Genomic DNA, 56,995 nt, shown 5'->3' on the forward strand with positions numbered 1-56,995 from the left:
ACCCTAACCCTAACCCTAACCCTAACCCTAACCCTAACCCTAACCCTAACCCTAACCCTAACCCTAACCCTAACCCTAACCCTAACCCTAACCCTAACCCTAACCCTAACCCTAACCCTAACCCTAACCCTAACCCTAACCCTAACCCTAACAGCTTCTTAGTTATTTAGGGCTTCTTAGTTACTTAGGGCTTCTTAGTTATTTAGGGCTTCTTAGTTACTTAGGGCTTCTTAGTTATTTAAGGCTTCTTAGTTACTTAGGGCTTCTTAGTTATTTAGGGCTTCTTAGTTATTTAGGGCTTCTTAGTTACTTAGGGCTTCTTAGTTACTTAGGGCTTCTTAGTTACTTAAGGCTTCTTAGTTATTTAGGGCTTCTTAGTTACTTAGGGCTTCTTAGTTATTTAGGGCTTCTTAGTTATTTAGGGCTTCTTAGTTACTTAGGGCTTCTTAGTTATTTAGGGCTTCTTAGTTATTTAGGGCTTCTTAGTTACTTAGGGCTTCTTAGTTACTTAGGGCTTCTTAGTTACTTAGGGCTTCTTAGTTATTTAAGGCTTCTTAGTTACTTAGGGCTTCTTAGTTATTTAGGGCTTCTTAGTTATTTAGGGCTTCTTAGTTATTTAGGGCTTCTTAGTTACTTAAGGCTTCTTAGTTATTTAGGGCTTCTTAGTTATTTAGGGCTTCTTAGTTATTTAAGGCTTCTTAGTTACTTAGGGCTTCTTAGTTACTTAGGGCTTCTTAGTTATTTAGGGCTTCTTAGTTATTTAGGGCTTCTTAGTTATTTAGGGCTTCTTAGTTACTTAGGGCTTCTTAGTTACTTAAGGCTTTTAAGATTAATTTATATTAAAGTTAAAGTAAAATAGTAGTAAAGTTTATATTTATTTTATTCTTATAATATTATTAGCTATATAGTAATATAAATAATAAAACTATATACTTTAGAAATAAATCTTACTATTAGTAATAAAGGATTTAAAAAACTATACTAACTATTACTTAAAATACTTAAAAACTCTTTTTTTAAATAAAATAAAAAAAAATTTATTTTTACCTTAAATCTTTTATTAACTTTTAATAAATACTACTTTTAAAATTATTTCTTTCTACTAGTTTACTTAATTAAAAATAGCTATATAGTTAGAAGTAGTATATAAAAGGCTATACTTAAGGAGCTATTATATAAGTATACTATTATTTTATTAAATAAGAAAAGAAGTTAAGGAAAGCTATAGTTTAAAAGTTATTTAGGAAGTAGTAGCTTAGAGTATTATTTATTTAGTATACTAGTATAGAATCTAAGTAAACTACTTACTACTTAGATTCTATAAGTAGTATACTTTATATATATAACTAAGATCCTATTAAGGAATAAACTAATTAGGCTTTAGCTTATTATATAGTAAGTTAATTAGAAGTAACTAGTTATTATAAAATAATAAATTATAAAAAACTACTTCTTATTTTTTAAATAACTATACTTAGTAGTTACTAATACTTTATTATACTTTTTTTTCTTAAAGAAAAAATACTAAATTTTTATAAAATATTTTTTATTTTAAAGTATTAAATATTTTATTCTTTTACTTTATAAATATCTTTATCTTAAATATAAGTTATACTCTTTTCTTCTTTTTATAAAGTAGTTAAAAGTTATTAAATCTAAGTAAACCTTTATATAAGAATATAGATAAATAAAAAAGTAAAAAAATCTTATTTAATATATTACTATATACTATATACTTACCCTTAGTTAAGTAAAATAAATAACTTTTTTTAAAAGGTTTCTTAATTATAGTAAAACTTTATAAATTCTTAATCTTTATTTAAGTTTTATATATAGTAGTATAAATTTCTTTTATAAAGATAATATAAGAAAGTCTTACTTAGTAGTAACTAGTATTTAGTTAATATAGCTTTAAACTATCTTTACTTATTACTTAATTAAATACTTAATAACTTTATTCTTACTTTAGTATTTATTATTCTACTTATTTAAATAAAATTTAATTTAACTAGCTTTATTTTATACTTTTTCTTTATTTATTACTTTATTATTATAAAGTAAAAGTAGTCTAGTTTTATTACTTCTATAGTAATATTATTAAATAATAAATAAGAAAGAAAAAAATTAATTATTATAAATATATTTAGTAGAAAGTATATTTTTTAAAGATATAGTAAAAGGATTACTAACTATTTATACTAATAGATATATAAATTTTTAAAAGATTAGGTAATACTAACTTTAATATTTATTAAAAGTTACTATAATATAAACCTTAACTTACTATAATATAAACCTTAACTTACTATAATATAAACCTTAACTTACTATAATATAAACCTTAACTTACTATAATATAAACCTTAACTTACTATAATATAAACCGTAACTTGCTGTAACATGAACCTTAACTTACTGTAACATCAACCTTAACTTACGGCAACATCAACCGCAACTTACTGCAATATTAACCGCAACTTACTGTAACATGAACCTCAACTTGCTGCAACATAAACCTCAACTTGCTGCAACATCAACCGCAACTTGCTGCAACATAAACCTCAACTTGCTGCAACATGAACCTCAACTTGCTGCAACATAAACCTCAACTTGCTGCAACATGAACCTCAACTTGCGGCAACATCAACCGCAACTTGCTGCAACATCAACCGCAACTTGCTGCAACATGAACCTCAACTTGCGGCAACATCAACCGCAACTTGCTGCAACATGAACCTCAACTTGCTGCAACATGAACCTCAACTTGCTGCAACATCAACCGCAACTTGCTGCAACATGAACCTCAACTTGCTGCAACATTAACTGCAACTTGCTGTAACATTAACCGCAACTTGCTGTAATATGAACCTCAACTTGCGGCAACATCAACCGCAACTTGCTGCAACATTAACCGCAACTTGCTGCAACATGAACCTCAACTTGCTGCAACATTAACCGCAACTTACTGCAACATCAACCGCAACTTGCTGCAACATGAACCTCAACTTGCTGCAACATCAACCGCAACTTGCTGCAACATGAACCTCAACTTGCTGCAACATTAACTGCAACTTGCTGTAACATTAACCGCAACTTGCTGTAATATGAACCTCAACTTGCGGCAACATCAACCGCAACTTGCTGCAACATTAACCGCAACTTGCTGCAACATGAACCTCAACTTGCTGCAACATTAACCGCAACTTACTGCAACATCAACCGCAACTTGCTGCAACATGAACCTCAACTTGCTGCAACATCAACCGTGATATATCGTAATGTATAATACAACATACTATAGTACATATTACCAACTATTGTACCACCTATTGTACCTTACTATACTACATATTACAGCTTTATACACCCGTATAAGTTCTACATACAGTATATTATTACTTCTCCTCCAAAATCCTCTTCTGCCTTAACTCCTCTTCTCCCCAACGTAGCCGCAACTCTCCAGAACCGCTTGAAGTTCAGGGCTTTACTTCCAACCCATCTATTGTCAAACATATACAGCTGCATACGGTGAACTCAAGGTGTTTAGGAAACACACCTTTACCGCGATTTATTACAGTGTCTTTCAACAGTGTTGTGCTTGCGTCTTTTACCAGCACGTTTATTATTTTGATACAGTGTATTATCACTTTAAGAGGAATAGAGTAAGCGCATAAACTCTTACTCTACTACTTCTCTTCATTACTACGTACTGGCTTTCAAAGAACAAGAAGAGATCGATATTAGCCTAGTCCCACACTATCCTACTGGGAGGCTTGTCTTCCTTGATCTCCAAATCACCTCCAGCGTCTCTAGAACCTTTTCAATCGTACTGGTTCCAGTCGTGTGCTACGTTGCTGCACTGATCTCCACCGTGACCCTCATCATTGCCGGCGTGATCCTCATCATCGTCAGCGTGATCCTCACCCTCTGGCTTGTCCTTGGCTTCGTCTCCACCATCGTCGGCGTGATCCTCACCCTCTGGCTTGTCCTTGGCTTCGTCTCCACCATCGTCGGCATGATCCTCACCCTCTGGCTTGTCCTTGGCTTCGTCTCCACCATCGTCGGCGTGATCCTCACCCTCTGGCTTGTCCTTGGCTTCGTCTCCACCATCGTCGGCGTGATCCTCACCCTCTGGCTTGTCCTTGGCGTCATCCCGATTCCAGTCATCTCCACCGGAATAGAAAGGAATCCCATCATCATTTGGCTTGTCCTTGGCGTCATCCCGATTCCAGTCATCTCCACCGGAATAGAAAGGAACCCCATCATCATTTGGCTTGTCCTTGGCGTCATCCCGATTCCAGTCATCTCCACCGGAATAGAAAGGAACCCCATCATCATTTGGCTTGTCCTTGGCGTCATCCCGATTCCAGTCATCTCCACCGGAATAGAAATCAATTCCATCACCGTCGACGGGGGAGGCTGTGGAAAATGTGGGGAGAGGTCCGTAGTTGGCATCGGGAAACATCTTTATGGGCTCTTCAGTGGCCTGAGAGCCCGCAGCGAAGGCCTCTATATGCTCGGCGACATTGAACGGGGGGTTGAACTCGCACCAACCTTGAGCCAATTCTGGATCAACGTGCAATTGGATGGCGGATTTTCGGTCTAGGCACCATTTCCAAACCTTGTAGTAGGCGAGCTTGACGTACCGCTTGTCCTTGTCGGTCGCACCAGTGTATTCGGCGAGGACGCTCACAGGATTACCAACGATAACGAGGAGGGAACGCGCGCGTCCAACGGCTAGGAGCATTCGTGTGGTATGCTTGACGAAACCGAGGTCGCCAGCGTTGGTGGTGTCGAATACAATACCTTCCTTCTCGGCGCCCTGCATTTTGTCGACTGTGAAGACTTCGACGTCTCGCAGCTGGACGCTAAGTTTGAACAGCTCCTCCTCGTCAACCTGATTGGCTAAGTGCTCCATGAATCTAGCCAATACGAAGCGGATAGCGGCAACTTGCGCTACATACGGGGTGATGATAGCGACCTGCTTACCAGAAAACCCGCCAGCGATCATCTTGCAGACGGCCCGGAGGGTATAGGGAATGAAGTCCTTGTTGTAGCGAGACTTGGTGGCACCGACGATGTCGTGGCTACCTTTGACGCTGACGAAGATGACGCGATGGCCGGAGGAAATGTTGAACTGCTCCATCGCGATCTCCATGGCGCGAATGTTTTCTTCCCGGTCATCTACCCCGGGGGCCACTTCCATACGGCCACGAGGAAGGATGTGGTTGGTGAGAGCGTTGATGTCGGAATTGAAGCGGTACTGTGTGTGCAGGTAAATAGTGGTACAGCCGCCTAGCATCGCACGATGGAAGAAAGGTAGGTCCTGCTGATCACTGAAGACGTGACGTTCCTCCGAACCACCGGCAGCAGAAGGCTTTGGCTGATGGATATCGCCGAAGAACAGGTGGGGTGTTATGGCCTTGCGCTCGACCATCAGCGGGCCCTCGTTATTATAGGCGTGCGTGTACACGAGAGGAGCGAGCGTGCTTGACTCGCTTGACTTGCCAGCCTCGTCGTGATGAACGGCATACGGCTGCTCGAGCGTATGAGTACGCGGCTGCGAGATTACGTCGGAGGTCATGCCAATGGCTACGGCCAGTTGAGCGAGGTCCCTAATGATCTCGTTGGTGAGAGCAGTCAGTCGGCGCATGTCATCGGCGTCGAATTCTTGGCCTGAAGCATAGAGGTCGAGCTGAAAACGGAAATCGCGGTACTTTTTTGGTTGGGCGATTTCGTGTACCACTAACTCGTTCGTATCGGCATTACGCTCCGGCACTCCGGCGAGGCGCAGAACCCACGCACCCTCCGACAGCATTTCCAACTGAAGTCGCTTGTCGGTGAAAGACGACTTTGTCTCGGACGTCTCAAGAAGGATGCGGAATTGCGAGTCCACTGTCAGTGCGTCAAGGAACGCCATGGTCCGCCTGTCTTCACTGGACTTCTCCTGGTAAGCCGCTGCCTGCTCTTTCAGCTGGTCCTTGGTGAAGTGCTCTTCTTCGATGTATTCAAAGTAGGGCGGCTTCTCGTTCTTTAGCAGGACGTTGCGAGCAGCTTCGGACTCCTTGCGAACAACCGCTGTCTCCGTCTCTTTCATATGGCGTCGGATTACGATAGGGAAACGTGCCTGGATGCCAGCGGCCTTGAGCTCCTTCCGTCGCTCTAGGCAGGCCGTGTAGATCCTGAGCATAGCGTCGTCGAGCTGCTTGTTCAACGGCGACGTGACCCAGAAAGCAGCAAGGCGACCAAGGCCATGGATAACGCCAGTTTGTTGAGCCTCGTAGTGCGCAACAGCCAGAGCCTCGATGATGCGTGTCTTGCCAACGCCACCAGGACCTTGGATGAGCGCTACACCACCGGCAAGGGCGCGAAGCTTCTGCAAAACGTCGGGTTGGAGTGAGCGGTTCAGACGCTCCATGATGCTGTCCTTAGCACCGTTGTCTCCCAAATACGCGAACATGCCGGCGAAGTAGTCCACGATCTTGTCGTCTGGGAAGCGAAGGTAGGAGTTGTGGAGGATTTGAGTGACATCGCTAAAGGCATCGCCGCCTCGGAAGTAATGGTTAAGGGCGTTGATCTGGCGCTTGATTCCCACGGTGGCAGGGTTCAAGCGAGCAAAGACGTAGATGCCGCGAAGCTTACGCAATGCCTCTTCAGCTTCAGGCAAAGTACGATAGTTAAATGCACAGCTGTAGTGAACGCCCTCCTTGAACAGGGGCTGCTCGGCGAAGGATGCACCCAAGCGAGGGCGGTAGAGAAAGCCGCCTATGTAGCTAGCGGGCGTGATGCCTGCGGACGGTTTGATCTCAAATCGCCAGGTGTCCGCTTGCTCCTGGTAGGGACTGAACTGGATGTCCACGAAGGCGCCCTCGCGGTAGCTGGCGCCCTCTGGTACCCTGAGCTCGGCGTAGTATAACCGGTCACCGCCGCCGCGAACCTTCATAATCTTGGTGTCGGTGATCTCGAAACCCTTCTGCTTGGCGGCCTTGCGCAGTTCGTGGACAAGGTTCTGGTAGTGCACGGTGACGTACTGTGTGTTGTTCTGGAATGCCCACTGGGGAGGGACCTTGAATCCTTTCGGCTGCTTGTCGACAGAGATCTCCATGCCAGTCTGAGGGTTGACACGACAGTCCTTCCAGTAGAGCAGAATCGGGTCGTTCTTGTATTGAGCTTGCATCTCTTTGTACACGGTATCCATGCGCTCTTGTGCTGACTCTGTGGCGACCGTGAAGAAGTGCAGCACGGTGCCCTCGCCGCCATTCTCGAGGATATCGCGAGCACGATGGATGACTTCATCGAAGATCCCAAAGTTCTGGTGGGAGAAGAACCCCAATCCGTAGAGGGGGCGGGAGTTCAGAGGTTGTCCGTCAGGTTGTTCGGTTTGGAGGTCGAAGCGGAAGTGTAGGAGCATCCCTAGTTCGCTGAGTGCAAGCTTACTAGCAGCTCGCTTAACATCTTCTTGGGAAACCCTTGAGGTGAAGAACTCATCGGTGATCTTCATGGGAAGTACAGTGCAGTTGACGATGTTGTGGGCTGTCAGGGTAATGGAGGCTGCCCGATGAGCGTGGCCACGGAGGGTGATACTAGCGTCGTCGCTCGGATAGGAAATATCCATCTCTACACTAACGGAGGAGACATAGTGAGGGATCTTCCGAGTGAATAACTTTGTTGTGAAGCTAGGTTTATCCAGTGGTGGGGCCATGGTTTGGGCAGGAGGAAGCTCGTCTTTGCCATCCTTGGAGACGTCCTCCTTGGAGACGTCCTCCTTGGAGGCGTCCTCCTTAGGAGCACGAAACTTGCGGGTTTTGATCGGCTGGGGATAGAAGCAATCCGAGGCAACGTGGCCGAGACGGTTACAGCCGTTGCACCTAGGGCCCTGGTCTGCTGCTGGCTCACTAGGGCATTGCTTGGAGAGGTGCCCGTGACCACCGCAGTTGAAGCACTCGTTCGTGGGACAGTCGCGGTAGACATGGCCAACCTCGCCGCAGTTGGAACACGCTTGCTGTTCGAGCTTCTTGGGGCAATCTTTGGCCCTGTGGCCTGGTTCTTTGCAGGTGAAGCAGGCGTGCTTCTCTCGGTCAGGGGCGTCGGGAAGGCCTCCGAGCTGGACAGAGTCTTTGCCGGGTGCCTCCAAGACAGCAATGCCCTGGTCGTAGACTTCTGTATCATGCGGCGCCGACGTCGGCCGGTCATTGACCATGTAGTGCATGACAGACTGGTCGGCCATGCTGGACGATATGCAAAAACAGAGTTTCAACGGTAGGTGAGACTTTGTTTCTATACGGACAGCACATCGTTAGCAATCGATCAGCGGAACAGGAGGCCACAACAACTTACCGACAAGGGTCAATGGGTAGGTAGAGATATCGACGTTGAGAGTGGTTTGCTTTCAAGAGAAGCAATTCGGGGAAGGTGTCAAGTAGTTGGTGTGGAGGAAAGTGTTATTTGTGCAGGACTAGGTAGCGCGAGCGCGAGAGACGCTAACGCCAAGCAAATTTTGCGTTGCTCACCTTGGGTTGTGCGTGAGGAAGCGAGGAGCAAGATAAAGACACGTGAAAAGAAGGATTGGATGGAGAACGATAGGGACGCGAAGAGGATATGGGGATCACCCGAGTTCTACAAGTTGGTACCAAGAGACAGAAGTGGACAGCCAGTCGACCTTTGGGCAATAGGAAGATAACTATCGGACCGGCCATACAAATAAGCGAGGACATGCCAAGGTGAATGGGAGATCTAGCGAGCGTCAAGGCCACAGCAATGCGCAGCGTGTAGCCGGCTACGTCTTGGCTCTCTCCTTCGCGACTACAGTTAGTCCTACGGCTGGGTGATCCCCATATCTCTTTTCGCTTTCTTTTGTTTGGTTCTATCAACTTCTATGCTCGATTCAGTTCACGATGACGGCCAGAACTGCGTTTGGGTGATCCCCATGTCTCTCCCTACTTTCCCTGCTCCTTGTCTCTCTTCTCCCTCTGCTCGCTTTCTATACACTCGGGTGATCCCCATATCTTTTATCAACTTTCTCTGTTTCGCGCGTACGCAACGTGAGCCCGCGTCAGAGTCTTGTGCGCTGTACCCGCAATGCTCAACAGTGAGCGCTCACGCCAGAACCGGGTGGCTATACTATGCCCTACTCCTGGTCATCGTTCTACTAGGCTCAGTACGGGCGACGAGGCTAAAATTACTGGGAGCTTCCCCTTTCACTTTTCACCGCTCTCCGGCTGTTTCCTCGCGCATGTTGCCACAACACGAACGTTGCGACGCTCGCCGCAACACCACCCACCCACCACGTACCGCAGCATCGTCAACCTGCATACACCTTCTACCACGGGTGACTAGGATGGACGATAACACGCAGTCACCCGCCCATCCACCGGCAGGCGACCCCAGCTCCCTTAGCTACTCGGGGAACCAAACAGAGATCTTCCGCGGCTTCGGCATCGACGACGCCACCAGACAAAAGGAGATAGCCAGGACGATTGACAAGATTCTTGTGGACAACTACCCCGATGCACGCAATCGAGGTGCAGCAAAGCTCAGCGACACTGCCAATGAAGACCTGAACAAGAACCTACACGCCCTGGTCTGGAAGTCCGTACCCGACTTCCGCAACGAACCCAAGGCGTGGAGGACAATGGCGATTAGCAAGTTGATCACACATTCTCTCAATCGCCTGAGGAAGCGTAAAGCGGAAGGCGACCATGCTAAAGCCCCAACCCCCAACCCCTTGACGGCAACCTCTACACTCCAAAAGCGCGAGTTATCGCCAGAATCAACGCACAACTCCAAAGACCACCCACCTAAGCGCTCTCGATCCAGAACCGTTCCTACAGGATTCACGCCTACTCCGAACAACGACAAGCCTGCTAATCCTCCCATGCCAACCGCTTCAAATCTCGACACACAGGTACATATATGCGCCGTAAAGGATGGAGAGATCAGCGAAGTAGTCAGCATGGTCGAATTCAGTGACATATGTTGGGAGGGCATCCCCAACTGGGAAAAACTACGCGACGAAGCTGAGCAATGCTACGAAACTGCGCAAGGCCTAGGACTCGATGGATTCGACTTCAAGGGCCGCTTGTTTATCGCTCCAAGAGCAAATCAGCATATCGGAATTGGAAGCCAAGGTGGATTCAACTTTGCTATGCGAGAAATCCCAGCTGGCACAGCCGTAGTGTTTGTCACGACGGTTAGATTGAACGTAACCGACACGCAAGTTGCCTCCTCCAAAGTCGTCCCGCCAGCAGAGGTGCAAGATGGTCAGCAACAAGATGCCACCCACATGCAAGTTGCCTCCTCCGAGCCCGCCCCGCCAGCAGAGGTGCAAGGTGACCAGCAACAAGATGCCACCCACATGCAAGTTGCCTCCTCCGAGCCCGCCCCGCCAGCAGAGGTGCAAGATGGTCAGCAACAAGATGCCACCCACATGCAAGTTGCCTCCTCCGAGCCCGCCCCGCCAGCAGAGGTGCAAGGTGACCAGCAACAAGATGCCACCCACATGCAAGTTGCCTCCTCCGAGCCCGCCCCGCCAGCAGAGGTGCAAGATGGTCAGCAACAAGATGCCACCCACATGCAAGTTGCCTCCTCCGAGCCCGCCCCGCCAGCAGAGGTGCAAGGTGACCAGCAACAAGATGCCACCCACATGCAAGTTGCCTCCTCCGAGCCCGCCCCGCCAGCAGAGGTGCAAGATGGTCAGCAACAAGATGCCACCCACATGCAAGTTGCCTCCTCCGAGCCCGCCCCGCCAGCAGAGGTGCAAGGTGACCAGCAACAAGATGCCACCCACATGCAAGTTGCCTCCTCCGAAGCCGTCCCACCGGAAAGTAAGGAGCTTACACCCAAGACACTCAAGGAGATACTAGATTTGGCGGCCAACATACATCCATTATCCTGGTCGAGGGAAGAATCCACACCTAGCAACAGCGCACACAAGCAGCATCCTGTAGGTCCGTTCTCGTCATACATGTCCAGGAATAACAGCATCGCCTTCCCCCGCACACTTCAACCCTCGTCGTTCACACCCGTGAATCTGCTACCGCTCGCCAGACCTGCCAAACCACCGTCCAGCGCACCTAAGTCCTTTCTCAAGTTTGTCGAGACCTTCCCTTCTAATAGCTACCACGGTAGCGGACTAGACGACCCAATACATATCAGCGACGATAGTGGTAGCAGCGATTCTAGTGACAGCGAGTCTAGTAACAACATGGACATTCTCGTAGACGATGAAGAGGTGCTAGAAGAATGCATGTTAGACGAAGGCGAACCGGAACAACCCCCATTGAACGAACAAGCTAAGACCCAGGCAAACGCGCATTTCTCGAGCACTATGAAGGTGAAGATGGATGGTATGTCTGCTTTTGCGCACGCGCAAAAGTCGAACATAGACTTGTGGGACTTAGCCGCGCAAACCTTCGGCCTTGCGCTCGACGACCTCAAAGGCGACCAGATCAACCTCGGAACTGGGGTCGGCTTAAACCCAGATTTCCACCCGCTACCCCATCAGTTGGTCGGCGCCAAGGATGGCTTGGATGTCCTCGCCGGCGACCGAGGAGCACTTGTCATCGCCGACGACATGGGCATGGGCAAGACGATCACCGATGTCCTCATATGGTATCTCAATTTTGCTAGATCGTACCAGCGCCTCGGCATCAGCGCGACGCCAGACTTCCCCTACACTGCTCTCAAATCGAACGGAGACGAGATAGAGACGCCGAATCTGTTTGGATGCACCTACTTTGTTGCGAGTGCAGCAGGCCTTGAAACATTGGTACAAGCATGGCGTATGATCATGGGTGGCAGCGCCCACTTGGCTCAAGGATCAGAGTACAAGCCACCGAAGCTGATAGTCTTGCACGGTACGGGCGAAGAGATTGTACAGCGTTATGGCGGTGCGAAGAACAGCATCTACTCTAGCATGACACCAAAAGAGTGGGATGAAGTCAACCGTCGCCCTAACTGGTTGAAATCACGATTGGCCTATGGGGAGTACAACAAGGTGTGGAAGTTGAACAACCCGACTAAGGAATGGGCAAACAGCGTCCCTGAGACATCGGACTTCAGACCTCAAAAGACGAGCGTTAGGTTCTTGATAGTCTCAACTCGCGAGTCTTGGAAGACGAAGATCTTTGGCACGCTTGTCGATACCTCTGCGCCCCCTCAGTACAAGAGGCTAAAACAACAGTTAGAAAAGACCGACAAGAGGCATACTAAGAAGAGGGCGGCGTTGAGAGCACAGCTGAGCCTGTGCGCCAAGACGCATATGGACACTTCACGATTGCCTGCGCTTGATGGTCTCGGCCCTTGGCAGGCTCGTCGCATGCAAATATGGACAGACGACAAAGGTGTGAGGGTCGAGGTGTGGTTGGTCACATTCGTTGGTTGCGCTGCAATAATCATGGTCGACGAGCTGCATACCGCCCCGGGTACAAAAACTCAAACCTACACCCACATCATCGACCCCATTTTGGACTACAGGCCCAATGATCATCGTACTGGTATAGTAGGTCAGACGGGCACAGCTCTCACGAACGGGGTCGACCTGGTGTTAGGATTCGCCGACCACGTGATCCAGCGGTTAGTACAAAAGCAGTCCACCGATCCAGGCGCCAAAGCTTTAGCCAATTTGAAAGGGGTAGATTGTACTGCAGTGTGGAGAAAGCTCCTCAATAGCTACAAGAAGTATCACGACGGGATGCAGCGTTGTAAAACCGAGAAGGAAAAGAACAAAGTACAGTCCGCGCTCGACAAGCAACTCCAGTCCGGCGAGATCAAGGACATGCTGAACAATTTTCGGGACATGGTTCGGTGGTGTTTCATAATGCGCGACACCGACAGTCTGGATCCCTGGCGCAAACCCCTCAACGTTGTCACAGCAAAGCTTACTGTCAACTTCACGTATCTGCAGCACGATGCGTGTTACTTCGCTAACGTGGAACAAGAAGAGTCTCGCGTGCTAGCCGCGGTCAAACAGCATTACGAGAAGGAAGTGGAGGCCTGGGAAGACCAAGGGGGAGAGAGCAGCAAGAAGTCCAAGCCCACCATGCCCCCAGGCGCAGTCGCAGACTCCGAGGCCTACCGCATTGCGCGACATGTCAGCATCTTTCCTAACCTTATGGCCGCAATCAACAATTGGGATGCCGACCAGCTTATCGGAGATCGGATCCTCGACCCTCACCGCAGTCTCAGTAATAACAACGAAAACCTCCGCACAGCTCTTGTGAACAGCGACACAATTCGACACTCATTCATCTGGGACATTGCATTGGAGGCTTGCAAGGGCTCAGCCAAGGTCGCATACATTCACAAGACGTTGGAAGAGCTACGCAACAAGAAGACGACCATTCCCCATCCCCGTCCTCGCGCACACCAAGGAGAAACCCTAGAGTACAGAGCCAAGTACGTCGTACTCGCGAGCTCGACATTGTCACGTGCTCTGATCTACGCTTACATCTGCCAAACGTTTGGAGAGAAACACGTTGTTCATGCCTACAACGCCGTGACACGGGACAAGGAAGTACCCAAGTGGAAGAAGGTCTGGGATGAGGGGGGCGGCAAGGTCGACGATGGCGTCTATATTCTCGTGGGTGCAACGGGCGCGATGTGTCAGTCAATATCGCTTACAGAGGGCAACATCTTGCATGGTCTTGAGCCTCAGAGTAACGCGCATATTGCTGAACAGGCTGCGAAACGCCAACATCGCATTAATACGAGGTTCGCCGAAGTCTTCGTTGAATGGCTGACAACTACTGCCCCTCAAGGATGCCGAGACACCATTGACATGAGGATAGTCAAGAACCTCCAAGCTAAAGGCTATTTTCAGAGCACGATAAAGGCGCAAGACTGAGATACTTTGAAGGAATGACTGCCCGGAAATCGCGGAGACATACTGTAACTTTCTCAAGTAGTCTGTAGTACAAAATCGATCCCATGACTCAATACCGATATAGGCGCACCAGACTAACATAGAGTAACGCTGTACGTATTGCCTACTGCTGCCACTGTAGGAAGCCTAGAAAGTTGCCTCTGTTAGCAATAGCAAGTTACTGCTGTACCTAGGTAACGTTGTGAGTGGAAGCGCTGCTGTCAGCCTGACTTGCGGGCGCGTGGTCTTCCGAGTCAGGCCGAATGCAACCTACCACACTAAATACTACTCCATGCTTCGCAACCGCTTCGCAATGTGCCCTCGCTAGCAACCAACCGTTGCGGCAACTTGCGTCCCAAGCCATATCGCAACCGCTTCGCAACGTGCCCTCGCTAGCAACCAACCGTTGCGGCAACTTGCGTCCCAAGCCATATCGCAACCGCTTCGCAACGTGCCCTCGCTAGCAACCAACCGTTGCGGCAACTTGCGTCCCAAGCCATATCGCAACCGCTTCGCAACGTGCCCTCGCTAGCAACCAACCGTTGCGGCAACTTGCTTCCCAAGCCATATCGTGATCTAATGACATAGTTTTGTACGACGGCTTACGCCGAAAAGTCAGACATGGATGCGATACAGGCTCTAGCTGCAGCCTATAGGGTATATAAGCTCTCGGCGGTACAGCCACCTACTGCACTGAAATACGAGCTAGACCAGGGACAGGACTTCAACAAGAATGCGATTCGGAACACGGTGCTGTGCAACACCAAGGCGTTTGCAGATTCCAATGAAGCGAATCTACCAAAGCGAGAATCGGAGACTGAACAGCAGCATCACGACAGGATTGCACGCCGCATTTCAGGAGAATCAAACTAGGGCGATCGACTCGTTCGTGGAAGATCTGAGGAACCAGTGGCCAAGGCAGAGTCCCAGCGTGCCGTCCAGGACTGAGTATACTGCCTACCTCGACGTTTTCTCTACAGCGACAACCATTAGGAATCAGTTTGTTCATTGGTTCAACAACCGTCTGTTCATGCAGCAGACTTGTCAACAATCAAGCCAGCTTGATCGCTATCAAGCTGGGGCATCAAGCTGGCGTATCAATCAAGCCAAGCTAGAGTAGAGGTATAAATCAATTAAGCCAAGCTACTATAAGCTAGCTTGATTGTTTGGCTTGATTGGCTTGATAGAATTAATACTCTATAAAGAAGGTTAAAGTAAGTAAGTAAGGTCACGTGGTGATAAGATCACGTGGTGATAAGATTATATAAGGATACCCCTACACTATCCCCTTTTAAGCTTCTTGAAAGGGGGATTAATTTTGTTAAGCTAATCAAGCTAAACAAGCCAAGCTTATTAATTTTAACCATCAAGCCAATCAAGCTAAGCTGAGGTAGAGGTACCCACTAATCAAGCTAAGCTGGGGCACCCAGCTTGATTGGCTTGATTGTTGACAACTCTGTCATGCAGTACCTTGGACAGTCCAGAGAGTTGCCCAAAAGGTGTTAGTAGGTGTATGAAGCCATACCGTGGTCTCTGCGTAACTTGCCCTCGCTGGCAACCAACCGTTGCGGCAACTTGCGTCCCAAGCCATATCGCAACCTTGCAGCTGGAACATTCGGACGCTTTAACTACCTTAGGGCTGGCGCTCCAACCTTCTTCACGCTGCACCTCTAAAGGCAAATACTAGTGTTATATTATTTGGAACTGCGCTCTTAGATGTACGAGGCAGAGCGACCCTCCCTATCTAGGACTACCTCTTTGAGATCTTTCGTGTCTTCAACAACTAAACTTTAGTATTCAATATTATATAAGAATAGCACTCTAAAAAGAGAAATAACATGTATTCTACACTCAAGGACGCGACCTCTTCTGGGATTAGGGACCGTACTCTACCTTGTTAGTCGGTGCGACTATATGCCGCACCTTGCCGGCACGCCCTGGCCCCCTGCTTTCCATGCCACGTCTTCTTTTCTCTGCTGTTATTCTTACTACTTTTCTACCCACACACTAATCGCTGGCTTAGAGCGTCAGCCTTGGTTCTAAAATGGATCAGTTACAGCTCGATAGTGACCATTGTCAGGATAAACACAGCGGAAGAGGCTTTCCTGCACAGTGGGACGCTACAGTCGCTAACAACTTAGCATACAGCCCACCTAACCCGTCCTACAGCAGATTTCTTGCGCGTCGTCTCGCAGAACCATGCCGTGTACCAGGCGATGTACGATACGCGGGATGGATCGTTCCAGAAGTAGGCGACGACGAAGCGTGCAAGCCGGTTTTCATAGCCCACTCGACACTAGATGCGATATGGCTGCTGAAAGAGACGCTGGGTGCCAGCACACTTGACGCAGAAAATTGGGGGCGTCTCACAAGCGCTGCTATGGACTTTGCTAGTAGTAAGTCTCTAGAGCCTAGAAACTTAACTACAGCGCGGCTAATGACGCCAACGGAAGGCATCGCGGAGGACCGCATGGCTATAGACTCAGACAAGGACGATAGCATACCGCCATCAGCACAGAGGGCTACAGGCGACCTTGTGCCGTACCGTAAACGTCCAGCCTCCTCATCGCCTATTCGCAGCGAGATCCGTGCCAACAGCTTAAACCGCCTAGCAATACAGGAGGACAGCGCGGACGAATCGACGGCTAGGGCTAGCGAAGTCAACACTATGACAGTACACGCTGGCAAAGACACAGCTAGAGCGGAGGGGGGACACGAGCGCGGAACAAGCGACGAGGACAGCGAAAACCAGAGTGCGACGACGCCTCTATCCGTAAAGAGGTCCGCAACAGTTACAAACAAGAATCGTCTTGCAGAGCTACGGCGTACAAGAAAGCTAGAAAGATCGCGTGTAATAAAGCTCGAGGCGATAGGCTTAAAGGAACCGCCTGAGAAGATGCCTGCGCAGGAACGTATGGCGTACGGCAGCATTGCGCCAGACGATGAGCCGACGATCTCTTGGATCTTCAAGCAAAAAGTCGCGGAAGATGCTGATTTCTATACAGCCTCGCCAACACCCTACTATACTGCCTGCAGCATGCTAGCAAAAGCGCGTGCTTTTGGAAATGCAACCTCGCAGTACAGCGCTGCGCAGTTCCTGCATAATTGGCGGAAACAGGGCACGCCGTTCTTGGTAAAACCAGTAGATCGTTATGTTCTTACCCAGACGCAAATGTCGCAGTCAGTGGATAGTAGCGCAACACTTCATACTGATGCCGACAATGCATTCTGCTTTGCCTGGGACATGTGCACACGGTACGAGACGATGCTTGCAGCTGTAAACATTGGCACTCGCTGGGCTTTCGCTTTGCTAGGGAAGGCGTACGCTCGCAAGGTCGACGAAATCCAGGTCGCTGATCGTCTAGCCAGTAACGACAGAACTCGCAACAGGTACGGGAAGGGCCAGGCACGAACAGAGGCTATCACATATTTGGTCCATCTGGTTTGCCAATCACCATCTAAATCTGACCACGCAGCCTTTCGTTACCGCCTAAAGCGAGCGACACGATGGTTCGACATAGTTCAAGCTCTAGGCTGGGGATCGCTGCTGCTCATACCCCACGAAGAGGTCTCAAACCATTGGCTCGAGCGTGTGCTGCGGAAGAACCAGCGCGATGTTTTTCTTGAGCTAGTGAAGCGCGAACGGCCGGAAATTTGCACGGCAAGCAGGGCCCTCGAAGCCTGGCTAGGGCCGGATGGAATTACTGGTGCGCCGATTGCTGGAAAGGAGAGGCTTAGCATTGAAGCGAATGCGCTAGCTACGGCGGTGGGGTTAACAGAGATTCCAGACAGCGAAGCCGAAGATGACACTGATTCTGACGCATCGGAAAGTATCCCGGCATCGCCGGCGCCATTGCGACAGATGTCGGTACTTGAATTATTCTGTCCTGTAAGCCCTATAGGTTGAACAATAAACCGGGTTACCTGACGACCCTGAACTATGCGCTGCGGAAAAAGAGTGATGGGCTCGAAGAGCACAATGCTGAGCTTCTAGCGACACTCTACGGAAGTAGTGAGGTAGACGAGAGTTGCTAGTCATAGCGGTGCTTATTAGCAGGTGGGGTGTATGCGTCCGTGTTGCGGAAGCTTGCCAATTTAGTGTTAGGCTAGGTCTGTCGTCTAAGTCACCGGCTGTACCGTGGCTCTCGACGATTACAGCCTGCTAGGAAGCTGCTGTCGTATTGCGATACAGATAAGTCAACAACACCGCAGGCTACAAATCTACAAATAACTACAAAGAAGAGCGAAACACATAGCGGCTTCCTCTCTTTTCCTTAAAGGTTGCCGCGCAAGGTGCTATTACCTTTGCCTGCGGAGAATAGTAACAGGATGCCTCTACACTGTGCTACTTCAGCCACTAATGCAATGTAGACTTCGCAGGCTCTATTCTCTAGTGCCTGCGTCTTTTTACTATTACGTTAATTATGTAAATAGTAGAGAAGAGACACAGTTAAGATTAAGAAACGGATTACATGCGACAACGATAGTACGGTTAATATTGGGGTTGGTGTTTTTCTGAATTTACAGTTAATACGAAATATTTTAAAAAATCATAACACTACGTAACGTGTATTAATCTCTTCAAAAGCTGTATAGGATAGAAGATGTATATAGTATATACGTGTTTTATAGGAGAGAAGATGTAAAATTATAGTGGAAGCTATAATAGCTTACTCTACACTGGGGACTCCTGTATAATAGTATGACATCGGTCAACCCATGCATAATCAGAACTACCAAACACGCATTGAATAAAACCTTTAGCATCGCTCCGTAGTCGCATTAACTCTGTACGTCTCTTCTCAAGAACGGAATCATAGTTGATCGCTATGTCGCTGTTCCTTGGGGAGTCTCGACGCCCACTAGTAACCCGAATCCATTGCAGTTGTCGAAGGAAGCGGTTGTTGCAACCTTTGTGCTCTACCCCAGATAGTACTATGTTAGCAATGCTTCTTACTTGGGAAAAGGGCCTCTCTTAGGGAAGTCTTACCAATCTTCTTCGTCATCTCCCGTACCGAAAGCACCCAACCATCGTCTTCCTCCGACGGGAAGTAATCTGGTCGAAGAGACCAGAGCATTCTTGTTACCAAGGCGGCCGCAAACATTTCAGAGTTCTTGGTTGGTCCTTTGGAAAACTCAGTCGCATTCACCGCTACAGTAGGGGTAGCTGAAGAGGATGCAAGGGTTAACACCAACATGAGCATTAGATCGCATTTTGGCTGACCTAAGCACTCGATGAGGCACTGACGTGCTCTGTGGTAGTGTTCACGAACCTTCTGATTCATGCCGGACTTTGAGAACTGGCCGTCCAACTGCTGAAAACCTTTTTCAACTAGCGGCGGGATGGCGTTAAAAGGGATTTGGCAACCAAAGTCGATAGTACTCTTTGTTTGCGAGCGCCGCTTTGCTTGGTGTACTGCCTCAATCGCTGCCCGCTTGAGGCTGCCCGGTCTCGCCGCTATAGCGGATGGGGCCGGAACGTTACCGACTAGCCGCGTCATTCTCCGGTAGCTCAATCGGCCATGGTATGAACCAGGCACACAGTCAATGCGGCACGCCGCTAGAGCTGACATTATGGCGCTGATCCAGTATTCCTCCTTCATCGCCTTGGCCCTGGCGTGTTGCACGGCAGCGCGTAACACAGTGAACCAGCTCGCGTTCTTTGAAAAGAGGTAGCTACTAGATTGGCCATGGCTGTTAACACACTCCCAGTAGAGCTCTTGCGCAAAGTCGCGTCGCGTCTGGCTTCTCAAACCCGAAGTCGCTTCTGGATAAAAGACAGGAAAGATCGACTCGTACTCCCTGTACTGTGTTAGCGGCTGATATTTGAAACGCTAATTGCACGAACCCTGCAGAGAAGGGGTGCTCGCTTTCAGCCCAACGCGTCACCTGCTCTTGCGCCTCCTGTCGTGCCTGCAGTGTTGTTAGGCTTACGCTTTGAGCATTGCCCCGTCCGCCCTTGTTCAGAGCGCGATAGAATTGGTGTGTTACGAAAGCGATTGTCTGCGGCTTCCACATCTCTTCGAGCACCTCTACTAGGAACTCTTCTGCGCCACGAGGCCCTTTACCTGTGAGCCCACCAAGCTCACGGAACCATACCTCGCTGTGACAATAAGCGGCAACCTGGGGCCCATAGTGGTGGCGAATGGAAGCAACGTGCATCATAATAGGTCGTCCATTGTCCATGCGCGGCCAACGCACTAGGTTAGCATGGCCACTGCCTTGCAGATTGAGCATGTTGGGGTCGATAAACGGCCACCCACCCTGCTCAATGCTTTCTATGGTGCAGAGAGGCCCGAGCACTGAGCCCACTAAAGACCGGGGGAACCCAGTAAAGCAGTAGCTGCCAAGGCGATCGAATGCGGCCACACCTTCCGCTAGGGCAAAAGGCAGCCCTTTAGAGCCAGCAGCCTTGAAGCGACGATAAAACTCGTCTGATGCGTGCGCGAACAGACTAGCAAAGGAGGAGAGAACCTTTGGAAAGATGCGTTCTTTGAACGCGAAGAGGACATCAATGTAGGTAGGTTGTTCCAGCGAGAAGTACCGGATTAGCTGGAGGATAGGTTGAAGCACTGTCGCAAAATTCCGTTGACCGTCAGCTAACTGCGACACCTGCACAGACAGAACTTGCTCCATCCTAAACGCGTACAGTTCTTCCTTTATAGCGGCTTTAATCCGCTGTTGCTCGCGAGCGAACGGTTGGGAAGACGTAGGGTTATCAGGAGTCTGTTCGCCTCGCAATTTCCGCAGTAAACGCTGCCGCTTCGCCGCTACCCGAGGGTTTAGGTTGCCATCCTGATCTGGCAGCGTCAGGGCAGCCGTGGCAATGCCCTTGGTAGCAAGTAAGTTGCCGGGGCTATGGCGTATAGTTCGCTTAATGTTGGAGTACGCCTGAAAATAACCACTAGTCAACACGCTCGCACCGTTGTTCTGATAGCTCATGTTGTCCTCCATTACAGCGAGCACGTTGTCGCGTAGGAATGCTGGGGGCTGCGCGGAGGAGAAGTTGCCGTACGATGGATGGAAGGCAAGAGGGTAGAAGGTAAAGTCGCGCGGGTGTTGGTATTGGCGAACAACGTTGTTGCGATTGGCAAGGAGGCAGCGCGCAGGTGCGAGAATGACACCGACGTCATTAGAGGCGTTAGGGAGGTTGGAAGATGCTATTGAGTGGATGTCGACCGCTAGCGCGTAGGAGACCGTCTCAATGCTCTCCAGTCTATACTTGTCCTCTAGTGCGCGTAGAAGATCCTGTGTGTAGTTATCAAACGGCTGTTGATGGTCGTGCGGCGGGGGAATTGGATCGCCTGTTTGTGTACCGCTCTGTGGGGGCGTAGCCCCCTCTGCGCCGCCTTCGGACCTAGCCGCCGCGTCTTCAGAGTTAGATAAATCATTCTGAGAGTTTGGTAAATCATTCCCAGAGTTTGACAAATCATTCCCAGAATCAGACGTCTCGCTATCAGAGTCAGACGTCTCGTCATCAGAGTCAGACGTCTCGTCATCAGAGTCAGACGTCTCGTCATCAGGGCGCAACCGGGTTTCCTTAGGCAGACTATTGAGTTGCTCAGTAGACAACTCAATTGGAAGGTTCTGCCCGTAGTCATACGCATGGAACGCTGGCAGGTTCTCAGTCCAGAACGGATCCTGCGTGTTCTTGCGCACGTACTCTGGCCACCCTTCCATGAACTGCTCCTGGAACGTTTCCCACTTGACGATTGAGATCGATTGCGACTGGGGTCCATCCAATTTCCAAGAAGCCTCAACACCCTCTCCAAGTAATACGCCTGTAAGGAAGACTTTCTTAATGTACGACGTAAGGAACAGGGCATGGGAGGGTTTGAGAGCGCTGTGCTCAGACGCCTTCTCGCGGCGTTTGCGACGTTCGCTGCCTGACAGAAGAGGGTCTACTGTGCTATCGACAGGGTGCATAACAATAAACCAAGATTCGCGCGTTCCACCCTTTGCAAGACGGAAGGTACGATGCTCCATATCAAACGACAGTCCGTGGCTGTGTTTAGCGCTGTATGGAGCTCGCCAGTGTTTAAAGCTGATTGTTACGTGGTCGAAGAACGTAGAGAACTTCACAATGGGTTGGAGCGGCCGGCCGATGATAATGATAAGGTCGAGGTGGAACTCAGGGATAAATTTGTCCTCAGGCTTGGCTGGTCGGGACCCAACGCGCCTCGATCCGTAGTCTATCGTGTATCGCTTCTGCAGCATTCCAATAGCCTTACTGCCGTTAAATTCGGGGCTGTCTATCATCTTGATAAATCCCTTCACTACTACGTAGTTACTATATGCGTACAAGTAGGATGCTCTTAAACTCACCAGGTAGTCGGTGGTCACCTCCGCTGTGGTCAATAGCCCAGGTAAGTTGATTATTCGCTATTGCGTCTTCGTCCCCAAGGCTGCTCTCGTGGTATTCTTCTCCATCATGCTCGTCAGGTTCTCTATCGTGCTCATCAGGTTGCACATCTTGGTACAGGCCGTCCTCCTCTCCAGCACTGCTGTTATCGTAATCGCTATCGTTTTGTTGTGCAAGATCTAAAGACATGATGATAAGAACAGTATTATATAAAATAGTACGTTGGCTAAGGGCTGAGGATCTTGTAGGGTAGATCGATAGATGATGATCGAGAATCACAATATCCAGTGCAGAGGAAAGAGGAGAGGAACAGTGTCTATTGGGTTAGGGCTAGGGTCAGATACGGATTACTTCCTCCAAGCCCCTCGTTGTTTCTGTCGAGTCTTTTCGCTTGGAGAAGCACTGCCCTCTACAGCTACCTGGTCGCCAAGGGTGTGTTTCTTACGGTGTTTCTTTCGGGTCTTTTCGCTTAGAGAAGCACTGCCCTTTACAGCTACCTGGTCGCTAAGGGTGCGTTTCTGACGGTGTTTCTCTCGGGCTGCAGCAAGGTCGCTTAGACTCAAGTCCTCAATCCCCCTGTTTTGAACTTTGGTCTGCTGGGATGCCTTGGGTATGCGCGGCTCAGTTGAGGGGTGAGAAATTAGCTCTGGGGTAAGCTGGTCCGAACTCGACCGTGCTGAAACGCTACGTGCCGCTTCAGAGACTGTCAGATTGAGCTCTCTCTCTCTGCTAGACTCGGCGTTAGAGTGCCTTGCGGGCAGCGGAACCTCTTGACTTGTATTATCAGAGTCTTCTAGAGTGTGTCTAGACATCCATTCAGTGATTGCGACCTGAATTGTCTCTAGCAAGTCGTTTGCTGCCCTAGTAGACTGGAGCGCAGGTTCGTTGACGACTTCAGGGACCTGACAGATAGCATCACACGCGATTTGTGCGATTGTAGGCGTTCGCGCTATGTAGGTATCGCTTTGAATTAGGCACGCCAAGTGCTTGTTGTGCAAGGTTGGCCCTGTGAAACTGGTCACAATTGACAGCAGTTCTCTCCACACCTTATGCTGGAAGCGTGCGCCGTAGTTCTTGATCTCTGCACTTGGGTACTCGTCAATATAGCGGTCTAGTATAGAGCTTGTGAATGCTTCCGCATTTTGCTGTACGTGTTGCAGTACTTCTTGTTGGAGGTCAAGAGATTTTTGATCAGCCTGGCCGGCATGCCTGCTCTGCAGCACGGGCACTAGATACTTCCGCAGTGCGGGTTTGTTGTTGTCGCTGTCAGACACCTTGGCGGATCCGCTGTTTACCCATTGGCTGACGTGGGTCATAATACTCCTCATAAGCTTCCCCTCTTTCTTCGGGGTTTTTAAGAGAGCGAGGATGTTTGTGTACGTGTGTGTGGGCTTTGAAAGTACAGTGGAGTATAGCGCATGGTAGGCCTCATTGCTTAGAGTTGGGAAGAAGCCCTGCCGGCGCGTATGGGAAGGGCCAGGATCCTTGTCTAACTCCTCGCCAGGGTAGAACAGGTCTTGTACGTCATGGGGACTTCGTGCCTGGGGCAGGCTAGCTAGCGTGTTCCAGTCTGCTAAACTGGCGTCAACCCCATACTGCTTTCGAATAGATGTAGAGATGCGAAGTACGTTCTCAAACGCAGCGAACCAATGCTAGACAGTAGATTAGCAAGACAGGTCAGAGTATTTCGGCGGCGGGTTACACATACGTCATCTATCCGACAACTAGCCATCCACTCAAAAGTGGAGAGATTAAACGTTGCCTGCCCAATTGCGGTAGAACACCAACGCGTAAGCAGGGGCTGCCAGTTTTGATTTCTCCACAGGGTAACTAGCCGCCGTATTGGGAACTTGACGCGGCTACTAAGCTGAAGATGCTCTCTCATCTCTTTCTCAACTGACTTGCTTGAGCCTTGAAAGAGATTGGCGTTTGTGCAGAACAGGCTGGTTAACTCGGACCATATCTGGCCATGATTGTCAGGGAGCGTAATATCGGCCCGATTCGCCCGAAGTTTAACACGAGTGTCTGGTGGTAGCGTGTCTAAAAAGGTTAGGGGCTGTTGTTCACAGTACGCGCGTTAAGGGGCACCCGCCTTTATCGTAGATGCGGCACACCCACCACCTCTCCTCTTCTCCTAACTGCCGAAGGCGAAGATACTCTTTGAATGCCTCTACACGATGGTGACCCGTAATAAGTTCCGCTGTCCCTCCAGTCACGCTTTTCCAGCTCTTGAACGACGGCCATTCCAATCCTTCCTTATCCGCAAACGTGGCAGAAGTAACTGTGCTCTGAGCTGGCAATTCCACCTTCAGATGATGAAGCATCTGCTCTACGTGTTCCTTAGAACAGGCAATCTGCAGTTGGTGGCTAGGGTCTCGTCGAAGAATACCAGTTTCGTTAAAGATCTCGCAGAGGCGGCGCTGGTGTGCTGTGTCAATAGACCTATTGACACCAAAACTCCATTCTGCGCTAAGCGCATCGATTGGAAACTTCGCTATAGCGAGTAGGTATGGCGCAGCTTGTTCGTGGATAGGAGTTGTCTCTTCAATCTCTGGATCATTCGTACGCTGCCGTTTGCTGTTTTTGGTTAAAACGTTTGCTAGAGGGCGCTTCATTGCAACGTTGTTAGAAAGAACACAGAAACTAAGGTAAGTGGAAAAGAGATAAGAGAAGGTAAGAAAGCAATAGAGAGGTACTACACAAGGTATAAGTAGGCGAGAAGCCGTCTATTCTTGCATAGGCCGCTGTAAGTCTAGCGGTGAGTGTTAGTCACTCTCGCCCCCAAGGGCAGCACCTTACGGCAATCCGCGGCTACTATCTCGCCCCTGGGGGCAGCACTCTACGCCTACTATCTCGCCCCCGGGGGCAGCACTCTACGGCTACTATCTCGCCCCCGGGGGCAGCACTCTACGGCTACTATCTCGCCCCCGGGGGCAGCACTCTACGGCTACTATCTCGCCCCTGGGGGCAGCACTCTACGGCTACTATCTCGCCCCCGGGGGCAGCACTCTACGGCTACTATCTCGCCCCTGGGGGCAGCACTCTACGGCTACTATCTCGCCCCTAGGGGCAGCACTCCACGGCTACTATCTCGCCCCCAGGGGCAGTAACTTGCAGCAACTTGCAGCAACCCGCGCCTACTATCTCGCCCCTGGGGGCAGCACTCTACGGCTACTATCTCGCCCCCGGGGGCAGCAACTTGTAGTAACTTGCAGCAACCCGCGCCTACTATCTCGCCCCTGGGGGCAGCACTCTACGCCTACTATCTCGCCCCCAGGGGCAGCAACTTACCGCAACCCGCGCCTACTATCTCGCCCCTGGGGGCAGCACTCTACGGCTACTATCTCGCCCCTAGGGGCAGCACTCCACGGCTACTATCTCGCCCCCAGGGGCAGCACTCTACGGCTACTATCTCGCCCCTAGGGGCAGCACTCTACGCCTACTATCTCGCCCCCAGGGGCAGCAACTTGCAGCAACTTGCAGCAACCCGCGCCTACTATCTCGCCCCTAGGGGCAGCACTCTACGCCTACTATCTCGCCCCCAGGGGCAGCAACTTGCCGCAACCCGCGCCTACTATCTCGCCCCTAGGGGCAGCACTCTACAGCTACTATCTCGCCCCTGGGGGCAGCACTCTACGGCTACTATCTCGCCCCTGGGGGCAGCACTCCACGGCTACTATCTCGCCCCTGGGGGCAGCACTCTACGGCTACTATCTCGCCCCCGGGGGTAGCACTCTACGGCTACTATCTCGCCCCCGGGGGCAGCACTCTACGGCTACTATCTCGCCCCCGGGGGCAGCACTCTACGCCTACTATCTCGCCCCTGGGGGCAGCAACTTACAGCACTCTACATCTACTATCTAGATACTACTATACGCACCATCTACGAAGAGTAGACAGGCGGAGGTGCAATTTCACTCATTAGATCTACAGACACAGCATTTCACCAAGCATAACGACAGTAACATTAGCGCTACGTGTACGCCTACTATCTCGCCCCTAGGGGCAGCAACTTACAGCAACTTGCCGCAACCCGCGCCTACTATCTCGCCCCTGGGGGCAGCACTCTACGGCTACTATCTCGCCCCCGGGGGTAGTAACTTACAGCAACTTGCCGCAACCCGCGCCTACTATCTCGCCCCTGGGGGCAGCACTCTACGGCTACTATCTCGCCCCCGGGGGCAGCACTCTACGGCTACTATCTCGCCCCCGGGGGCAGCACTCTACGGCTACTATCTCGCCCCTGGGGGCAGCACTCTACGGCTACTATCTCGCCCCTGGGGGCAGCACTCTACGGCTACTATCTCGCCCCCGGGGGCAGCACTCTACGGCTACTATCTCGCCCCTGGGGGCAGCACTCTACGGCTACTATCTCGCCCCCGGGGGCAGCACTCTACGGCTACTATCTCGCCCCCGGGGGCAGCACTCTACGCCTACTATCTCGCCCCTGGGGGCAGCAACTTACAGCACTCTACATCTACTATCTAGATACTACTATACGCACCATCTACGAAGAGTAGACAGGCGGAGGTGCAATTTCACTCATTAGATCTACAGACACAGCATTTCACCAAGCATAACGACAGTAACATTAGCGCTACGTGTACGCCTACTATCTCGCCCCTAGGGGCAGCAACTTACAGCAACTTGCCGCAACCCGCGCCTACTATCTCGCCCCTGGGGGCAGCACTCTACGGCTACTATCTCGCCCCCGGGGGTAGTAACTTACAGCAACTTGCCGCAACCCGCGCCTACTATCTCGCCCCTGGGGGCAGCACTCTACGGCTACTATCTCGCCCCCGGGGGCAGCACTCTACGGCTACTATCTCGCCCCCGGGGGCAGCACTCTACGGCTACTATCTCGCCCCTGGGGGCAGCACTCTACGGCTACTATCTCGCCCCTGGGGGCAGCACTCTACGGCTACTATCTCGCCCCCGGGGGCAGCACTCTACGGCTACTATCTCGCCCCTGGGGGCAGCACTCTACGGCTACTATCTCGCCCCTGGGGGTAGCACTCTACGGCTACTATCTCGCCCCCGGGGGCAGCACTCTACGGCTACTATCTCGCCCCCGGGGGTAGCACTCTACGGCTACTATCTCGCCCCTGGGGGCAGCACTCTACGGCTACTATCTTGCCCCTGGGGGCAGCACTCTACGCCTACTATCTCGCCCCCGGGGGTAGCAACTTGCAGTAACTTGCAGCAACCCGCGCCTACTATCTCGCCCCTGGGGGCAGCACTCTACGCCTACTATCTCGCCCCTAAGGGTAGTACTCTATAGATACTATCTTACCCCTAGGGGTAGACCTCTATAGCTACTCTCTTACCTCTAACCCTATGCTAGTTATACTGTTTACCTCTATAGTATAGTATATTGTACGCCTCACTAATAGACTTACTATCTAGTATAATCTTATAGAGCTAGCTAGGAGTAATGTAGAGGATTCTAGTAGTAAAGCGGTTAACGTAAAAGACCTAATACGCTAGTTTTTCACCGTTAAGAGTCTAGGTCGCTATGTTAGCTGTAATAACGCGGATATAAACATCCTTAGCCCTATAGTCGTCTACACCCTCTTTAACGCTGATAGGTATAACGCCGTCCTCTATGTCTAAATCCTTAACATTACTATTAAGACCCTCTACGCCTACATTATTATCGTCTTCGTCTTCTAGAGTAGTAGAGCGTCTAATAAAGGGGGTAGTTAGAAAACTTTCTAATAGACCCCCCTATAGTAGTTATGTAGGAGATCTTACTTAGGACGCCTTACGGGCGAGTTGTACTAGTTAGGTAACTTAGTAGGAGTTAGGTTAACACCCTCTATTGCACCTAAGTCCTATATAGTTAGCTTAGTTACAGAGAGTCGTAGTAAGAGCGTTAACAGTATTTTCGCCCTATATAGAGGTGTTAGTACCTACGTCTTCCTACTAGTAAGTAAGTTATCCTAGGCGAGTAGGGAATACCCTTAGGTAGGGGTTTATAGCTAATATAGCGGGTTATAGTATCCTACTATAGGGGTAGATAGGAAACTTAGTAATAGGCGGGGTTACTAGTTTAGTTGTTTTTTAGAGTAGACTCACCTTCTATCGCTTAGATTAGTAGTGCGTCGCTATAAAAGCGCCTATAAGTAATTAATAATTATTTCTAATAGCTTTTATAAGGATTATACGCACTCTTATACGTTATAGCTGCTATTACAGTTGCTGTTTCTTTAGATTTAGCGGTGGATTTAGCGTTGTTAGTTAGTGTTGTAGACTAAGTTCGATAAACGTAGAAAGTAAGAGTTAAGTTAACAGGTCTAAGCGCCTCCCTTCCCTTAGTTTCCTATATACCCTATAGGCGATACCTAGGCTAAAATGATAGTAGTACACTATAATCTCTTAGCGAGCGCATTAGTACTAGCCTTAGTAGGGGTTAACTATCTTATAATCCTAGCGTTAGTTACTCCCTTCCTCTTATATCCCACTCGGTCTCTACTACCCTTTACTAGCCGTACTATCATAACTAACAAACCTCAACGCGACTCCTACCTCGCATCAAAGATAGCTACTAATTAATTCCGACCCCTACCTCACTACACTAATAACGAGGCTACCTATAAGGTCGTTCTATTAACACTGCGTGTACGTATCCCCTACTCCTACAGGGGGTCCCTAGCAAACTTTCCTATAGGCCCCTATTATACTAACATCTTACTAACCTTACACTAAATAGTCCTCTATCTCTCCTATTATTACCGTTAAGCTCTACGCGTATAGTAGTCTTAGTACTATTCTGCTTAGGGTCGCTACTGTTATTAGCCTCGTCCTGCGCGCTAAGTACTAGTATCTAGCCTAGTTTAATTATATTAATAAGGATAAGAATGCCCGTAACAACCGCTTTTAGGTAAACTTCAGTCTTACTACTAACGACTACTACTCTTGTATAAACTTTAGTGCTCCTATCTGTACTAATAGCTAGAACATCGACACTACTTATATAGCGAGTTACTTCGACATCTATACGGAGGTTAACCCCAAGTATAAGCCTTAAGGCAGGGCCTTCCTAAAGCGACTCATTAAGCACGTCTACGAGGCCAAGACTATAGTTATCACTATTAATATAGGCAACACTTTACTCTATAAGCTAGGTATTGTCTATAACTTAGCCCTCTTCATAATAAGTATCACTATAGATAGTGCCGTGTACCTAGGAGAGCATACTATCACTATTATTATTAAGACTATTAACAGCGAGCGCAACTATGTCTAGTATATCCCTACTCTATCTATACCTAATTATATATCCCGTAATAAATATTGCTTAAGCTACTAGAGATACGTTAGACTAGGAATTCTGCGCACCGCGGCTCGCATTAATAGCGACACTAGAAACTCTATAATACCTATTAGAGAGCGCTTTATCTTAAAATCCTACGCCTAATAGTAAGATATACGCACTAGTCCTAATATAGGAGGAAGAACAGTTAGTTCCTTATAACAGGTATTATATACATGTTAAGAGGCATTACACACTTTACAGATAGATAATATAATAACCTATTTATACATATAATCCTTTTATTCTATTGTAACCTACTTAGTATAAACCCTAACTAAATTATTCTGTCTCTTACCTAGACAACTTAGCTTAACAATATAAAGAAGAAGTACTATATATCTAGTAACATGTTACTAGGGTAGGGGTTAGTAAGAAAGTTTCTAGCTAACCCTAAGATAGACGTTCACGGGGGGGTAGAGGCCGCAGATATATAACTATTACAAAAGAGCACTTATTCGCTAGATTATATTAGGGACTAAGCGGAGAGCTAGTAATAAAGGAAACGAGCGTAGAAGACTAGAAGGAATTCGGACGCGACTTAGATATAGGATAGAGGTAGTACTAGTTAAAGGCTCAGTTTAGAATTAGAGTGTTTACGTTGTTTCCGCGAAAACTAGTAAGTAATGCGTATATCGAAACAGGCTTAACTGTAATATAGTTCGCGCAGTAGGTAGAAATAATTATAAAATATAATAACGGTGTGTATGATGCATCCGTCGCAGTAGAGGCACTTTATATAGCGTAGATGTTAGAATAACCACCGCTAGATCCGCTCGTACTAGAGACGTTAGATAAGGACGAAGTAGACAGTTATAATACACAGCTAGCATTTTGTGCCTAAGGTAACAGTAGAATTATAAGGGGGGGTATTATAGAAACTAAAGACCTTAGGGTAGAAACGGAAGAGTTCGTAGGTAGTAAGTTTAGTATCCTAAGCACGTACCCTAATTAAGAGATAGGAGAAGAGCATATATATTTATACCTGTAAGGTAAAGGTAGAGATACCCACCTTACTAGAAGGGGGTGATTTGTTACTATAATAGGGGTGTAGAGAAAACTTAGGAGAGTTTACGGGGAGTAGCATATAAAATATATTTAGTAACTAGCTACTACTAGTGTGCAGCACTATAAATAAACTAGGGGGGTTATATTAAAAGTTTCCTGTATACCTCTATTTACCTACAGTTTAGTGCTAGCTATAGCGCGGGTGTTTAAAGTGTATATGTCCCTTTATGTAAATAAAAGTTAATAGGTTAGCGCTACTTAAACTCCTACTTATCCTAGCCCTCTAAAGGTAAAGGTAGAGGAGTCGTGCCGTATAGGGTGCTAAGTGACTACGTAATATCGTCGCCCTAAGTAGCCTTAAACTAATTTTAGAAGGCGTGATAGGACTTAAGAGGAACTTTAACCTCTACTACGATATTAAGAGTACTATACTTATTTACTAGAAGGATATCCCTTATAAGACTAATTATTACATTTCTAGGTATATAAAGTATATGTAGGAAGATAAGCTTAATGTATAAGTCCTTCTGTGCGGTAAAGCGGGTGGTAGTCTTAAGGAAGAGTCTTTCTATAATTCCTTAATACTCTAGGCCCTAGCGGGGTAGGATACTAAGGCTAATAGAATGAACTACTATTTCGCTCTATAACTACTAGACGAAATTAAGACTAAGGTCTTCTGCTTTAGAAGGAACGCTCTTAGAGACGTAGAGAAACAGTAACTCTAGCGTTATTGCAGCTTCTACAAGAGAGTTAATCTCCGTAAGAAAACTAATAAAGGTTCTAAGCTAAGTGCGCACCTAGTAGAAGAGTCGTCTAACGGGCTTCTTAGGCAGGTTATACGGAAGGCGCGTAAGTGAAGGCGCATTATAGTCTACGTGCACGACGGTTAGCCTAAGCAGAGTATAATCGTAGGCGAAGCTAGTACGTAGGATAAGAGGGCGTTCTTAAAGAGCGTGCTTAAGGCGATTAAGAAAATAGCCTTTCACTTAGCTAGTGACGAGCAACTATAGGAGTTTAACTATTTTAATCGCTAGCTAATTGTGTACGGGCGTAGAAAGATTACTAAGGATAATAAACTCTAAAGAGTCCTAGGGGATAGTAGCGTTAATTATAGTATAGAGTACCTCTAGGGGAATACTATAGGCGAAGTTATTAAGTACCTATACGGCCTACTCTTTGTTCTTGTTAATAGGCATAGTAGTAGTTTGTGTTTAGTAGAGTAGTATAGTTGGTTTAAGGATATAAGGAGAGAGTAGATAGTACGGAGTAGAGAGAAGGAAGGTTAGTTATATTATTAGGGGAACTCTATGTAGATAGACTAGCACTAGCGAGACCCCTATTACGTAAGAGATAAACGCTATATCCTTATAACCTTATTAATAGTATATAAGGAACTCTAACCCTATATCGTTAGTACTATTATATATCTTCGTTCACTTCGAATAGTTTATTTTAATTAGGAGAAGTTTTTAAACCACCCCTTACTACTTACTCCTACAGCACTAGAAGGGACGTATACCTTACTATACTAACGTTATAAAGCGTATAGGCTTTATAAGCTACACTACTTATAAAGGTAGGTAAGATAAGAAGAAAGACTAGGTAAGGGAGAGGGGGGTAAGAGAAGGTTTCTATTAACCCCCTAATCGTTATATTACTTAGGCCTAACCTAACTATACTAGTAGCCTCGCGAAAAGCTTTGCTATAGACATAGGTGTCCACTATAAACTCCCCTCACTTAGTATACTAGTAGCTAACATTTACCTCTTAATAGTCCTATAGAATGTCTTTTAAGCCTACTTAGAAGAGGCGGCCTTACCCTTACGTGTACGCTTATTATAAGACCTGTCCCTAGGTTTAGGTTTAGTCTTAGTCTTAGACTTCTTCGTAGTAAAACCTATAAATCCTTTGTTACCCTAACCCTTACAAATATAATTAGTAAGCTAACGCTTCTCGCTACTAGTAAAGTGAGCGTAGTTAGCAGCGTTAGGTGTCTACAGGGGGTAGTCCTTTAAAGCCTATAACATCTAAGCGAACGTAGGTAAGGTATCGCTAAAATCAGGACTACCTGCAGCTATACGTGCGGCCTCGGCCTCTTTCTTACTCTTAGCGAGGAGGTCGGCTACTACTTCCTTCTTAAACTCGTCCTCGTCTTTAATAGTTATAGCGGCTAGGGTCAGCGGCGGGAGTAGCTCCTCTTCTACATATCCCTCGTATATGTCCGTACTAAAGTTAGCGTCTATAGGAAACTTAATGCTACTAATAGTAGGCGCGTAGTCTTCTAGCCGAGATATATCCTTATTAGCTTTTAGCTTCTTAGGCGTCTTCGCAGTGTGATATTTATCGTCCGGGTTAACACTACTAGCTTCTAGGGTGCGCTTCTCCTTACGAGCTATTATCTTATCTATAGTTAGGTTAATAATCTCGTCTTTATAGGCGTCTAGGAAACTAGCGATTCGGCGTATACGGGAAGATTCGGAAGTAGCAGTAATGCTAGCTAGGGCGACGGTAAAAGGCAAAAGGTCTAGCTACTAGTTATTATCTATACCTTTAGCTTCGTGCATTAGTCGAACTAGCTCTTAGCCCTTTTTAGAGAAGATATAGTAGTAATAGTAATCGGCATTATTACGGGGGGATAAGACGGCTAGGGTACAAATAAACCTATTAAGGAAATTCATAGTTACGCGCTTAACGATTTCGGCTAGGGTGTTCTCTAGGATAAGGTAGCGGGATTTAGGAGTATAGTAGTTAATAAAAGCTAACGCAGAAGCTAGGGACGCGATTAGATTATTACTATAAAGATGTTAGTAAGGTCTGAACGTTAAGGCAGATAGTAGCGCCCTCTCTTAGGGGTAGCTAGAAAGGTTTTCTAGGAACCCCTAAGGGGAGGCGGCTAGGAGGAATAATTATAGTTGTTGATATCGCTAAATTAATAATCGCGTGACTTACGAAAGGAGCTGCTCTGCGTAAGAGCTATATATAATTAGGCAGAAAAAGTAATAGTCTAGGAGCTAGCCTCCTTAGTAGGTCCGGCCCTAAACTTACTATTCTTAGTTATCGTTATCTAGAGTGTTGACTATACAAGCTGCGCGGTAGTCATTCTAAAGATTATATCTAGTGCTAAAGATAGCAGCTGATGTAAACATAGCCCTTGCTTAAATCTTTAGGTTATTCTAATCCTCTACGACGCGTGCTCGCTCCCTGTTATTATTACTAGAGTAGACGCTGTAGACGGCTATACAGAGCAGTTCTATAACAGTTTAGGTAAGCTCCTAGATAATAGGTGTGTTAAACTAATATATAAGCTTCTCGTTAGCTAAAAGGCACTAGTTATTATATAGACTAATAATAGCCTACATCTTAGGTGAGTGCTTAAGGAAGAGTTAAGTAAGATTAGCGTTAGGCATAGACGTAAAGTCGAGCTTAGGGCCTAGGGCGTCACACCCTATAGACCGCGTGGTCTTAAGGAGCTAGCGAATACGCTCTCTACAGCCACTAGGCTTTATCCTAGGCAGAGTATTATAGGCCTTAAAAAGGTCGGACTTATTATAGAACTAAGATTCCCTATCGCGATTATACTTCTTATCTAGGTTGTTATCGTCGTCTCCTAGTAAATAATCGACAGGACGCTTCTTGTATAGGACTTTATAATGCAGAAAACCCGTTAAGGGTAGGAAGTTAATAATCTGTAGAGCGCGGGTCGTGCGAGAGTTAGTAGCGGGAATGTTAGTCCCTAAAGAGACCGAGATATGTGTGGTAAACATCTGATTGCGCTAGCGGGTAAGTTAGTTAGTGTACATCCGCTAATTATTAGGGGCGAAGAGGCGCTCTACAGAGTAGATATGCTTTCTAGGTATAGACCTACTAATAGTGTTCTTAGAGTTAATAGGGAGGGCGCTCCTAAAGTCTTAACGCATTATAATTTGTTAGAGGGCGGTCTACGCAGTTATACCCTAGGAGATGCGCTGCTCGTAGGAGGGGCTAGTAGTAGGAGTAATAAACTTAAGCTAGTTCTTGTATACGAAATAATACTTAAAACTATAAGACGTTAGCACAGCATTAGGCACCTAGCCACTAGATATAGAGATATATATAGGGATACGAAGAAAGGTTTCCTAAGTACCCCTATAGGGCAGAGTAGCAATAGAAGGCGGGGGGGGGGGGGCTTACTTAGGATCCTATAGGCTTAGTTCGTACGGATTATTATAACTAGGGTAGTAGGTAGGGACTTCGCCGCCACACGCGATAGCGTCTTCGTATACAGCTAATGCACGTTACTCCTCTGCGACGAGCTTAGGTTTCTCTATTAAACAGATATAGCTCCTAAAGTCTTCTATACCTTAGGGTGCTAGATAGCCGCTTAAGAGAATGTAAGACTTTAGACGTAGCTATCGTAGTGTGCGCTACTAGGAAGACTGATTTCGAAGACCGTCGTGGCACTTATTAGCGAAGACGTAGCTAAAGAGATATACTAGCGAGTTAAGGATTAGGCGGGGGTTATCTTCTAAGAACTCTAGAAGATTCGCTAGATTAGCTTACTACTTAGTTAGGTTAAAAGAACTAAGGGGGATGTTGCAGTTATTACAATAGAGTTGCTAGTTTATCCTAGCTATCTTCTAGTAATTCTAAGGCCTATAGTAATAGGAGAGGAGCTAATACAAGACTACGTAGATAGACTAGGTACTAAGCTTATAGTCCTTATCCTACATAGGATAATTAGGCTTTAGGAAGTTATTAGCTACTTAATATTAGTTCTTAGTAATGCGCTTGTCGCCGCTAATATAGGTGACCTAGAAACATTAACTAAACTTATTTAGCTTAAGCGCGGTCTAGTAATAGAGACTAGATAAGGTAATATAGAGGGACAGTTAACTCTTAAGCATAGTAGGGGGGGTCTTTCTAGCCTTAATTACCTCTAGTCGTTACTTAGTAATAAGGGTAGCGTTGTTAGGGTCCTACTAAGCAAGCTAATTTAGTCGCGTCTAGGAGTTACGTTAGTTTTATATAATAGGGGGTGCGATAGGGGTTCTAAAGAAACTTTCTAAGGTATCCTAAGGAATATATCTATAGGGGGTACATAAGGAAGTTTTTTAATAACCCCCTTTAGGGAAATCTTACCTTTACGATAGTTCCTCTAGTAATAAAGGTCTTTCCTAAACTAATATAGTTAGCAACGATCCTGCTGTTAATCTACATCGCTATAAGATAGGTAGCGAGATCTGTAACCCACTTAGTTCCTATCACCTACTACTATCGCAGCGCGAAGCTAGTGCCTAGAATTACCTTATCTTTTATATTTCGGATGTGGGCCTTAATATAGGCCTCGAAGAGGTACTATAGGCTATACGCCGCACTATTCTTCGCTTATTTAAAGAGTTTCTTAGTTAGGTTATCTTTCGGCTCTTTTAGAATATCTACTATAGTAGAGAGAACGTCGTCTTTAGAGCCTACTTTAATCCTACTCTTAGCGCGCCGTTAAATATCCTTATCTACCTTAGTAGCGAGAGCGGCGACTAGGTCTAGTATAGTATTAACGTCGACTTCTACAGCCTTAGTAATAAGCGTTACTACCTCCTTATTACGCTTATACTCTAACTTTATTATATCTAGGATAGGCTTCTTGCGCTTATTCTTTATTAGGGCTATAATAATCTGTCTTATATACTTAAGAGCAGTATTATAGAGAAGAGCTAAGTTTTAAGCGTAGCACTTGTGCGCTTAGGGGCGCTGCTAGAGGTCCTAGACTTAATTAACGTAAGACCTAGTATCCCACTTCTTACGCTTAATTTACTCGGCTTTAAGGGCTAGTTTAGCGGTAGAAGCATCTATATCCTCTATATACATCTTAATAACCTCTTTAATAGAGTAGCTAGTAATATCGCTAACTTTATAAGGGGTAGTAGAAGCACTATTAGGAGACAGGGCGTTATCTAGGTCGTTAATTTCGCTAATAAACTTATCTAAGAGTAGTTACACTTTAGCCTTCTTTAGCAGATAACTACCCTTCTTCCTTAAGTTCTAGACAGTCTATTAGGCGCTAGCCTCTACTTACTCTAGTACAGCGTTAAGCGTTACGTTCTTAATTAATTACTATAGCGCTTAAATAGCAGCTACCTTTTACTATACCTTACGACGAGAGACTAAGTTACGCTAACGCTTAGGGCGTAAGATTATAACAATAATCTTTAAGAGGACCTAAAGATAATAAGTTAAGACAACACCCTCCTAGATTTTAGTAATATCGAACACACTATAGTAAGGATCGGCGAAGATAAACTAAAGGATTATTATAAATCGTACCTAGTAAAACTCCTCGCTCTAGTCTATATAATTAGATAAAGTCGCAGTTAAGAAGAGAGTTTCCCTATTCTCACTAAGGATGTTAGCGACACGCTTAATACTACAGGAGCGCTTATTAAGTGTGACGTGCTCAGACAGTATTTCATAGGCCTTATAGATAGTAGGGTTATCTAGGACGGTGTTAGTAAGCTATATAGGGGTAATATAGAGAATCTTAGAACAGAAGGCGCTAACATTTATAGTCTAACGGCCGAACTTCTCTCTATTAAGAGTTTAGGCTTTAATGTTTGCTGTAATACAGCAGGCGGAAGAAGACTTATTATTATACTTATCTACACTATCCTTAACGCTAACAGGTATAATATCTTCTTTAATTTCTAGATCTTTAATGTAAACATTAACATTAACCGCGTCTTCGTCGTCGTCTTTATCAGATAGCGGGGACACTCTAATAATAGGGGTAGTTAGCAAAGTTTTTAATATACCCCTATAGGGGTGAAGTAGGAAACCTTACAGAGGACGCTTTAGGGGCTAGACGGGCTAGTTAGGAGTCTTAGGAGGAGATAGGTTAACATCCTCTATTAGACTAGAGTCCTACATAGTATACTAAGTTACAGTTAAGCCTTTTAATTATTAATAGTGTATTCTCTGTGCGTAGAAGTGTTAGTAACTATAGCTTCCTACTCTATATACCCCTATTAGGGGTATATAGGAAACTTAGCTAGGTATATTATCCTATTATAGGGGTATATAGGAAACTTAGTAATTAGCGGGGTCGCTAGTTTAGCTATTTTTAGAGTAGACTCACCTTCTATTACTTAGATTAGTAGTGCGTCGCTATAAAAGCGCCTATAAGTAATTAATAATTATTTCTAACAGCTTTTACAAGGATTATACGCACTCTTACGCGTTATAGCTACTGTTACAGTCGCTGTTTCTTTAGATTTAGCGGTGGATTTAGCGTTATTAGTTAGTGTTATTAACTAAGTTCAATAGATGTAGAGAGTAAGAGTTAAGTTAATAGGTCTAAGCGCCCGCGTTTCGTAACTTTCCTACATACCCTAAAGGCGATACCCTATAGTACTTATATATTAGATCCTAGTGTAGTAGCGCCTAGCCTAACCCCAGACAGCTATTCCGCTCTAGTGCCCTACATTCACTATACCTTACTATTTTATATACCCTATTAGTCGGTCCGTTCTTTTAGGTAAGTCCAACTCTTATATTATACAGTAATATTCTCCTTTATTAATAAAATTAGAGAGCAGGTTCTCACCAGGTCACTATAGTGTCGTATCTACGTAGTATTTAGTAAACCGTAATAATATGCTCGTAAACCTTACTTAAATGCTAGTTTCTCTATCTACATCGCAGTCAGTATCTTTCACGCCACAACCGTATCAGCACGGGAGAACAAGGCGCCTATAGGGGTCAGAAGACAGGTTTTCTATATACGCCCAAGCCAATACACTATATTAACAGCACCTTACCCTTCACCTATTTAGTAGCCTACCACTAGCTATCAAAACTAGCGGCATCACTTAGGTTTCTTCTATATCTATAAACATCTCATGTGTAATGCAGTTAAGACCTAAGATAATCTAACTAGCTTTATAGTCTTCTCCAAAATTCACCACACTACGAAAATGTCGACGGAAGTTATTATCCCAGTCAGGGTCCTACTTATCCCCTTCTTCTTCGCGTATATTTACTATCCACTAGTTACAAACAAGGTCGGATTTTGCCTAGAGGTAGGCCCAAGTATCTCAGATCACGAATTTATCTTTACACAGATTCCTTCTCTATAGCTTATTATTTATTCGTGTAGTGCCGTTTATTTACTACTCTAGACAGCAGTTAGTTAGAAGAAGGCACCACCAGCACTACCCCTATCCCCATTTTTTATTCATGCGGATACGGTACTCTTTCACAGTAGTATTAATAAGGCTTCTACATTAGCTCTTCGGGTAATTAAAGTCGTCCCTAGTAATATAGCACACTAGGCAATATAAAGACCAGAACGTATACGTTTCTAGTATCTCATACTCAAATACGTTCACCCTTTTCTTCGCAGCATCTAGACTAGGGTAAGTGTTAAACTTAAGTTCTCGCTCTTATCTTACTTATTTATAAGTCGTTATAGAGCTTATTTAGGAGTTATCGCGGCTTAGACTAGAGCTTTACACTACTTATATATTAGATATCGTCTAGGTACGTAACTATTTAGATTACCTATACCTACCCTAACTGTAGTTACGCTTATATATTAAGTTATTAAAAGAGGACTCTAATATAACGTTCGCTGTGTTTAGTAAGGTTAGTACTCAACTAGGCGTTATATTATAGTTAGAGGCCTTTACCTATATTAGAGGGGAGGACTCAGTATATAGCCCTGTAGTCGACAATACGTAGGGCGAAGAAGACATTATAGTACTAGTATTAGAGGTGTAAGGCGTTATAGGCACTACTAGACCGCTACGTTTAGCAGGTGTTATAGGAATAGTGCAGTAGTTAGAACCTATACTATCTTAATGTCCGCCGCCTTTAACTTATTTAATATATCTAATTCCTAAGGGATGATATAATCGCTCTTCACAAATATCGCACTAGGCTTCTACTAGCAGGCATATAGTACGTTTAGCATTACCGTCAAAGTATTTATTAAGAACACGACGGCGGTACTATTATATACTAGACCTATACTACACATATACCTATATCTTTAACTATATAGCCTCGCTTACCTTTATAAAATACATATTCTTAATACTATTAGAGGTGATTAGAATAGCTTCACACCTACGCCTGTTACGTCCTCCTCTTCTAGTCTCTTAGTTATAAGATATTAGCGATGCTAGTAGCCTAATGCGGATAACAGTATTAACGTCGTCGAAGTGTATCCCCTTAGTTAACGTACTAGTTATTACTATACATCTAGACTTTACAGCCCTAAAAGCTTAGATATTTACTACCTTATCTTTCTTAACTATCTTACTATAGTAAACAAAACTAGTAAGCTTTATTACTAACTCTAAAGCTATTATAGCAAACTTAATATATACTATTATTTTCCTCTTAAGTCTAATCTCTTTTATAATATATTCTCCTATCTTATTAACGCTCTAGATACTAGTGCTACTAATATAACGTATAGTATAGCTAATATTCAGTCGCGTAGTAGGCTCTTAGAATAGCATTATATTACTTAGTAGTCCTAGCAGTTAAAATGCGTCTTCCTAATAACTAATAGGTATAGTAGCAGACAGAAGTATTATACGTATAAAGTACTACGTAATATTATAGAGCTGTAGTAGATAATAACAGTAGGACACGTCCTTAAGGATAACGTAGTAAAACTTATCTATAACTATCCTCTCTAGTACACTAAGTGCAGCTTACTAGCGGATAAAGGTAGAGAAGTTCTTATATAAAATACTCTCTAGTGTAGTAAGAACAATAGATACAGTCTTATTACAGGCACTGTGCTACTAGATAGTAGCTTAGATTCTAAGTACTTAACATCGCTCTAGGAGATCAGTCCTAAGCGCTATAAGAGGGACAATAATAATTATCTAACTATAACTATAGAAGCATATAGGTAGTAGGAAGGTAAGGCTTTTACTAGCTCCTGTACCTATAATATATATAACTATTAGTTCACCTACTATAATAGCTGTAATAACAGCCTTCTATTCTCCTCTAAAGTACGCGTTATTACTAAAATTAGCCTAGAGTAACCTAGAGTAGTTCGCTAAGTCTCTTTCTACTTACTTTACGAGAGTAACTAGTATAATACTCTCTAGTAGGGGTGTAAAGTCCTCTAGAATAGGACTAAACGTAAGGGCATAATACTATTAAGTAGATATCTTAAAGTAGGTATCTAGTTAGTCGAACCTACGTATAAACATCTTAGCGATGTTAAGAGCGTATACTATAGTTATAACCTCCGTAGAATAACCTACTTATATCTCTTAAGATTTAGCCTTAGCCTTATTAATAATATCCTCTATATCTTCCTTAGTTAACTTATGTAGTAACCTATCTATACTGCTAATCTTGCGTCTAAAGGCAATAATTAGATATCTTATTATACTAATGTTAATCTCTTTACTAAGCTAACGCTCTAATGCTTAATAAAGAACTTAGCTAAGTAATTAAGATGTTATACATTATTTCCTACTATTATCTAGCTAGAGTAGTACACTTTTTACTTACTCGTAGTAGTAGTTCTGTAGGGATAACTTAAGCTGTAACTAGACTATAAGGTAGAAGGGTCGTATAAGCTAGGTGTACTATACGAGAAGAGACCTAATCTCTCTTAGTAGGAAACAATAGATAGTCTTTATAGACTTATCTCTATTATAACCCTTATAGTAATAGGGAATAATAGTAATAAGCTTATTATAGAGGTAGATGTTTCGCATTCCTATAATAAGACTATTCTCTAGCTATACACTAAGGAGCTTAGTTCCTTAGGCAGGTTATCCGCTTATTAGATAAATAAGATAGAGAAGATGCGCTAGGAACTTCTATATAAGGTTACAGTATTATTGTACTTAAGTAAAGTCTTAAAGATTAGTAACAAGGCTAGATTTAAAAGCCTTACGGTTAACTCCTCTAATAAGTTGTTAGAAAATAAAATCTTTTCCGTACTAAAGTTCTAGGTTACCTAGGTTAAAGACGCTGTATCCTAGTATAGCGTTCTTTAGGTTATTAACAAGAGAGTCCTATAGTATAGTAGGAAGACCTAATCGACTAGAAACGTATACGAGCTTATATAGAATGCTAGAGGCCTCGTTGTACTCTTTAAATACTATCTAGGTGTATTTAGTTAAATTTATACGTAGCCTGCGGATAGTAACGTCTTCTCTATTCTAGTAGACAAATGCATTAAGATTTTCTCTATATCGAAATTAGCTTAGAAGGCGCCCCCGTTTAATAAGCTAATTTATAGAGGTAGGGTATTCTATAGTAAGGTAATTATAAACCTATAATCTAAAGTTATTTATAATTACACGATTACGATCCTCTACTATAGGAGGACTTTCCCCTATAGACTCTTATTCTTCTAGTAGACTTTTAACCTCTTATATTATAGTAGCTTAAGAAGTCTCCTCTTATATATACGTATTAGGCGGTGCTAGAGTATTAATAGGAGGCTGAAACTTATCTCTTAGTTTCTATAGTGTAGTAAATCTACACATCTTCTTAATAGCTAATATATGTATCGTAAAGTTGTACGCCTCTAAGAATCTAGTACGTGACGGCGATAGTACGAGGAAAGTAACTAGAGTAGCGAGGGCAAGTTTAGTGTTACGTTAGTAGGCCGTCTACTTAATAAGGCTAATCTAGAACTAATAGTAGAGGGCTTTAAGTGCGCCTAGTGACGTTTCGCTATATTATTTGTTTACTACAGGAAAGTTAGCTATAAGGGTGTTAAGATACTCTACGATCTTATCCTAGGCTTTTTATTAATGTATCTGTAGTACTAGTGTAGATAGTTACCTCTATTTCTTAACTAGTATACAGTAGAAGAATATAAAGATCTTCTGTAGTAATAGCGCGTGGTGTAGGTTATAAGACTAGTAGGGTTTAAAAGGAAAGGTAGGTATATTAGTGTATGTCTCTTATATTATATAGATACAGGCGTAGCGAGAAGTCTATAGACTAATATTCTACTAGGTGCGCACTATACCCTTAATAGTAGTGTAGAGGAAGAACAGCTTTAGTTCTGTATTAGAGGAGGGAACTAAGACGTAGGCTAGAGCCTCTGCCTATATCTAGAAGTCCTTAAACGTGCCTATAATCCTACAGGTGGCGATCTAAGGGTTGGTCTAGATAGAGGGAGCCCTTAGGAAAGAGGCGAATTATTCTACTCGCGCTTCCTCTGCCTAGCGTAATGCTAGACCTAATTATTCGCGTAATACAGCGTTATCTTCTTCGCTGTCCTTAGCTATATAAGTCTCCTTATTACTTTGTTTAGGTGTTCTGTCGCTAAGTGTAGACACTAGCGTTAGAGATTGCGGGGCACCGTACTTAAGGTTTAGTTCTTTGTTATTAACAGCTTGGTAGGGTGACTCTCTATAGGGGTAGACTAGAAACTTTCGTGTTAACCCTAAGGATCGATGCTCTAGTAGAACAGACTTAAATAGTTGTTGCGATGTAATAATCCGCACTCGTGTATTATACTACTCCTCTCTCCTATAAGAACTAGTATTCTAGGGACTATTTAATCTATATTCGCGGAGATAGCTGTGCATATTATAGTAGGTAGATGTACTAGTAATAATCTTAGTGCAAAGACGGCACTAGTAAGATCCTTTATATAGTTTAAGGCTAATAAAGGCCTCTACGGGTGTATTAGGTATAATAAAGTCTATATACTTTATGTAATAGTTACTGCTAGAAATAAGAGTATCAATAGCCTCTTAAATATAGCGGCGCTCCCCTAGGGTAGTCTCTTCCTAATACTCTTTATTAAAATGCGAGAGTACTTTACTTAGAAGGATAGTATACGAGTGTAGTGCACACGTTATAATCTTATTAGCATAATCAGCTATAATATAGTTAGGAAGAGACATAAAAGGAGCGTATATAGTAATAATTAGGGGTAATAGATAGTTAGTAATAAGTAGAATAAAGGTGCGGGGATTTTAGCCTAAGATTATAGCTAAAACTAGAACCCTTAGACTAGCGCAGATAAACCTGTTCTAAGTAATCTACCTAATTCCCGCTTAACAAGCTTACTTATTATCTACATCAATATAATATAACGATAACTTTACTCCGACTAACACTAATAGTAATGTAGGGTAATAAGGACGCTGTTATAATAGTAAGAGAGGTAAGCTAGGTAAGGCAGGGAGAAGCACCGTTATATACATCGTTTAACGTTAACACTTAGGGTAGCGAGGTATTTATCGCATTATCGCCCGATGCAGCGTTACGCTAGATATATTGTCGAGTGAATAAGAAGATAATCCTACAATTTATAAATTAAGTATACGATACACTAGTAGATAAGATTCTAGATTTAGAAGAAGAGTAAAACGAGGGGGAAGAGCAGACGCTAGGGGTTAAGAGAAAGCGAAATAGTAGTAAGAGCAGAACGAAATAGGTTAATTAGAAGCTAAAAGAACAACTTAAGGAGGCTATAGTATAAATAGTAGTAAGTACGCAGGACCTTATTAGGGCAGCTACTAACGACGTTACTATAGCTCCTAAAGAGTAGCGATATAGGAAGTTTACTTAACACCTACCTAGCGTAGGCATTTAGGTAGTAGGAAATATAATATTAAAGGCAGCTGCGATAAGTACAGCAGAGTGCATTCGAGATTAGAAAACGCTTCTTTAATTTTAGCGCTCTTAGCACTCCTAGGGTAAGCAGTTATTTAGAGATAATATACTAAAGCTACTATAGTATGACGAGTTAGACCTTTTTAGATTAGCTAAATACAATAACTATATTACTACATCGTTAGATAGGCGTCTAGTGCTTTCATAAACAGCATTAGTAATACTATATAAATCTAGGCTTACAGCGAATAATATAAGTTAGTTTAAGAACCTAGTCACAATAGCGAAGATAAGTTAGGCTCTAGGTATTACCTTAGAGATACGATATAGGTGGATTATAGCTGCTCTAACTACTAAGTATAAACAATTAGAAAGTCTTATCTAGTAAAGACGAGTGTTTACTAGAGGGCGTAGTCGTAGATATATAATAATAGTAAAGGAGTTCCTCTTTAGCTAATCCTTCTAACGCGTAGATAGGTCTCTAGCTATAAAAGAGGATAGCCTAGTAGACTAGAAAGAGTTTAGTAAGCAACTAGACGCTAGGAAAAGATAGGGAATTATAAAAGCTAAGTTTAGTATTAGGGTGTTCGCACTTCTACTATAAAAGTTAATTAGGAACGCGTACGTAGAGTTAGGCTTAACAGTTATACGTTTTATGTAATAAGTAGAGATGCTAGCATTATGTAACGTAAACGTTTTTAAAGCGGCTAGGGTAATTAAGCTATTTTATATTACTTATATGTTAGATCACGCGCCGCTAGCGCCGTTAGCCTTAGAGGGAATAACTAATAAGGAGATTAAAACCTGCTATCTACTAGCTGCTCTCTGTCAGCTTAATAATACGTAGATAGAAAGAAGGGAGATTATAGGCGAGAGTGTCTCTAGGGAAGAAGATAATAATAGAGAGGTTATAAGTAAAAGTAATTTTAGGGAGGAAGATTCTACTGTACTAGATACTTAGGTGTATTAGCAGTTAAAGGGGTTAGTAGAAAACTATTACATGCTTTACGGGCTTATATTTAATAAGAAAATTGCGAGGGCGTAAAAATATTTAGTTACTTACTAATAGGGGTACTTAGAAAGGTTTTCTATTTACCCCTACCTATAGTATATAATCTTTACTCCTTTACACTAGTACGTTATTTTAACCTTACTTTAGGACTAAAATAATCTTATAAGCTTACTACCTAACTAAGTATCCTCGCTATTAGACTAAGTATCCTCGCTATTAGACTAAGTATCCTTACTATTAGATTAAGTATCCTCGCTGTTAGACTAAGTATCCTTACTATTAGATTAAGTATCCTCGCTGTTAGACTAAGTATCCTCACTGTTAGACTAAATATCCTCGCTATTGGGCTAAGTATCCTTACTGTTAGACTAAATATCCTTACTGTTAGACTAAGTATCCTTACTGTTAGACTAAATATCCTTACTGTTAGACTAAATATCCTCGCTGTTAGACTAAATATCCTTGCTGTTAGACTAAGTATCCTCGCTATCGGACTAAGTATCCTTACTGTTAGACTGAATATCCTCGCTATTAGACTAAATATCCCTACTATTAGACTAAGTATCCTTGCTGTTAGACTAAATATCCTCGCTATTAGACTAAATATCCTCGCTGTTAGACTAAATATCCTTGCTGTTAGACTAAATATCCTTACTCTAAAAGATACTAGGACTAAATAGAGGATATACAGCTAGGATATCTAGCTAATTTTCTTACGCACAGACTAGTTCTTTAAGGATATAGACCCTACATCCTATAACCTTATATAGTTAGATTTTACGCTTAGTAAACGCTTATAGCTTTCCTAAAGTTAAAAGGTTATAAAGTTTAAGTTTTAATTAGTCGCTATATATAGTAGAGTATTTTATTACTAATTTTCTATTAGGAACAGGTGCTTAATATAGTAGGTAGATATAGAAATATTTAAAGGAGTATATATTATAGTTATTATTTTATAGCTAAACACTATTTAGCTAGTTTCTATAGGGCCTCTTTTTCCCTATACTATCCCTATATCTAATAGCTCTTTAGCTACTCGCACTTCCCCTAGTTCCTCTACTATAGCCTATTTATTATAATACTTATTTACCTAAGTAGTATTACTTTATTAGCTAGTACTAGGATAAATATAAAAGTAAGGTTATCTATTACTATAGAGTAGAATATTTATATTAAGAAGCTAAGTAATATAATAGTAGCTAGGGGTATATATATAATAAAGTAAGAGGTATATATTAAGATAGTTATAAGTGTAGACTATAATAAATAGCTATAGTAGGTCCTTAGCTAGCTTATCCCTATCTTATAATTATATTAAGTAGGTATAGCTAATAATTATATATATAGGGTAGGTATTAATAAGGTAGTAGATAATTAATTTAATATAGGAGGCTTAGGATATAGTATAATAGGACTTAGTTACGTATTAGCTATAGAGGAGTTTAGGTAATAGTAATATATAGGCTTTATAGCTACTTTAAGAGAATTATAACTATATCTATAACTATAATTATAATAGTAGTAGTACTTATACTTTTAAAATATAATTTTTATAATATAATAGAGCTTCTTAATCTCTAGGTAGTATTAGTAGTAGTTATAATAGTAGGGACGTTAAGGTAGTATAAGGCGTGATATAAGGGATAGATAGAGAGGTATTATAGGTAAAAAGAGACTTCTAAATATACTAGGATAGTTTAGGCTTAGTTTTAAAATTTCTTAGTAATATAATATAAGATAATACTATAGGCCCTATCCTTAAGGCCTAAGGGGGATTAAATACCTTACTAAGCTACTATCCTATCTTCTATATTAACTAACTCTACCTTACTAATATAGACCTACTAGTAAGCTAAGTATAAGATAACTACTAGCTACTACTACTATAAGTAGATAGTAATAAGGAGTAAGTTATAGAAGAGATTATTATAGAGTAGCTTAGGCGCGAAGGCTATAGATAGAAGCTTTACTATAATATTAAATAGAAAGGATACTATTAAATATCCCTTAAACTAGTAAAACTATTAGAAGAAATAAAAGTACTAGACTAGTAGTTAGCTTATATAAAAAACCTTTAGGATAGTAAAGGACACCTACTAGATAGTTTCTAATAGTTTCTACCCTTAAGTAGAGAGGAGGAGAGGGGTATTATAATAGGCTAAAGCCTAATTAGTTTATTCCTTAATAGTATTTTAGTTATATATATAAGGCGCACTAGCTATAGAATCTAGGTACCCCTAGAGAACCTAGATTCTATATAAGTAAGACTGGTAGAAAGTTATCTTAAGCTATTAACTAAAAGACCTTTAGACCCCTAGCTACCTATAGCTCTCTTCTCTATTAAATATAATAATAGTATACTTATATAATAGCTCCCTAAGCGTAGCCCCTTACACTATCCCCTACTATTCTCTTATAGTGTGAAGTAAATACTATTGCCTACAACTACCCCTTATAACTAACCTGCGAAGAGGAAGCCTATAATTATTCTTACTGTCTTCTAGTGCGTTACGTAACGTAAGGAAGTAAACTACGCAGCTCTGCTCTTCTGTATGCTGTTCTAATGCGATAGCACTTAAAATAAGGAGAGGGAAGGTTAAGTTTTATTTCTGTCTTCGACATACTCTATATTAGTAGTTATATCCTACTCTTATACTAGAGATTCGCTATACATTTAAACTAGTAAGTTCGGCCTTAACTCTTCTTATACTAGGCTGCTGCGGCCTTTTAAAGAGCTAGTGTCGGAACTTACTATTGTTCGCAGGCTATTTTGATTAGGGATAGATGCTGTAGCGAGTAGGCTTCCGCGTTAGGATGTAGTAAGATTAGCAGAGATAGAAAGAGGGAGATCAAACCTTATCTTTGTTTCATTCGAGCGCCAAGTCCAAGCGTCGTGCAAACCGACGAGGCTAACGTTACATAATATTCGTAAGAATACGCCTACCAGCGGCGCAGCTATCGCCCATCATACCACAAATAGATTAATTGCGTTCAAGGCTGAGCATGATATGCAGCGTCAGACTACGCCCTACTCTATCCATACAATCAAAGCTGCTGCTCAGCTATGTTAGCAAGCATAGGTCGTTTCGTGCGCTCAGTGCGTCAGTGTACAGTACATCTTACCTAAATAAAGGCTTCGCGCCGGGCTGTTAAGGTAAATAGACGATACCCGCGCTGACAGAGAGGGTAGGGATTATCGCCATAGCATAAACCAATCACCGTGGCCATACATGTTAGGCTTCCAGTTAATTAACAGGTACAGTATCATTCCTGCGCACGGATGCGGGGTAACTGAAATTCAAGTTTAGACAGCCGCCCGGAAGGTTGGCAGGTTGGTTCTGATTGGAACGGAACGGGACGCGACGCCAAAAGCAACGCCAAACCCTTTTACAAGAGTGTAAAGTCGCTTTTTCAGTCCACAAGAGTGTAGAGGTCGCTTTTTTGGGCTCCTGGGAGGCCTACTGTATCGCGATAATCATTAGAGTTGATCGTCAGGGAGTCCGAGGATTTGTCCAACCCTCACAAAATCGGGAATTCAGGTGCAAGCGATCACGGGACAAGTACGAAAGTGTAGCGTCGCATTTCGGTCTCTGGGAGGCCTATGCAACGAGCGTGGATCTTTCGGCCTTGATGGCAACACAAACATGCCCACGACAAGAACAGTAGATGCGCAGTACGCGGCTGAAACCGAGGTGAAGATAACGAGTGAATATGTTTCTCAAATACTACATCTAACCAACTATGCAGCCACCAAGCCTAACACTCTCTGCGAACATCTCGTAGGTATCCGCATTTGCAGCAGCCTGGGTGGCACTAAGCTTTTGCGCTGCAACATACCCATACCCGTAGTCGTTTGTACCGTACAAGTGCGTCATCTCGTGCAGAATGCTGCCGGCCTTGTCGTAGTCGTCGTTGCTACACTGAGGGGCAAGCTCTGGGAAATCCCAGAAGCCGTTATTGGGGCACGGAACGATGACATTCGCACTGGGTATGGTGTAGAGGAGTGCCGAGCCGTCACTGCAGTCGTTGTATGTGTCTGTGCAAGAGATCTTGGGCGAAGTTGTCTGTACGTTCTTAACATCGTTGTAGATGGTTTGCACCTTGGACTTGACCGAAGTTGACTTGAACCAGGTGGTGAAGTAGTCGGCTCCGGAGCCGGCGGCGGTGTATGCGGCACCGGCCATGGAGATGGCGTCTGAGACGCTGGTCTTGAGGGTAGACGTCTGCGACGTCGAGCACGAGGAGTAGGTGATGGAGCGCTTTTGAATTCGGGAGGCGGCAGGCTCAGAGCGCTTGTGAGAGATGTGTTGCCTAGGGACCTGGTCTTAGTTCCTTCGTCTTCTCAAAGTCATGGTAGTAGCTTACTCAGCTGCGATGCTTTGATCCGGAGTTACTTCGACTGCTCCAGTCGTCTGGTCCGCACAGGAGGACAGGTCTTGGAGAGCAGCGGGAGCCTCCTCTCCTGTGGCGTAGCGGAAACCTTGGACAGCGGAGACCTTGGCTTTCTGGACGCCCTTGAGCCTGTAGCTCTTGGCTGCATTGACCGGCACGGTGATTGTCTCTCCAGCCGTAATCTTTTGAAAGTTGTCGGAAGTAAGACCGGTCTTCTTGTAGTTGACGTAGACCCCTTCAAAAGGAAGAGCATTGCCAGCTGTTTTGACCGTCAACATGACTCATAGCAGGTGATCGTAGTTGAGGGTATGCATACCTGCATCGGCTACCAACAAGTCCTTGGTCTCATGGGCACTGAACACGGTGTTGCCCTTGAAGACTTGGATCGTCTCGCTTCCGGTGTTAGTGACTTGAACGTTCACAACATGATTGTCTGCGTGAGCGATCGAGACAGAGAGAGGGCAAGCTGCCGAAGCTGCGCCAGCAAGAAGAACGATTGGAAGAGTCTTGGTGAGCATATTGACAAGTCTTGATAAAGAGTCCTGCTTAGAAGGCGGGTTTCGAAGTGATGAGGGTCAAACATTGAAGGATCAATCACCTCTTAAGTACTATCGCGGCGGGGATTTCCGGCGTTCGGCGTGGGTGATATCCCAATGTTCAACTCATTGATGGCGTGCCAGCACGGGGAACACTCTGCGTTGAGCAAGTGTTTAAGCTTCTCCATGACCTCTTGTCAACGCTTGGTCAGTTTCGGGTGAACCCGTCATCTTGCCAAGCCGTCTTGAGCAGGTGTTTAAGCTTCCTCATGATCTCTTGTCAAAGCTTGGTCGGTTCCGATTGAATGCTTCGGCTTGCCAAGCCGTCTTTAGCAGGTGCTCTCCACGGTGGTTAATATATGTCGTACGCAAGCGTGTCCTAGCCAGACATAGTACGCATCCACTAGGGAATAATGTCAAGATAGCGATACCACGAAAGGGCCGCTCCGTAACTTGGTGGATGCATATGTCGTGTTAGGCGCAACGCTACCGCAATTCAGGAAGGTCTCCGGCGTTTAGTACAGATTGGGGTGTAGAGACCCAGAGCAGCCAATCAAACTGTCGCGGCGCGCAACACACCTGCTAAGATAGCCGAACAACTGTTATCTCAGCCTCTACCGATTCGGCCCTTGTTCTGGGGCCGTATTTGTGACTCTAAGGTATTGTAAGGTATCCTTGAGCGTCCTTTGTTCCATCGGGGGAACGATAGGAGTAGAGAAAAGTACGAGCTGCAGTATGAGCTCGTCGTCGGCCACCAGCCTCCGTAGCAGCTCACCGCCATAGTCGTCTAATCGCCCGACCGGCGCATTGGCATTGCCGCGATGAATTGTGCGAGGAGGTTCGAAGCGGATCGCATGTTGGGTCGAGGTAGGCGAGGCGGCATGATGTAGAGGATTGTGTACTTTTAGGTTTGACATCTGAGTAATGGGAGCATAGGCCACAAAGCCGACCACAAGGCGACATACCATGCCATTGCACACCAACGTATTATCGCATATCTCCTCTGCGACTGCGCAAGTAGGTGGTGTCGAAGTTATGCGCGCTGAGGATTCATAGTCTGATGCATTGCAAGCGCCCTCGAGTGTGACGCTCTCCGCGCGAGGGGTATTCAAACGCCATCATTTTGGAGCGGGAGCAGCGAAGTCATCGACAACGATGTCAGGAAGACGTGTAAGCATATTGTAAACCGCCTGAAGATGCGAAAAGCGGCGTCTTGCAGATTGCCATGGTGGAGCATGTCAGAGGATTCATCGGATTCACAACTTGACGAGTGTGTTGTGCACGAAGTCTCCTCCCCCTTCCCCAGATTCCATCGCGGCTCGGTGACGCGCGCACGGCCCGGCCTCGGCATGGCGGCCCCTTCCGTCCAAGCCCGCCTCACATTCCAAGACGCGTTCGAACGCTTCGCTTCCACCGTCGCACCAGACGACAAGCGATTATTTCACAACACCCAGCTCAAAGATGTCCGAGATGAAGCGATGCGGGTTGAGCGGCAGCTTCGCGCTCGCCGCACGCAAAAGAACATGGCTCGGCTTGATCCATTCCTGCGCGGAATGGAGCATTACTCCAAGGTGGTCGAGGTGGTCTGCAATGGTTATGGACACCAGTGAAGCTCATGCTTATGGTGAGTCGCATGCATTGGCATCGAGCGTGTTACTCATTGTGATCAACAGATCACGGCCGATTCCACCAGTGCATTCGAAAAGTTGATAGAAGCATGCGGCAAGATCGGGGACATGCTTCCTCGCCTGGATCGTCTCGGTGATACACTTTTCGACGACCACAACTTCCAGAACGTGCTGGCCCCGGTTTACTCCGATATTCTAGAGTTCCACCGGAGAGCTTACAAGTTTGTAAAAAGAAAATGTACGTACCGTAGCAGCCTCGCCTTATCTGGTGCTCACCAATCGCAGCATGGTCTATCTTCTTTGGTTCCATGTGGGCTGGCTTCGAATCTCGCTTCAATGGGATACTGAAGAACCTGGCGTACCACAGCGAGCTAGCCGACAAGGAAGCTGCGGCGGCGGACATTGCCGAAGCTGTCCGACATAGCATATCTGACTATGAGAGCTGGGAGCAACAAGAGCGCGAGTGGACTGCTGTCAGTATAAAGCATTACAATGTATATGCGAGACAAGAGCTGACCCAAAATCAGGTCAAGATTCAGAAGGTCCTCGCCTGGCTGGGAACGAGCGATCCTCTGCCAGCCGACTTGCTCGACCGGCACATTCAAGATTGTTTGCCAGGCAGTTGCGATTGGTTCATGGAACACAAAGCAACTGAGCTATGGCTGGGAGATAGCGCAAAGAATCCGCTTTTGTGGCTTTGCAGAGAGCCTGGGGCTGGTATGTTGATCTACCGTTGCCACGATTCATTTGCTGACGTATGTGAAGGCAAGTCTATGATATGCTCCGCCCTTGTGCGCCACGCCGAGGCAAACGGCTTCCATATCTTCTACTACTTTTGCAGTTTTCTCGGAAGCCACTCCGATAGTCCAAGCTGTCTGCTGCAAGTGCATTACATGACTCCGCGCATTGCGCGCACCGATACGGTATAGGAGTGGGAATTGCAAAACCTGATCTGCAGAGCATGTTCAGCTCAGAATGGTACCCCGCCAGCTGAACTTATTCAAATGATAAACGTGCTGGTAAAAGACGCAAGCACAACACTGTTGAAAGACACTGTGATAAATCGCGGTAAAGGTGTGCCAGCTGAACTTATCAATTCAGCTCCTGCGGGGTAGTCTACCTTAAAGAAGGCGATCCTCACTCAACCTCGCTTATGCCCACCTCTACAGGCGCTTTGGTGATGCGTGCAGAGTGATGTTTTTGGACATGATGTTAAGTCGTCCTTTTGGTTGGTCGCAAATAAACGCCTTAATCATCAGCTCCTGCGGAATTGAGCGGGGAAGTTCAGCTCCTGCAAACATGACCGCCGATCAAGAATGCGGAAGCAGATGTTGTGAAGAAGGTCAAGACTTTTAATGTAAAGTCGTCTAGCAGACGCTTTAACTAAGCTCAAGTTAGCTTCATTTACTCGCTCGAGGCGCTAAACTGTTCTAACGAACCTTGATCTACACTCGCTATGCCTTCTCCGTCTAGTATCAACGACAAGGTCGTCCGTGACCTGTTGTCTCATCCCTCATCCGGATCCAAGAATTATTTCGCGTCACCCCATGCATGGGAGGATCAACAGCTTTACTTCCTTCTGCCAGACAGATTCTCAGATACGAAAGAAAACGGTTCATTGGATCTAAACGGCGGCACGGTCCGGGGGCCTACTCGTCCGTTCATCCCTGCTGACAATGGAAATGCCGTAGCTACTTCTGTGGACGCGAGAAGATGGGAGGACAGTGGAACGGTTTTCCAAGGTGGCACACTGAAGGGGATCAAGAGCAAGCTCGGCTACCTCAAGCGCCTCGGAATCACGGCATTGTGGATCGGACCGATCTTCAAACAAGCTCCTTACGACGAGCATTCTTATCACGGGTATGCAGTTCAGGACTTCTTGGAAGTTGATCCACATTTTGGATCTGCCGAAGATCTACGGCAGCTGGTGAAAGAGGCACATGATAACGGCATCTACGTGATCTTGGACATAATTCTCAATCACAGCGGCGATGTGTTTGCTTACAAGGGAGGCGGAAAAGCTTGGAGTGGTAGGCGTTTCGATGTGGAGGGTTTTCGCGACTCGAGCGGCAATGCGACGCTGCCTTTCCGGCGTCTCCAAGATGGCAACACTCCCAGTAATCACCGAGATTGTGCCATTTGGCCCTATGAGCTCCAGACGGCTCAGACTTTTACCTGTGAAGGTGCCATTTCCCACTGGGACGACGAGCCGGAATTCCTCCGCGGTGACTTCCACTCTCTGAAAGACATCGATCTTGGCTCTGGCCAACTGGAGAACTTTACTCCAAGTTCGGCCCTCTTAGCTTTGTGCGATGCCTATAAGTACTGGGTTGCGTATGCCGATCTTGACGGGTACCGTATCGATACGGTGAAACATATGGGGGATGCACCAACGCGATACCTCTGCACGACACTGCATGAGTTTGCTTCTCTGCTTGGCAAAGACAACTTTCTACTTGTTGGTGAAGTGACAGGCGGCCGAGCCTTTGAAGTCGTGGAGCTCACCGGATTAGACGCTGCACTCGGCGTAGGCAACATTCAGGAAAAGTTGTGGAAGTTACCAAAGGGCTACGCCAACCCTGCTGAATACTTTGACCTCTTCCGCAACGCGACGTTCCTCAAGAAAGGCACTAATGCCTGGACGAGTAACAAGCTAGTCACCATGATAGACGACCACGACCAAGTCTGGCGCGGTGGTGACCACAAGGGAAGATTCTGCTCCGACGAAGTAGGAGAAAGAGTGATTCTGCCAGCGTTGGCATTGAACCTCACTACTCTCGGTATCCCATGCCTTTACTATGGCACAGAGCAGAGCTTCGACGGAAGCGGGAATAGCGACCGGTACATTCGCGAGACCATGTTTGGCGGATCATTCGGAGCATTCCGGTCAAAAGAGCGGCATTTCTTCAACGAGAAAAACATTGTCTTCCAAGAATATGCCAAGATTTGCCAGTTAAGGCAAACACACATCCCGCTGCGGAGAGGGCGTCAATACCTCCGTGAGATTTCTTCAAATGGCAAGGACTTTGGTCTACCGCACATTATAGGAGGAAGAATGAAATCTATCGTTGCGTGGTCACGCATCTTTGCGGATCAAGAGATGCTGTGTGCGATCAATACGGACACGGAGAGCCGCACCGACGCATATGTTACGATCGATGCAGGGATCCACGCAGTGGGACAGACAATGACTTGCATTTATGCATATCCTCCGGGAACGGCGGATGTCTTGCGCAACGAGATTGAAGTCATCAATTTAAACCGTACAGCAGTTGCTCTCTCGATTCCACCAAGCGGATCCGTGATGTATATGTGAATTGGCAGTAATAAAACATACACATCCGAAACACCCCCTAGCATCGATAGGCAGCTTCAACAGCGTATTGAGAATGAGGTTGATTTTGACGCACAAGACAATAGTGGACGATCGCTGTCTAACTAAGACGCTCGATTATGCTAGGAGAATGCACATCTGAGACTCTTGCAGAGTTCTGCACATCAGCCCTTTCCTCGAGTGCGTCCGTGACGATGACAATGTGTTTCTTGTCAGTGTGGAGCTCAGGCATGGTTGCCTTCTGCGCCTCCCTGTCGGACAGCGCGCACAGGGTAAACTTGCGGTGTGAAATGTTTGATTAGCCAACGAAGGCGGCATACTTAGATCTCTTCTTTGTCCGCAGGCAGTCCATCGCATAACGTCTTATCTAGAATGAGGTCATGTTGCAATTCACTCAATAGCAATCTGTGTAGTCAGGACACGCCCAGGTATCCTGTACAAAAACAAGCCTAAATAGTACAGATTCAGATCACATAGAGATAAGACACGTGATCTTAACCCCTTTTCCTCCTCCTTTTCCTTCTCTTTTAGGATATACTTTGGCTATTAAGCTAACTAAGCTAATTAATTAAGTTTATTAATTTTGACCTATCAAGCTGATCAAGCTAAGCTGGAGTAGAGGTACCTACTAATTAAGCTAAGCTGGGGTACCCTAGCTTGCTTGGCTTGATTGTTGACAAGTCTGCTAGTAAATCAAGCATTTCGAAACACGCTTTAGGATTATAGCGAGTTCGACCGAGCCAACTAGGCGAAGTAAAGCTCTTAGGTTAGTAATTAATATCTCGATGCGGTCTGAAGCTAGTGTTGCAAGTGTAACAGCTAGGCGCCTTAGCGGTCGTATAGAGTAACTGTACAACGGGTTCGTAGGTAATAACAGTCTCTTTCACTGCAAGAGAACAGAAAAGAATAACTCTATAATACACGCAGAGATCTTTGCAGTGAAGTTAGCCTAGTTGTTTGGGCCGGTTAGCATGCTCGTATTGAGCACAAGCCTCTCCGGTGAACAGACGTAAGACCTATAATATATTAAAACATGCCACCATCCCTTCCGGCTGACCTGGAAGTTTGTCATGTCTTGGATTACATTCTGTAATGCTTCATTGTCTGCGCATCAACGAGAACATGTATATATACCACCATTCCTCCCACCCTGAATTCATCATCCAGCACATTCAGTTCATCTTCTACAAGAACAACTACCACACTCCTCTATCACTTACTCTCTACCGCGCAATCTTTTGCAACCAACCCCTACTTCAAAATGTTCTCCAAGACCATCCTTATCGCCGCCGCAGCTCTGGTGCTGAGCGTTAACGCTCAGCAAGCTCAAGTCTGCAGTGATGCCAATCTGGGCGGACGATGCGAAAACATTCCATCCGATAACGCCTGTAAGAACATCCAAAAGGACTGGGCCAGTTCTTACCGCACCAACGACCAGATCAACTCTGTTCGCTGCCGCAGAGCTTAGGATGCTTAAGAGTTGTTCATCTGCCTTCGTCGACAATATAGGCTGTCTCAGAGAGGCCTCAAGGGGAACGGTTCTTTACAAAAATCTTGTCAATGGCATGCGGTTCCGTCAATACATTTCGCCTAGGCTGGATAAAGACGGGTTCGTGTTATTATCTCGTCAGACTAGAACAGAAATAAAACTACATGTTTGACACAGCCGTCTTTGCAATGATCCCCTAGCTATGTAAATTAGCAGTAACAATTATAACGAGCGAGTGAGACAGCGAAGTGAGTGACGCATTTTTGCCTATAAGCGATCAATATATCTATGCCTTTATTCTAACTAAGGCGACACACTACAGTGTTAATCTTAATCTTAATGCCATACTTCTTGCACTAGGGAGGTACCTTTTATAGCTACGCGATCTAGTTGCTGGATCTACAGCTAATCTTAATGTTAGTAAACTCATTAAATAAATTGCACAAGACTAGTAGGATGTTA

The 56,995-nt window shown here is 45.3% G+C and overlaps 5 protein-coding genes across 5 annotated transcripts; 3 read left to right on the forward strand and 2 right to left on the reverse strand.

The window, feature by feature from the left end:
* Window positions 1-16,298: 16,298 nt before the first annotated feature.
* ACET3X_002117 (uncharacterized protein) lies at window positions 16,299-17,768 on the forward strand (the record flags this gene model as incomplete). The annotated part of the gene is made up of 1 exon (XM_069448348.1): window positions 16,299-17,768. One exon carries the CDS (start codon window positions 16,299-16,301, stop codon window positions 17,766-17,768), a length of 1,470 nt encoding a protein of 489 aa, XP_069308664.1.
* Window positions 17,769-19,064: 1,296 nt separating this feature from the next.
* ACET3X_002118 (uncharacterized protein) lies at window positions 19,065-22,412 on the reverse strand (the record flags this gene model as incomplete). The annotated part of the gene is made up of 4 exons (XM_069449043.1): window positions 19,065-19,085; window positions 19,135-19,663; window positions 19,710-22,137; window positions 22,187-22,412. 4 exons carry the CDS (start codon window positions 22,410-22,412, stop codon window positions 19,065-19,067), a joined length of 3,204 nt encoding a protein of 1,067 aa, XP_069308665.1.
* Window positions 22,413-48,885: 26,473 nt separating this feature from the next.
* On the reverse strand, window positions 48,886-50,086 carry ACET3X_002119 (uncharacterized protein; the record flags this gene model as incomplete). Its single annotated transcript, XM_069449154.1, has 3 exons — window positions 49,863-50,086; window positions 49,520-49,805; window positions 48,886-49,465 (listed from the first exon to the last, which is right to left on the reverse strand). The coding sequence occupies exons 1-3, from the start codon at window positions 50,062-50,064 to the stop codon at window positions 48,886-48,888; spliced, it is 1,068 nt and encodes a 355-aa protein (XP_069308666.1). The 5' UTR covers window positions 50,065-50,086.
* A 1,419-nt stretch (window positions 50,087-51,505) lies between these two features.
* Window positions 51,506-52,703, forward strand: ACET3X_002120 (uncharacterized protein). The gene is made up of 5 exons (XM_069449265.1): window positions 51,506-51,706; window positions 51,756-51,948; window positions 51,996-52,183; window positions 52,238-52,427; window positions 52,476-52,703. The coding sequence occupies exons 1-5, from the start codon at window positions 51,698-51,700 to the stop codon at window positions 52,637-52,639; spliced, it is 744 nt and encodes a 247-aa protein (XP_069308667.1). The 5' UTR covers window positions 51,506-51,697; the 3' UTR covers window positions 52,640-52,703.
* Window positions 52,704-53,113: 410 nt separating this feature from the next.
* ACET3X_002121 (uncharacterized protein) lies at window positions 53,114-55,170 on the forward strand. Its single transcript, XM_069449375.1, has one exon. The coding sequence runs from the start codon at window positions 53,167-53,169 to the stop codon at window positions 55,024-55,026; it is 1,860 nt and encodes a 619-aa protein (XP_069308668.1). The 5' UTR covers window positions 53,114-53,166; the 3' UTR covers window positions 55,027-55,170.
* The last annotated feature ends 1,825 nt before the right edge of the window (window positions 55,171-56,995 follow it).

This window comes from Alternaria dauci, chromosome 2, assembly GCF_042100115.1.
Source record: "Alternaria dauci strain A2016 chromosome 2, whole genome shotgun sequence".
NCBI classification, from domain to species: Eukaryota; Fungi; Ascomycota; class Dothideomycetes; order Pleosporales; family Pleosporaceae; genus Alternaria; species Alternaria dauci.

Excerpts from the sequence above, each read along its gene's own strand:
- ACET3X_002120 (XM_069449265.1), top strand. Across the intron at positions 52,184-52,237 it reads AAGAGCGCGAGTGGACTGCT|GTCAAGATTCAGAAGGTCCT; the intron begins GTCAGTATAAAG and ends ACCCAAAATCAG. Across the intron at positions 52,428-52,475 it reads TTGCAGAGAGCCTGGGGCTG|GCAAGTCTATGATATGCTCC; the intron begins GTATGTTGATCT and ends ACGTATGTGAAG.
- ACET3X_002121 (XM_069449375.1), top strand. The coding sequence starts at position 53,167 with ATGCCTTCTCCGTCTAGTATCAACGACAAGGTCGTCCGTGACCTGTTG.